Source organism: Lepisosteus platostomus, chromosome 5 (genome assembly GCF_059453375.1).
Source record: "Lepisosteus platostomus isolate fLepPlt1 chromosome 5, fLepPlt1.hap1, whole genome shotgun sequence".
Classification (NCBI taxonomy): domain Eukaryota; kingdom Metazoa; phylum Chordata; class Actinopteri; order Semionotiformes; family Lepisosteidae; genus Lepisosteus; species Lepisosteus platostomus.
This window is the reverse complement of record NC_142615.1, coordinates 14,610,880-14,674,873: the sequence shown is the minus strand read 5'-3', so window position 1 is coordinate 14,674,873 and position 63,994 is coordinate 14,610,880. Positions and strand designations below refer to the sequence as shown.

Below are 63,994 nucleotides of genomic sequence, written 5' to 3'. Positions count from 1 at the left end.
TTTGTCTCATTACTTACCCGGAGGAAGCCAGGTGGGTTTTGCTCTTGTCGCCCGAATTAGTGGCGTTATGACCGTGGAACCGACTGCACCTGCTTTTTCTGAGATGCTTCCCCTCTCATGGCGAGATCTCGACTTCTTTAACACCTCTGGATAAAGATCTTCTGTGGAGCAGGTTTCAGACCTCTGCGTACAGCACCCTTGATGTCATTTTATTTTTACAGCAGCCGCATCCGGAAAGTTGTGTCTTTTACGTTTTATTTGAACAACAAAACTACATACAATACAAACAAGAGCACATATAACGTATCAAGAAAATCATTAAGGGCACATGCTATAATACAATTACACTTTATGAAAAACGATTACACAAAGGTATTCGGGTTTGCTTGAACCTTTAAAAAAAAGTGATCTGAAACTACCCAGCTTACAATCTCTGAGGTAGTTGTCACTAAACTCGGACGTGATGTGCCACACATGTGCCATGTGCCATGTGCCTTTACTTTTGTAAAAAACTGGTATCGGGAAAATTAAAGTCGAAACCCAAAACAGTAACATATTTAAGAGTAAATGCCTCCTAATAGCTAGCAAGCGCTCCTAGTTAGTAAAGTTGTTTGTGTCCCAGCCTGTCACGCGGGAAACCGGGGTTTGATTACCGACGGGGAGCAGCCTCTACTAGTAATACATCGCCCCTGTCCAAAATCTCTAGGTAAAAAAAACACATTTTATACATTTGTCTGTTTAAAGATATAATCTCTTTAAAAAAGACAAAGGGTTTGTGTGTCAATTGTTTCGAATTAATTTCGAACGCAAAGAAAAGTAGTTTTCTTCCAAGAAATCACACATTTGTCGCATCCTCCATACTATACTTCTCTCTTGTAGTAGTAAAGCATTTTGATTTAAACTGAACAATATATTAAATGTTTCATCTATACACTTACGATTAACATAGGCAGCCTTGAACGGATTGCGGAAATCAAATATACAGATGGATTCAGAGTGTGCTTTCCAACTTTTGTGTAACATTTTCCTTTGATAGGGCGGAGTTGTTTTTAAAATCTGGATTAAATAAAAAGGAGTGACGTCAGTGTAAAACAGCTTTCCTCCATGGGAAACAACAGTTGTGTTCCATATTTCTAATTATTTTGGTTTCAAGATAGCAATTTAGTATGAAACATAAAAGCCAGCTGGATAAATCTGTTACACGTCATTTACAATGGTCTTTCAACTAATAGCCCGTGCAGGGATCAAACCCCAACTGTTGTTGCGAGTTGCATAAGGCTCTGTAACATGCAGATGAGAAACTAACCTCCGCTTCTTCATTATATACACAGTGAGCTATATTTGCGAGCCTACTGCCCCCTGCGGGCTCTGTATTTGATTGCGGTACAAGACCGGCCGTGGAGGTAAAGTGAGACGGGTGTGTACATTAAAAGGCTCATAGCGTCCCTGGGAAGGCTCAAACCACCACCCTTTTTGTTAACAACCGAGCCACAAAGACTCATGTACAGCTTAACACTCCTCGGTCTCAGTGAAAGTGATACACTCCGTAAAATTTCTGGAGAATCATTTGTCAATTTCCCTACGGGATTAATAAAGTATTATCTATCTCTCTTAAAGGAAAATCGCCAACAGTGGCCGATATCTATTGGAGTTTTTTTCATTCTATACTGCAATTTCTGAAGGGTACAGGCTTGGGGAATTGGACCTTATGGTGAAGGCTGCGGGCTCAGCAGCAGCAGAACCTGATCAGTATCGGTTGACTCCGATATACTTTGACAACTTAACTTCTGGATTTAGAGACATTTACCTTAGTCTCGGTATACTAAGATGTTTGGTAACGAGGAAGGACGGACAAAGCAAATTGGCAAAATGTGTGCTATTTTGTTGACTACAAGTCCTCACATGCCAGAGGGTCAAAAATTAAAAAAAAACGTAACAGTATAATCTCTTGTACTTCACAATTTAATAGTGTCTGTTACATTGTGTCTCACACCTCAGTCTCAGAATTGTGAGACGAGTTTGTAATCAGGAGGGAGGGCCATAGCAATTCAGCAGAAATTGCATTAATCTTTTCCCAATGCATTCTCACATGCCATTTTCTCACATGCCATGCTCAGAGGGTCATATTTTTAAAATGGTATCATAAAATGTCCTGAAGTTCAGGATTTTGACAGTCTGTTATATTGTGTCTCACACCTTGATGTCAGAAATATGAGACGATTTTAAAATCAGGAGGGAGGGCCCTAGAAATATAGCAAACATTGCATTAACCATTTGACAATGTATTCTCTCATGCCATGTTCAGAGGGCTGTATTTAAAAAACGGTACAGTACAATGTCCTGAAGTTCAGGATTTTGATAGTCTTTTCCATTGTCTCTCACACATCTGTGTCAGAATTTTTAGACATTTTTATAACCAGGAGGTAGGTTCGATCACCCTCTGCTCATCCTCAGTTAACCATATAGTCTCATATACCATGTTCTAAATGTCCCATTTAAAACTGCTATATTAAAATTTCTTGTAAAATGCAAGAGTTTGAGTCTTTTTATGATCAGAAGGCAAGGTCGTGGAAAATATGCAGAAAGTGCCAGTGAATTTACGTTTTGCCTTTGTCTTATTTACTCGTGGTATAACATGCCAGTTTGTTTTATTGTGAGTTGTGTTTCTGAAATGTGTTTCATACAAAAATGCAATTTGGACAGTCTCTACTTACATATTCCCCTTTACTGAGGAAATATACAGTAATACATCCGGATAAGTATTTTTAAAAATGACTGTAGAGAGCCATCTACAGGCGAAAGACGACATAACATCACAGCAGCAGCATTTAATATGGAACGAAAAACGCAAAGCAGCAGCTGGCGAATAAGAAGCCAACTTCAGCCTCGTTAATGCAATAGCATTAGGTGAGGTGGAAAAATATTTCTTGCTCTGAATCTTAACATTTTTATAGGAGGTGTTCTAGGACTTCTTGCCTCAGAAAAAAAAAAACTGCCAGATATTTCTACTCCATCAATAGCAGCAGTGTTATCAGTACTGAGCCCTAAATGTAGGTCCTATCATCATATAAAAAGTCGAAAGTATCGACTGCATTCAACTGATAAAATGTATCTTCTATGAGAGTTATATCTTATCCAAAATACATCGGAAACAAATTTGCACGTTTTTTGGGGGGGATCCTGAAGACTGAGACTCAAAACTTTTTTTTTCCTTCTTTCCAGGAGGAAGGATTATTCAGATGCAAACATTGTCCCAAAATCAATGTACTCTCCATTGATATTCAAATCCTCAAAATCTTCATCTGAACGTCGATATTGAAATATGATATCGTAAAAATTGTGGTTTTCTTTTTAAAGCAAATGTTATGCTTTAAATTAAATTTTATTTATTATGAAAGTGCCGGAAATTTTTCAGTACTTTAGAGGGTTCTGCCATTTTAGATGTTGTACTGTGCCTGTCTGATTTATCAAACGTGTCATTTAAATCTCCCGTCATTTCTATATCAGTCTGAAGGCCTTGCAGTAAAGATTGCAATTCATCCAAAAATGCCAAGTTTCCCACTGGTGATACATACAAGGAAATGAATGTATATTTTCCCCCCAAATCAACAAATTTAAAATCAAATACCTCCCTCATCTGCAGGTGGAGAGAATAATGTCAGAATAAATACAGGTTTAAAAGTCAGGACCATTGATAGTCCTATTTTAAAATGACACTAAAATGCTCACAATATATTAAAAAGCTCTGTAAAATGCAAAAATAATAAAAAATATTAAAACAAGGTAAAAAGAAATAATACACAGTTATAAAGCTTAGGAATTATCAATGTGAAGTTACAATGGGTTGATTGTGTTTCATGTGATTTAAAAAATAAAATGTTTGCAAAAAATCCACTTACAATATGCTAAAAATGGCAAGAATACTTAACCTTTTACTACCAGTGACATATTTAGCCAATGTCTGCCTGGAATTTCCTCCCCCTTAAACATTTGTTATATCTCTGCAGCAGAACATAGCAGGAGCCTGGTTCAGGTCTTAAATTGAAGCTAACCCCCATAGCTTTGAGTTTGAATAGTCAAATGTCTTGTATTTCTTAATGTGTCCACTCAGCAGACAAACATATGAAAAAAAAAAAAAGCTGGCGAACATTTTTTTTTTGGTCTTCAGATGTCAGATTTTTCAACTATATGCATGTCAAGGGCCTGGGAATGATTTGAAAACCTTGTTCTAGGTGGCTACTAGCTTGGATAAAATTTGGGACAAATTGATCAATTAGAAAAAATTCTACATCATGTTTTGTGAAGACTGGACCTGGAATGAAATTTCACGCCTATAATAAAAAATCATAAAAATATTGAAAATAATAAGAATAAAAACCATTGCAATTGCTATAAAAACCTTAAGACACTGCTAGAGAGCCTTTATCTGCTGTTATGCAATGAAAAAAAACCTCAGAGTTGCCTTCTGGTGTGAAAAAAAGGAGCACTGATAAGAAACTGATAAAAAACTGATTGATTATCCCTTCTGAGTCAATGATTGACAGCTAAAAATGCAGCCTGAAGCTTCTAGAGGAAGTCTCACCCCCTAAGGGCTCTGAATGGCTGAAAATACAAAGAATGACAGCGATTTTTACCAATCAAATCGCCTTATTTCTGGCGCTCGTTCTTCAAACATTTACTACGTAATCAGTAACGTTTACTAGTCTCTAGCTCTTGAGATAAACTAGTCTGGGTTATTTTGGATATATATCATGCTCCAGAATAAGGTAAAAACATGGGATATATATATATTTGCTGGTTTTTGCTTTTGCGGTTTTGTTGGTAAAAATGTATGATATTGACATGCTGTGCTTGCCGGGTTGCCATGTGTTTTGGGATTCTGCTAGTTCATTAATTTATTGGTTTATTGCATAATAGTGTCATGTCTGTGGAAACAAACTTTATGGTTTTGTTGTGGTGATATTGGAGAATACGTGCATGTGAGAAAATTTGTGGAGCAGTTTCAAACAAACGTTTATCTCGCGTTTATCTTAAAAATAAAAAGTGTCATCTGGGGAGACAGGAGTGGTCCTCGGTGACCGCGATCCGGACTACGTTAACAGGTGTGTAATTTTAAAAAAATAAAACAAGTTAAAAATAAATAAAAATAAATAAATAAAATAAATATAAGACTAAATGGGTTTAACATTCAGCAATGTAATTGGTCAGATGCTTACGATAAGTGATGCTGGTGTTTCGTGTGATTTAGCTAATTCAAAAAAATATTCATTTTAAAAATGGCAAGAGCTCGTATGAAAAAAAAGTTCGTAAGTATCTTTGTTACAACAGCCGCGCCAGAACTATTCAGATACTGTACATCAGAAAAGTACCTGAACTTGACTGGTTTATATTCAATTATGTGCATTGGGAACGAAAGGGAGACTTAGATGGATTTTATTAGGGTTTTAGGAATCAGAAAATGTATTTTTACACGTTTATGCCTACGAACAGAAATAACTTCCTGCTTTCAGCGCTTTTTTGGTTTCTGCTTGTAATCTCGAACAGAGAAACCCAGTACTGACTCACAGAAATCCCGGAGTTTCTGTGTTTCTGGGATTTAAGAGGGATGTACAGTATGCAGCGGTGTTACGAGTCTGGAAGGAGGAGACGTGCATTCCGCACGGGGAGCGTAGAGCAATGAGCCGCACCTGCTGCGCGCTGAGTCCTGTCCTGTATAATTGCTGAGCACGGACACACAGAGTCTCCAGCCAGTGTTGGAGATTTATGATTTCAATGTTTTTTTTCTTTTGAGCAGAAGCTGGGTTTCTTCCTCTAGTTAAAGTTATTGGAGTTGTGGTTACTATCAAGCAGTCTGTTGTATACTGTACGTGAAATAAAGATAAGAGTGCTTTCTTGATACTTCAGAAGAGTATACATAATTCACGAGCTGTATTAAAAAAAATGAACTGGAAGAAAAGCAATAGGGCTGGAGACTGTGATGCAAATACGAGAGTAGGAGAGGAGGGGACTAGTTCAGGAGCACAACCGGCCCTCTCCTGCCCATTCTCCCACCAGGGTCTGTTGTAACCCAGTGTGAAATTCAGCTCCTTGCAGTTCAGCTTTTGATCACTCAGCTGCTTTGCCCTGGGAATATAGGGCAAATAAAGGAGATAGCAACCAGACTAGAGGGAGAGTTTTTATTCCTAAGGGATGACTTGTTTTACAACAGCAGACAACTTAAAGAAACAAAAACCTCTGTTCTGCTGCTCCAGGTTGGTTCCACTGGGAACAAGTTTGGCCAGGAGCTCATGAACAGTAATTAGGGGTTGTTTCCACAAGGGGGGCTGGAGTAAGTTAGATGTCAAGGGCAATAAAACTCATTAGTGTTACGATCCCTGCCTCCCGGCAATGGAGGAGGCAGAAATAGGCGTAGCCCCTATCCATCAGTTCACCTATCAGTTTTCCCATTCACCACCACACCCCCGTCTCATCCTACTTAAACACCTGTCCTTCCCTACCTCGTTGCTCAGTATTGGTTTTCCCTTTCGAGCTTCCTGGTTGCGCTACTTCTACTCTGTGTTCGTCTTGGCTTTCGGTTTGCGGTTTTTCCCTTTGGACTTCGGCTTTTCGGATCTCGGCTTGGATTGGTTACTTTCGCTCTGTTTGGATTACTGGCTACCCCTGGATTCTCGGATTGCTCTACGGACTACGACTTCGGATCTCGCTTCGGCTTCGGTACTCGTTCCCTTTCGGATTTCTGGCTTCCCCTGGACTCTCGGCTCGTTCCTACGATTACGGTTTGCTTTCGGATTACGACTTGGTTTTGTTCACTCCTGCAAGTGGGTTCACTCACTGGTTCGGTCCCTATTACCGAACCCATAACAATTAGACCTAATTGACCAGTTAAAGTGAGTTGTTCTGCTTTCTGCACAGAAACCAGTGCTCTCTTCTCAATGTGTGGGTGAGTCTGTCAGTGATATAACAGCTAGGCAGGACTGCCATTGTGGTCTATTTCATCACCTGTGACCCCATCTTCCAAAGACAACAGTCCAATCTAGCATAGAGTGTCCCGGACTGCTCCGTCAGTGACAGTGAGAGGTTTATCTTGTCTCTTGTTCCGCCAGAATGTAACAAATAGTGACCCCTTAATGGAGGAAACTTTAGCTTTTGTAGGTAATTATACCACTTGACAATGTTACAGGTGTTGGGGGGGGGGGGGGAACCCCTAGTGATCCCACAGTCTCACATAGACAATGGCCAGTCTACACATACCTCCAGTCAACACAGCCCTAACCCCTGTTATGTCACCCAGGTCTACACTGTAAGACAATGATTATTTAGGAAAATTGTAAGAAATGCATTCCAAAGCAGTCAATGGAAGTATGGAATTAAAATAGTCAAGTCTTGATAAATAGAGTATATTATCTATTTATTATACCTTTACATTGTGACAAAAACAAATTTCAAGTCCATTATGAGCACACACAGCATATTAAAGATGGGTCTCTGCACTGTAAAGGAATCTGTTCACTTATAAAAACTTTAGCTAATAAACCTGAAATGTCATTTCTTTTACTGCTTGTTCTTTAAGGTACTAACTCATTGACATTATGTACATTAAAATAAGACTATTCACAAAGAAAAAGCATTTATCACAAATGTATCATGCCAAATAAACTCTAGTAATCAAGAGCAATTAAGAAAAGGAAACAAAACCATCTTTTGAGGATGCCAGATAGAAATGTAAACACACACTCAAACGTGGGGCCAATCTTACCAGAAATCAATTAACCCACCAATAATCTTGGACTGATGTCTGAAAACCAGAGCAAACAGTACAATATTGAGGTACTAAAGCTATTAGTAGAACAGATCTAGCTTCTCAATATAATACTTATGTCTGAACTTCATTGAATAGTGACACTTCAATCTTTCATATTCAATATTTTTCACAAAATCAACAGCTGAGAACAGACCGCCATGTACCTTTATCCAGTGGTTTTCAGAGCAGAGACATCCGTGTGGGCAAGAGATCTTTCCCTGAGGTCCACTGCACATCAGCTAGCCATGTTCTGGCTGGGTCGTGTGTACTCCTGGGAACGTCGCCTGTAATGAATATTGGAGACTTTGTACAAATTAATAATGTGAGCATATTAATATGATTTGTGTTGAGGCCAAACATAGACAATCACTGTTAAAACTTGAATTCAACCTCCAGTGTCTGCTTTTGAAATGCTGATCATCACCCGTCTTCTGGCTTCTAGATGCACGTGTTAATGGATATTTCTTGTCTTCTTTTTTTTCCCCCCATATGCTCTTCTCTGTATCATTAAGTACTTCTGGGTCATTTCATGTACCTCGTGGCATCTTGGCTGGTGGTGAATGGCAGGCAGCTGCTCTAAAAATAACATGCCTATTAATATGATGTTGAAGACAAAACCAAAACAATACAACTTTGTTTTGCACTTTAAAATTTATCACAAGCTTGTCATATTTACAGTCATCAACTGATTTAGGCTGCTGTTCCTGTGAAAAAAGTCCTTTGTTTAAGAAAGATTCAATTTAAAATCTTTAGGTTTTAAATATAAACCACTGGCAATATGGTAATCACTTTTACAACTTTTAAGAAGTTGCAAGATAGCTCTACAACTATGTTGTCCTTAACCTATTCAGAAACTACCACTAATATTGTAAGAAATTGTTCTCTAGACTCTAGATCTTGTGGGCTCTGTTCTCGATGAATTGGAAAGGTGTTGTTCATGAAGTCCAGTACTCTGTCGATCTCTCTCTTACCAAGAAACTACCCATCTAACGCTGCAGGAAACTCCAGTGCCTGGTCTGGGAATGCTGTGCTATTCAGATTCTGTCAATAAATTTCAAGAATGGTTCACCTTTTTGTTTACACTGTGGCATTTCTTTGCAGTAACAATTGAGTGGGATAGTTATCTGCCTTCTATACTCTCCTGAAAATCATGTATCTTTTTAGCAGTCCCATATCCCTTCCTTATATCCTTGCTGATGAGAATGAGAAATGCTATTTTCAAGACATTAACACGAATATAATTTTTACATTAATTCCAAGGTACAAGAAAATGAATATCTTCAAAATATGCACTTTAATATACTTACTTAGTTTCTTTTTTGGAAATGGTCAGTGAACCAACCACTCCAGAGCTTGTCCTTCACCTTGAAATGATTTCCTGGAAATGCTGTAATCACAGAGGAGCTCTTCTCCCCTCAACAATGTCCCTTTTTGTCACAGACAGAATTATGACAGGCTGTTCGTTGATTATAAATGACTTTCTTACAGCCCTTACATTGTCTTTTCTCTTTGATGGATTTATCCATCTTCCGATTTGCCTCCTTATCCAGGAGGCAGGCTCAGTGTTTTTCACGAGCATCAATGCAGTTTTTGTGCAGGTTCATCTGAAAAGAAAAGACATCTCATCTCTCCCTGTGAGCTTCAGCAGTTGTCTTTGTGATGACCTTGCCATTGTTATCACACACCACCTCTCCCTTCTGGAAACACCTGGAAGTCACAAACTTCTTCCCCTTCACAGGATCGTCAGTGATGCTCAGGCCTTCCCAGATTTGATACTTTATCAACTTTTTAATTTGCATGTCATTTGGTGGCAGTCCTGTGTTGGGCTTCCAATTCTCTAGCACTTCGACACTGTTGATACATTGGCTGACCAGTCCATCTTCTTCGTCTCCTTTCGCAGCTGCTGACCTGGGCATTACAGCGTAGTTTAGTGAAGTAAAGATGAAACGGCTGATAAAACACAAATAAAATGCAATTAAGGTACATTCCAGATTTTCTTAAATACTGTACATGATTGGAGCTATGCAGGTGGAGGTCTTTTGTTCGGTATTAACATGGATTTTAATTGGCTTCTATGAAAATTGGCCATGGTGTGAGTGAGTCCTGTGATGGACTGGTGTCACATTATGGGTGATACAGTACTTTGCATCCACTGCTTGCCAGGATGGTTCCAGTTCTACTGTACCACAACCCTGAATTGAGTGGATGGGTATATCAATGTAGCCATCAACTTGCATGTTCCCCTTCTTCACTAAATGTAAAGGAAGCCAGCTGCTGTTTTAGGTTTTGTGCTCTTTAACAGGAATTATGACCATTTTTGTGCCCACTTGTTGAGACAACACTTTCTTTGCACCCATTTCTCGAACTGTAATAGCGAGAAAATAAAAATGAATACACCAAACTGTAAAAATCCCATATATGTAATTTATTACTTTTGTTGTATGAAAGTATCCTTACTCTCATGTTCTTTACCACCCCTGGGTGCTGCAGGTGCTTCAGGTGGAGAAAGGCCTGCAGGTAATACAGTACAAGAAGCTGCTCAGGCAAGGTGATGTCTTGCCCAGTCTGTGCAACACATCTCTCTTTGCAACCATCAACACCTTCCAGCAATCCTTCGTACTTGGTTCTGGACTCTGCAACTGTCTATATCTGTGGGAGAAATTCGTACTCATCAACTTTTTTTGTATTCAAATTAAAAGTACAACTGAAAGAAGTTTTATAATGAAAATGACCTAATTTTAGTAATCTCTTGGCAACATTCTTACTGTTCTTCTTCTGAATATCCTTTAGGATACTTTGGAAGTTGATGATGAGGTTAGCCAGGCTGGGATCCTCTACTTTCACACTGATATCATTTAGGATGTAGCCCGGAAAATGGTTTATGTTCTTAATATAATTAGCAATGATTTGGTGAGACAGTCCAGTGGTCTTCATTTGGTTACAATAATTGTTGTTTTGGATAGGCCCTTTACAAAGTTTAAGGAAGATGCAGATGGATCCATAAAAACAGGAATCTGGAAACATTTTCTACCTGATAAATGTAGAGTCACTATGTTTATGGCTGAGATTTCACATGGGTGAATTTTAAGCTAAGGAGTAAAAACATGTGCTATGGAAATATCACTGCTCAATTTTAAATGCCTTTAAAAAATAAATACCTCCTGAGAGCAATCTGCCACTCCAAGATCCTTGGTAAGGTCCTGTTTAAACCCAGCCAGGTGAGGAGCATCCAGGGAGTGCGTTCTGTCCAGTCCAGCCTGGGTCACCATCTTCCTGAAAGCCTGCTGATGGCTTTTAAGAACTGGGGGGACAGAAGGAATACAAAATACACATTTAAACATTTTTACTTCTAAGACAAACTAGAATACAAGTATAAAACAAAAGATACATTTGGAAAAAATAGAAAGTTCTCCAGAACTCACATCTTCCCCTTCCTCTTCCACTTCAGTCTCTGGCATCTCTTCCTCCTGGACAGCAGCCTCTTGCTCAGGGCATCTGGACCACTGGTATATCATTTTAACATACCCTTACATAAAGGTAAAGGTTAGAAATGAAACAGAAGAACCCTTATAAATTCTAAATATCTTACCTTGCTGATGTGTCTTCAAGATTCCACATAAAACAGTCCATGGACTCCGCCAGTCTCACATTCTCACCACACATGAGCCCTATGCTCTTGCAATCCCCGACCTGCCGATTCCTCAAGTGATTCAACAAGTCCTTCCTGGCCGGGAGAAGGACCTTGCTGATCTCCTCTGCTGAGGCTCATTTCATACACACCCTCTTTAGGTGAAGAGGAAACTGGTCAAATGTCTTCAGGCAGGTCTTGCACACCAGAGGAATCCTCATGGGTCTCTTTTGAAAATAAATAACTTTTGTGTAAAGGAACAAGTCAAGACTGTTTCAGTTTCTTAACCGAGCCTTAATTTTCTCTCCAATAGCTTCACCATATTGTTTATTGTATTTTTATCAGAATTATACCTTGCTCTAAAATAATGACTTTATAAAACAACTTAACTCTTACTTGGTCTTGTTCGCAGTCTTTCCAGTAGAAGTCGTTGTAGAATTTAAAAACTGCTGTGATAATTTGATCTGCCCGAGTGTCCTTCCCTAACCCAGTATTGATAGTTTGTGTACTGTAGGGTCCAAAGGTGGTGTTCTGCAATTTCCTCCCATAATGTTTCTTTGATCAGTTGGAAGTAAGTGTGAAAGCTTCCTCCCAGTGGGGAAGCTCAAGATCCTCTAGTTGTATGACAGATTTTCGTCCTAGTGCTCTTCGAGGATCTGCAGTGTGGTGTGAAGCCAATTTTTGGCATTGCTTACCAGCTTCAGATATGTGAGTTTAGGTGGCTTGGCAGGTTTTATAAGTTCCTCAGTCTTCCATCGTAGGCTGGCGGGTGCTCGGTTCTACCGTCCAATAAAACTGCTGTGTTTTGTAAATGGTGGACTGTTTGGATCATTTTGTAGATGATCCTGGTTCCTTGGTGGAAGGTATCCTGTCTGACATGTTTGTTGTGTAGGCAGTGTGGAGGGTGACCATACGGTTGCGTGCATTGTCAACTCTGGATTGATCCATACTTACCATTTAAATGCCTAAAGCTTCGTTGACACCGTTAGGTTTCCACTGTTACGCAGCTTTAACTCTGTAGAATCTGTGGCTCCATAGGAAGACTATCTTGCCTTTCTGTGTGTCGCTATGTTTCTGCCTGGGTCTTCTTCAGGCATTGTTCTGGAACACTGTGTCCATGCTGGCTTGTTTTTATCCTGTTTTGTAAGGGGCAGTGTGTTGTAGTTCCTCCTAGGGGGCTAGTTTGTATCCCATGGTCTGTGTTCCTTCTGTACGTTTCTGTATGAGTAGGTGCAGTTTCAGTTGGTGAATGGGTTTCTGCTTTCCCTGGTGGGGATTATGCATGGACCATTAACATCTCAATAGGCAATCAGGGTCTTTTGTTTTCCTCCCTAGTAGGACTGTGCAAGCTGTGTGAGTTTCCATAGCTGATTGGTTTCAGTTATTCTTCTGTTTGTTGCGTGTTAGTATGGTGAAGAGTTCCAGTCCCTGTAGGATCTGGCTAGTTAGGAGAGGGGAACGAAGCTCCTTCTCCCAGACTTTATCCGAGAGGGGACCATCTGGGACAAGGAGAGGACTCTCCTTCCAACGACTAAAACCCTCCCGGTTTTTCTGATGTACAGGTCTTGTGTAAAGATAGTATTAAGTCTTTTGATCCACTCCCTTTCCTTTTTCTTTCTTTCTGTCTCTGTCCAGTTGGGGTTGCTTTCCAGTCCCATGGTTCCTGATGTACCTGTGTTGTGTCAGCTGGGTTCGGATGGAGTTACCCGTTCCCCCCACATAGGTCACCCCGCACTTTTTGCACTGGATGCTGTAGATGGCGTTATTGATGTTTTCTGAGAGTGCCCTTTGCAACTGGAAGATTTCTTTAGTTTCTTTGTTTTGGATAGTTGTTTTCTGTTATGAAATGTTTGGCTCTTGGTGTATATGATCTGTTGTGTACAGGTTTTAGCTTGCTTTGGTCTAATTAATGCTAAAGGTTTTTGTTTTTTTCTGTGTGCAGATATGATTTTGTGCTCCCTCAGTATGTTTGTGTTTTCTAATATCATGGTTTTTGGTTGGTTTTTATGCTGAGTTGAAAATATGATGTGTTGAGGGGTATTTTTCTGTCATCTGGAGTTTTTCTATTTAGAAATGTTTGTGCCACATTTTTGAGGAAACTTTGTGTGTATCTTCTCTGGCATAAAGCTTGGAAGAGTGTTTATTTGGCTTCCTCAAAGTCTTGTTGTTGTGTACAGATTTTGTGGAAGTGTAGGAGTTGTGATTTTACCAGTTCTTTAAAAGTATGTTTTGGGTGGAAGCTATCCTTGTGCAGTAAGCCGTGTGAATGTGTCTTTGAAAAATACCTTGATGTCCAGTTTGTCTGTGTTGTTGAAGGAAGAAACTTTGTATGTGGTGGTGTCTAGGAAGTCTATCAGGCTACCATGCTTGGTGTATTTGAGTTTAATGGACCTGTGGTGTGTGTTGAGGGTGTTAATGATTTCTTGTAAGGCTTGATATGTGCTGCCTATATGTTTATTTTTTATATCTTTGCCCTGTGATGGACTGGTGTCCTTTCCAGGGTGTAGCCTGCCATGTGTCTATTTCTTGCCACATTTTAAAATGGAGTTATAATCTTACTATTTGTACAGTTTTAAATTGACATTTACAAATGTATATTAAAGCAGCTACCCACCTGAACTAAACTATGTCAGCATGTGTAGTCTGCAAAGGAACAAGTAATAGGTTTATTCCATACTGAAAAGAGAAGAGAGAAAACTCAACGTTTCGTCTGTGAAGCCTTCAGGTGTGAGAAAGACAGGGCAGGTTACAAAGATTAAATAGCACAGAAGAACAAAAGCTGGGAGAGGGGAGGAGGCAGGAGCGGCAGAGAGGCCACTCAGGAAGTGCAAAGTGGAGAGAGGTGAAGAAAGGTATGAAGTCAAGACCTGCAAGAGAATAGAGAAGATTACATTAAAATAAGTCAGTCATTGAGAGATCCTGGCCATTTGAGGTGAAAAGAAAAACTATGGGCTTGGAGAAATCTTTAACCTTCCCAGCCCTAATATGTTCTCTGAAGCGTTCTCCTAGACTCCTTTCGGTTTCCCAAATGTAGATAGCTGGGCATTTTTTGCAAGCGATACAGTAAATGAGATACAGGATGTTGTCAGGGTTATCCGGAATTGTCCTGTGATGCCTTGAATGTCGTTAGATATGTATTTGCAAGTGATGCAGCGAGTGCTGTTGCAGGGGAAGGTGCCAAGTGCGAGGGAGCTGTGAACAAGAAGCTTATGTGGTGGTCAGCGATAAGAGATGATTGGGCGGTCGGGAAAAAAGAGTACCGATGGAGGGATCGTCCTGTAAAATGGAGTCATTGTTAATGATGGTCCTGGGGATAGAAATTGGGTTAGGGTGGTAGGAAAGCACCGAGGGAATGCGGTTGTGAGACCAGGAGTTCCGGATTGAGTTGATGAGCCGAGGGCTGTTTTTGGCCTGGGAGTAGAATAAAGTGACACCTTTCGTCAAACTTTTTGACAGGTACCACGCCCCCTTTTTCAGGCAATGGGAGGCCGCCATGGGCAGATGTCCTGCCCCCTTTTTGGCTATTGGTGCATCATTACGAGAGGATGTCCCGCCCCCTCCAGAGCCAATGGTGTGTCATTATGAGTGTTGTAGTCCCGCCTTCCACTCCCTGGGCCTCAGGGTCCAAATACCCACCATCGCATCCCCCTCAATTTATAAATAAGTGTATGAAAGCACGTATTAGCGACGAGGGTTGGAAGGTGATCAAGTCTGCCGTAGGTTTCAGCGCGCTCTATTATAACCCTAAGGAATCGGGGCGTTACGGCGGTGTGTGGGGAGTCTGGTGAGGGCCGCGAGTTCCCGGGGTGTAAGCGGCACCAGCCGCAGCCAGGTGTCAGACTGGTTGACCCTGATAGCATGTCTCAAAAAACATCAAGCGCGCGCGCGCGCACACACACACACACACACACACACTGAGTAAAGTGGGCCGCGAGATCCCGGGGTGTGGGCTGTTGCAGCCAGGGTCCGGTGACAGTGTGGTTGACCCTGACAGCAAGTCTCAAAATACAGCAAGGGCGTGTAAACACACACACACACACATACACACACAAAGTCTCACGGAAAGAACTCGCAGGACAAATAACATGTGAAATGTGAACCACTTTACTTCATCAGTAGGTTTTCAAATACAGAAACATCAAAGGAAACATCCCAGTATACACTTTTGAACTTTTCAAACACGTTACAGACTACTGCTTGCAATCACCAATTAAATGTTGGTGCAGAAAATCAGTTGTAGCTATCACCCCAACATTGTTCAGAAACTCAGCAGCATCTGAAAAAGCATTCATAAGGCCCTTTCCCTCGCCATTTCTATAGCCATGAACACCAAACTGGGCAACTCTGTCTAACAGATCAAATAAATTTGCCTGAGTGATCAGAGGGACGGTGTAACCACAGGTTCTATGTAAAATACGTTGTATTTTGGAATACACACCGCTGAATCCGCCAGGCTTCAGTTTCTAATCTGAAAACATCAGAATCACAGTAATTTCACTCATGTTCTTTACATACACATCTATCTCTTTAACAAATTCAAGGACATGAGCATTCTGTTTATTGATTTTAATTTCAAGCTTTGCAGAAAGAAGGGTGTAAAGCACTCTTTGTAAGAATTCTAACGTTCGGAATTCTTCATTCTTCGGACGATGGCTCACCCGTCTCTAAAACACAGCCGTGGTTTTACATAGATCTTTTTTTCTCTTGTGTAAAAATAAGTATAATGTTTCTTTTGCAATGCACCAAAAGTCACGTCTAGTATTTTTCCATCTACCTTTTCAAGTAAGGAGCGATCGGTTGTCAATTATGTTTCTCAGCAAGTGTTTTATACTCCGCTCAGTATGATTTGTAATGGTATAGGCACCCAGGCCCCTGGCGATGTACAGAACAGCCGATAAAATTTGGGCTAAACTGAGAGACGTATAAATTTCTAACGCAGCAAACGACACATCTTCGTACCCATCCGCGCACCCGTCAACCAGGCATGTGTGACCCCGTTGACCTGGATGATTAATCAAACAGGCCTCGCATTCATCAATCAGAACCCCCTTTAAACAATGGCTGAAGATGCAACATTCCACCGACTTTACAATCTGATCCATAGCATCAGGCTCATTAGAGCCATCATTAGCTAAACTAAGTTGAACATCATCATTATTAACATTTTGGCGAATACATATGCACAGACACGAAACATTCAAGCTCGATGGTAGTTTGAAGATTGATGCGTCGACCTCTTCCTTATTCTATTAAAGGAAAAAAGAAAAGGAAGGCTTAACAAAATAAATAGGCATGCTTTTTACCTAAACTATTTACCATTTTAATGCCTCTTTTGTGTTAGAGTTTTTCGTTTCCTCCACACTCGCCGCGGTTTAATATTGACTATTTGTAGCGACTCTTTATCATCAGTCGTTGACGGTTCACCAACACCAGATTCCCCGTATGTGCTCACATGACAGCCACTGTCACACACCACTGAGTGCGGGGTCAGCTTTTGCTAAAAAGAAGACGAAGTGTTGAAAATGATATACGCTAAGCGCAGATTGAAATAACAATTCCATTATCAGAAAAAATATTTTAGCAACTTACCTCTTCAGTTTGCATAGCAGAGGAATCCGATGATTCACTACTTAAAGAAGCCATCTTCGCAGCAGTCAATATCGGGGCCTGACAGCTAAGGTGTCACACTTCAAAACCGGCAAGTCGGCTCATTTAAGCATAAACTCCAAATCCGTAACCATGCCTACATAGCTCAAGACAGTTTTCAAATGGTTGTGATGTTTTAGAATGCCCCACCATATCCCCCTGCCCCAAAATCACACGTGTTTTATCGAGAGCGAAAAGTAATCACGTTGAATTAAAATACGTAAGCTTATTTTTAATGAGAAATTCTCAACAGCTTTACAAAAGTTTGAAATACTTTTCCACATACCGTGAATGTAAAGTCTTTAAACCTTAAAAATATTCACATGCAACCCAAACCTCAAATGATGTGTGTTTGCCTAGAAAAGAAATTACATTGAATCCAAAAATGTAACTTATTTTATTTTTTGAGAAGAGCATTGTGGGGCTGGTCTTTATATTTTAGTGGATAGGTCATAAAAGTGTTAAAATAATTGAATAAGACACATTTAGCAGCGATAACTTTTAAGCACAAGCAAAAAATTGATATTTATAATGCTTATAGATTTTAACAATATAACGGACTTTACTAAAATGTTTACTTTTAAAATAAATCCTCACCCAGGCATCTGCCGTTAAAGGTTATGGGATGTAGACCCACGGTATCCAAAGAGGAACAGCTCTTTCCAGGGCACGCCGTCAAGAACAGCTCCTCGGACAGCGCGAAACAGGCCATCCAGCAGATCCGTCAAGCACGCCCTCAAATCCTTCAATCCATCACAACTGAAAAAAAAGAGGTGCAGCAGCCCCTCCGTCCACTTCCTGCACACAGGGCAGCGGGAGTCCTCCTCAGCATGGAAGCGCTGCAGTACCATCTTGGTGAAAACGCAGTTGTGACGGATGAAGTCCAGCTGCTTGCATCTCTTTTCAGCTTCAGGCCTACATCACACAGCTTCAGCCCACCCCTGGAGATTTCCCCAATGAGGGTGTCATGAGCAACCCGTGGAGGCTTCCCCTCCCACACGAATCCCACCACAAGTTGCCTAATCTCGTTCTCTACACATTCAGGAAGAGGCATCACAGACACTGGGTACCACAAGAGGCACAGGCACAGTGTGTTAACGAGCAGGACCCTTCCCTTTAGGGTCAGGGACCTGTGTCTCCACTGATTTAGCCTGGCCCTCATCTTAATGAGCTTCTCCTTCCACAGGAGAAGCCCAGTGGCCTGCTCATCAGCACTAATGTAGACGCCAAGGACCTTCAGGTGACCCGTCTCCACCCTGAAAGGGTAGCCGAGGAGCGGTGCAAGGTCTGCCCTCCCCACTGGCATGACCTCAGACTTCTCCAAGTTTACCTTGGCGCCCGAGGCAGCGCAGGAGGCCTGCACCACCTCCAAAATGGCCGAGATCTCCGCCAACGTCAGTGTGGTGTCGTCAGCATATTGGTATATCAACGAGGTGGCGGTGCCCCCAGGCAAGGTGACACCGCACACCCCCTCCTTACTGGGGATCGCCAGACCCAGGGGCTCAGCCACTAAGGAGTAGAGCAGAGCTGACAGAGGGCAGCCCTGCTGCACTGACCTGGTCACTGGAAAGAAGCTTGTGAGGGAACCGTTCACCTTGACACAGCTCATGATCCCCTTGTACACGAGCCTCACCCAGGAGATGAAGGCCTCGCCGAAGCCGAAGCTCTTCAAGACCTCAAACAGGAAGGAATGCTCCACACTGTCGAAGGCCATCTCCTGGTCCAGTTTCAGGATGTATCCGCCCTTCGGCTGCTCCCGCATAAGGTCCACGACATCTCTGATGGAGCACACCGTGTCTGCGATGTCTCTCCCCTTGACGCAGTAGGTCTGCGAAGGCGACAGGATCCTGGGCAGAACCTTCCCGAGCCTGAGGGAGAGAACACGAGTTAGGATCTTATAGTCTGTGTTCAACAGACTGATCGGGCGAAAGTTTTTCAAAAGGGAGGGATCCCCCTGCTTTTTGTAGACGAGAGATCACCCCCCTTCTCATAGATGGGGTCAGAGCGCCGGTCCTGGCAATCTCCTGGAACACCTCCAGAAGGAGGGGCCCCTGGGACTGCTGAAAGTGTCTGTAGAGCTCGGAGGAGAGCCCGTCCCACCCAGGGCTCTTGTTAGGAGACGAGCCCCGAAGTGCCTCAAGCACTTCCTCCAAGTTCAGCGCACTGTCACAGAGCTCACGATCGCTCTGTGACAGGCAGGTACTCACCCTGGCCAGCATGGCCTGGGTCTGCTGCTCATCCACCCATTCGGACCGGAACAAGGCGCTATAAAAAGAAAACACCTCATTCCTAACGGCCTCAGGGGCAGAGAGCCGCACACCGTCCTCTCCCACCAGCTCCTTGATGAAAGAGCTGCGCTGCCTCTCCTCCTCCAGGACGAAGAAGAACCTTGTGCTCTTCTCGCCCTTGGCCAGATACTGGGCTCTGCTGCGCACCCTGGCTCCTCCAGGGCTTGCAGCTCACCCCTCAGCTCCAGCAAGAGCTCGCAGCCCCCGCCGTGATCTGCCAGGAGCCCGAGCTCTGAGGTGATCCGAGCCCGAAGCTCTCTCTCCCGCCTGGCCTTCTCCCGCCCCCGGGACAGGCCATACGAGATACTGAACTCTTTGATGGCGTACTTGAGATTATCCCACCAGACCAGCTTTTCTGACCTTATTAAAGCACCACAGGCCGGGGCCCCATTCCTCCTGTGCCCCTGCTAGAGAGAAGTGAAGCACAGCATGGTCGCTCAGGGTCGTGAACACATAGTGCATCCGGCTCAGGCACGGGAAGAGACTCATGTGCCCCTGCAACAGGTCGATCCGGCTCTGTCTCAAGACACCTTCGACGACCTGCCGCCGAGAAAAGTCCCTCCGCGCACCATAAGCCTGACGCCACGCATCCACGAACCAGTGAGCTTCCGCACTGCGCTCCAGGAAGCTGCGAGCAGCGCTGCTCTTAAAGGTCATCCCAACCGCGACATCGAGCGCACTCAGTGCACAGTTAAAATCTCCGACGACCAGCCCTGGCTGCTGAAAGCAGCTCGCCTCCAGCTGCTTGAGGAAGGCGAGCCGCTCAGCTTCCCCATTGTGGGCGTAGATGTTGCTCAGCAGCACGGACTGTCCAGGAGACCCAAGACAGACCTGCAGGAGCTGGCCCTCCGTGTCGCGGTGCAGGAGCCTTACGCTCTCGTACACTCCCCCCCTCACCAGCACAGCCACCCCCCTCCTGCACAGGCTGGAGGCGTTGCTGTAAAACAGCTCCCCGTCCCACTGTGCTCGCACCTTCTGGACACACTCCTCGTCCCAGAAGGTCTCCTGGAGGCAGACAACATCCGTCCGCCCCAGCAGAGCTAACACTGCCCCCAGCTTTGCTCAGTCCCTCAGCCCGTTGGCGTTTAAAGAGGCGAAAGTTGCCATCACGCATATGGCCATAAGAGTGAAATTAATTCTCCGGCCCGCGCGACAGTTCCCCCGCCCTTTCTGCCACATTCTCATTGCCAACACTTGTCGCTTCCTCCCCACCTCCTGTCTCCGCCACCGCAGAGACATCAGGGATGGGTCTGCGGACAACTCTTGAACTGGGCTTCAGGTTGGGCTGAGGCCTGACGTGGTGCCACTGGATCCCAGCCTTCGAGGGCCCAGGCGGTTGTACCCCGGCTTGCCCACTCCCCTCCCCCTCCTCCCTGTCCTCCCTCTCCACCCCATCCATCTCCACCACCTCCCCTTCCCCCTCCATCTTCATGCCCTGTAATACCCCTCCTCCGTCCCTGCCCCATCCATCTCCAGACACCCATCCTCCATTCCTACTTCCACCACTTCCCCTACCTCCCTCTCCTCCCACGACCATATCCAACTCCCCTTCCTCAGTCTCTGCCAACGGTGCCTGACCGAGTATTGAAGAGGCTCCCTCACCTGGCAGGCCGGTGTCTTGTGGCCGCTGCAGGGCAACCGGGCGCTTCCCCTCAGGCTCCTCTGGGTCCTCGGGCGTCTTTTCGTCTGGGCCTATGTCCACCTTGCCAGGGTCTTTTCGCCGTTGCCGCTGCCGCTTGGTCACACGCCTCGCAGCAGCGCCTTTGCTGACCCCAGCAGGCTTCTCATGCCTGGACCCAGAAGAGGGCCCTGCTGGCTCACTGGTAAGCTGGAAAACCGCTGACGGTGATGGTGGTGGTGGTGCTGGTGCCGTCGCCTCCTCCCTCTGCCTCTCTCCCTGCACAGGGTGGGGTGTCAAAAGCCCACTGGTACGCTGAGGGGCCGCCTCTGGTGGTGGTGGTGCCCGTAGGATCTCAGCTGCACCACGCTGCACCGCCGCATGTTGTGGAGCAACCTCCCTCTGCTTCTCTTGCGGCACAGAGTGGGATGCAGCAGGATTGTTAGGGCAACGGGGCGCCCCTGCTGGTGGAGATGCTGGCTGGTCCCCGGCTCCTTTCTGCTGCGCTATACCCAGGATTGGAGGGGCCTCCCTCTGCCTCTCCCCCATCACCGGCTGGGGCATTGCTGGCTCACTGGGGTCCTGGGGCGCCGCTGCTGGCAACTCTCCATGCACAGCTGCAGCGACCACTCGTAGTCCATCTTCAACCCCCTCGGCGTTGCGGGCAGCTGCTCCTGCTCCGGCTGGATCTTCCGGCTCCGGCTCGCAGTTGCAGCTCATGAGCGCATGGAGGCAGTCCGGGCACTTGGCAGCGGTGCAGTTCCTGGCGCGGTGGCCGGGCTGTCTGCACTCATAGCAGAGGAACTCGGGGCAGTCCTTGGCAAAGTGCCCCGAGTCCAGGCAGACATGACACACCCTTTGTTGCTGGTCGTGGAGGACCCTGAAGTACTGGTCCCCCTCTGCCGTGGCGAAGCGGGTGCTGTATGGCAACGAGGCTACATGCCATCAGCAATGGTGGTCCCAGGGTAGTGGCGCATTCTGATGTCCGAAATCACTCTCACCCCCCAGCTACTCAGCTTCTCCTTGATAGTCTCGTCTGAGATATATGCCGGGAGGTGGAGGAAGGAAACCACTACCTCCTTCTGCTCCAGCCTGCGGCAGGGTCCGCGTGTTCTTTTGAGTACAGAGTCAGTTCAAACTCTTTTGGCGTCTGGGGGCGGCAGGCAAAAAGAGAGCCCTCCCCACAGACGCCATGCACCGCTGCGATAATAGCACCCGCAGATGGTTTCTCCACACAGCTCACATCCACCACAACAGTATGCGCCCTTGCAAAAACCCGCCGGGGGGGTTCTGAATTCCTCATCCTTCTCTTTCCTACACCACTCTCCTCCTCCACTACAATAACATTCTCTGCCTCCATGTTTTTTCCTTCCATTAAAACACAAACAGGACTCAGAAAGCAACAAAAAAGCAACAACAAAAAACCAAAAGTCTCTCCCCTCCCCAAACAGCGCTAGGCTGAAGGGGAGGGCTTCAAAAATCAACCAAAAATTCACAAAAAATCACAAAAAACAAAGTCTTACTTGAGACAAACAAATGCTCTATTCCTCTCCTTCTTCCTGCTCTCACGCTGACCACGGCCCCTGTGACGTCAGAGGGCCTGCTCAAGGGGGTGTGGCCGTAAGCGAGAGCAGGGCTCAATGGCACCTATCTTATAGAGAGGACAGCTCCGTCACCTCTTTTACGACGCTGCTTTTTTCCCTTGCGTTTTTCTCTTCTTCCCACGTTCTCTCTCTTCACTGCCTTCGTCCCCACTCTATTTCACTTCAGTCTTTCACTTGTAGCGGCAATGCTTGTTAATAAGACAGAATTAAGTGTTGCTGTGCTTTCCCAAATGAGGCCCCATCTCTCTGTTCATCTATGTAGTGCAGCCAATGTGAAGCTATTCATGCAGGCTGATTTAAAGATGTTTTCTATTGATAAGAGACAGCTCCCAAATGGGGATGCACTTAGCTAAGACTGGCTATCATGATCAATGGTCATCCATTGGCGCCTATCTGTCTAGGGAGTGCCAGATGGACATCTGGACTGCATTCCTAAGTGTCAGGAGTAAGTGACTCATATCTCACCTTGATCAACCAATCAGGGACTGGTAGGGCCGAGTAACCCACGTGGGTCTCTGATGCCAACGAAACTTTCAGCCAATGAACAAGCTGAAGTTCCTCCAGGTAAAAACAGGCAACACAGAACTATTCAAAGGAGAACTCCAGGGGTGCGAGACAGTTCCAGGGCAGGACAGCCCAGGTGCAGAAAGGCTCCCAAGGGCAGGACATTCTCGCAGCACGCCTCCTGACCATCCTGAGACTCAGCCCGGACAACCACGGAACGGCCAGTGTGTCAGAGTGCCAGAACTTTCCTCTATTCTAAGAGTCTAGAGCGGAGGTTACCAGAGAGTAACCAGAGGATCCACACGAGGTTAGCACCAGCAGCAAGCCTCGTGAACAGGTCAGAACTGTGGACAGCTGAATCACTATTCAGAACTAGCGCTTCATCAGGAACGAACCGGTATTCTTCCTCACCTGCTGGGACCCACACTCATCTTTTCTCCTGTGCACAAACTTTGCTAGTTAAAGCCAACACTAACTAGCCGGTCAGTGAGCATCAGCAGCGCACCGTCGCAAGCCACACAGCACAGCCTGGCACGGAGCCAGAGAGCCCGCAGGATATCTACATCCCCAGAGATTGGATGAGCATTCAACTGCACTGCATCACAGCTCGAGAATTCTATTGTTATTCCAACCAGTTGATATCAAATTAATTCCTAAGAGTTATGTACTTGTTTTGAGTATCTAATGTAGAAGTTATAACCAAGTTCATTTACGAAACGGTCTAAATGAATGATATACTGAACGTATGTCCTCTTGATATATGTAACTCTTCGTAACTGATTGAATATATACCTTTTGTATTCTGATAACCCTCTCGATAAGATCTGTTAGGTTTACATGCATATTTTATGTATAAATATTTTATGTATAAATATTTTATTAATAAATATTTCCTCGTGTCTTAGTACCTGTGTGTATGCATTGTTTGAGTTATATCGCATGGTTGGATTCTAAGGCCATTAAAATAATCATTTTATTATTTACTGCTACAATTAATAATTGTCCCAGTAAATGCCCAAACCCTACAGAACTGGTGCCTCGTGAGAGCACACTACAACTGTATTATTATTATTATTATTATTATTATTATTATTATTATTATTATTATTATTATTATTGAGAGACAGGCTCACTGTCTGTTCCTCAGGCTGGGACAGGAGATCACACACTGCATTATTATTATTGAGAGACAAGCTCACTGTTCCTCAGGCTGGGACAGGAGATCACACTGTATTATTATTATTGAGAGTCTGGCTCACTGTTCCCCAGGCTGGGAGAGGAGGTCACAAACTGTATTATTATTATTGAGAGACAGGCTAACTGTCTGTTCCTAAGGCTGGGACAGGAGATCACACACTGTATTTTTATTATTGAGAGACAGGCTCACTGTTCCTCAGGCTGGGACAGGAGATCACACTGTATTATTATTATTGAGAGACAAGCTCACTGTTCCTCTGGCTGGGAGAGGAGGTCACACACTGTATTATTATTATTGAGAGACAGACTCACTGTCTGTTCCTCAGGCTAGGACAGGAAGTCACACACTGTATTATTATTATTATTGAGAGACAGGCTCACTGTCTGTTCCTCACGCTGGGACAGGAGATCACACACTGTATTATTATTATTGAGAGACAGGCTCACTGTTCCTCAGGCTGGGACAGTAGATCACACTGTATTATTATTATTGAGAGACAGGCTCACTGTCTGTTCCTCAGGCTAGGACAGGAAGTCATACACTGTATTATTATTATTGAGAGACAGGTTCACTGTCTGTTCCTCAGGCTGGGACAGGAGATCACAAACTGTATTATTATTATCGAGAGACCTGCTCTTTCCTGACTGTTCCTTAGGCTGGGACAGGAGATCATAATCTGCTTTATTATTATTGAGAGACTGGCTTACTCCTGTCTGTTCCTCAGGTTGGGACAGGAGATCACACACTGTATTATTATTGAGAGACGGGCTGACTGTCTGTTCCTCAGGCTGGGACAGTGGATCACATACTATATTATTATAACTGAGAGACAGGCTCACTTTCTATTCCCCAGACTGGGACAGAAGATCACACACTGTATTATTATTGAGAGACAAGCTCACTGTCTGTTCCTCATGCTGGGACAGGAGGTCACACACTGTATTATTATTATTATTGAGAGACAGGTTCACAGTCTGTTCCTCAGGCTGGGACAGGAGATCACACACTGTATTATTATTATTGATAGACAGGCTCACTGTTCCTCAGGCTGGGACAGGAGATCACACTTTATTATTATTATTATTTAGAGACAGGCTCACTGTCTGTTCCTCATGCTGGGACAGGAGATCACACTCTGTATTATTATTATTGAGAGATAGGTTCACTGTCTGTTCCTCCGACTGGGACAGGAGATCACACGGTTTATTAATATTATTGTTGAGAGACATGCTCACTGTCTGTTCCTCTGGCTTTGGCAGGAAATGACACACTGTATTATTAGTAATGAGAGACAGGCTCAGTGTTCCTCATGCTGGGACAGGAGATCAAAAACTGTATTATTATTATTGAGAGACAGGCTCACTGTCTGTTCCTCAGATTTGGACAGGAGATCACACACTGTATTATTATTATCGAGAGACTTGCTCTTTCTTGACTGTTCCTTAGGCTGGGACAGGAGATGATAATCTGCTTTATTATTATTGAGAGACTGGCTCACTCCTGTCTGTTCCTCAAGACGGGACAGTGGATCACACACTATATTATTATTACTGAGAGACAGGCTCACTTTCAATTCCCCAGACTGGGACAGAAGATCACACACTGTATTATTATTATTGAGAGACAGGCTCACTGTCTGTTCCCCAGGCTGGGACAGGAGATCACACAATGTATTATTATTATTATTATTATTATTGAGATACAGGCTCACTGTCTGTTCCTCAGACAGGGACAGGAGATCACACAGTTTATTAATATTATTGTTGAGAGACATGATCACTGTCTGTTCCTCAGACTGGGACAGTATATTCCACACTGGATTATTATTATTGAGAGACAGGATCACTGTCTGTTCCTCAGGCTAAGACAGGAGATCACACACTGGATTATTATTATTGAGAGACAGGTTTAGTGTCTGTTCCCTAGGCTGGGACAGGAGATCAAAAACTGTTTTATTATTATTGAGAGACAGGCTCACTGTCTGTTCCACAGGCTGGTACAGGAGATCACACAGTTTATTTATATTATTGTTGAGAGACATGTTCACTGTCTGTTCCTCTGGCTGGGGCAGGAAATGACACACTGTATTATTATTATTGAGAGAAAGGCTCGCTGTCTGCTCCTCAGGCTGGGACAGGAGATCACACACTGTATTATTATTATTGAGAGACAGGCTCACTGTCTTTTCCTCAGGCTGGGATAGGAAGTCACACACTGTATTATTATTATTGAGAGACTGGCTCACTCCTGTCTGTTCCTCAGGTTGGGACAGGAGATCACACACCGTATTATTATTATTGAGAGACGGGCTGACTGTCTGTTCCTCAGGCTGGGACAGTGGATCACACGACGTTGCGCTGCTGATGCTCTCTGAAGACCGGCTAGTTAGTTTTGGCTGAAACTAGCGAAGTTTGTGCACAGGAGAAAAGATGACTGTGGGTCCCAGCAGGTCAGGAAGAAGACCAGTTCGTTCCTGATGAAGCGATAGTTCTGAATAGTGATTCAGCTGTCCACAGTTCCGACCTGTTCACGAGGCCTGCTGCTGGTGCTAACCTCGGGTGGATCGTTTGGTTACTCTTTGGCAACCTTCTCTCTCGACTCTTAGAACAAAGCAAAGTTCTGGCACTCGGACACACTGGCCGTTCCGTGGTTGTCCAGGCTGAGTCTCAGGATGGTCAGGAGGCGCGCTGCGAGAATGTTCTGCCCTTGGGAGCCTTTCTGCTCCTGGGCCGTCCCGCCCTGGAATTGTCTCACAGCCCTGGAATTCTCCTTTGAATTCCCTTTAGAATAGTCTTGGAGCTCTGTGTTGCCTGTTTTTACCTGGAGGAACTTCAGCTCGTTTATTGGATGAAAGTTTCATGGGCATCAGAGACCCATGTGGGTTACTCGGCCCTACCAGTCCCTGATTGGTTGATCAAGGTGAGATATGAGTCACTTACTCCTGACACTTAGGAATGCAGTCCAGATGTCCATCTGGCACTCCCTAGACAGATAGGCGCCAATGGATGCCCATTGATCATGATAGCCAGACTTAGCTAAATGCATCCCCATTTGGGAGCTGTCCCTTATCAAAAGAAAACATCTTTAAATCAGCCTGCCTGAATAGCTTCTCTGTGGCTGCACCACAGAGATGAAGAGAGAGATGGGGCCTCATTTGGGAAAGCACAGCAACACTTAATTCTGTCTTATTAACAAGCATTGCCGCTACAATTAGTAGGAAGAAAGATACATTATTTTGAAAATGTAATATGTTTTAAAGGATTAAAGGGAAAATAAATACTTTATATACGCAAACTAATTCTACTGAGCTCCTCTAAACAATATCGCCTGAAGAATTGTCAAAGCACAGTGTATCAATTTGGGTGACAGTGGGGCAAAAGGATCACAACATTGAAAACCACAAGGCTTATTTTCAACAACAAAATTTGTGCTTGATAATATTTGACAAAAAAATGAATATTACACGCACGGAAATCAATATTTACCATTAGGGTAGAATGCAGCATAGAACAGTTGGATAGAAGGTTAGTGTAACTCTATAGTGCATCACAGAGGCTGGTCTCTTCCCCTCATTATGCAGGCTGACTTGTTCACAGTGAACTGTCCTCCAGCGATAGTCAGCTGTAATCACTGATGCAGACATGATGTTAATACTCTGACAGCATCTTGGCTGATTTGGTTAAAGTGTTTTCCTATTAAACAGGAGATTCTGCGTTCAAATCCCAGCAGTGTCTTTCTTCTTGTCTTGTCTTACAAAATGTATCACTATGGATGATTACATGCAGCTTGATTTTGTTTAATGCAAGTTTTCATTCCCTTTCTGATGGCTCTCTACAGTAATTTTTAAAAGTACTAATCGGGATGGATTACTGTACATATCCTCAGTAAAGGGGAATATATAAGTAGTGACTATCCAAATTGCATTTTTGTGTGAAACACATTTCAGAAAATCGAAAACCAATTTTCAAAACTCACAATAACAAGACAAAGGCAAAACATAAGTTCACTTGCACTTTATGCATATTTACCACAACCTTGCCTTCTGATCATAAAAAGTCTTAATTTTAATATAGCAGTTTTAAATGGGACATTCAGAACATGGCATATGAGAATATATGGTTAACCGAGGATGAGCAAAGGATGATCGCACTTTCTGCTTATTGCTATGAACCTACCCCTGGTTATAAAAATGTCTCAAAATTCTGACACTGAGGTGTGAGACACAATGTAACAGGCTCTCATAATCCCGAAATACAAGAAATTTTACTGTAGCGTTTTATAAATTTGACCCTGTGAACATTGCATGTCCCTCCATCCTCATTACCAAAACATCTCAATGTCCCGACACTATGTACTTTTGTAATTACAACAATTCACTTTCATTTATGAGTTGTGACATTGTGAACATGGCATGTTAAAGTATTTAGAAAATCTAGATCAGAACAGGCTAAATGCAATTCCTAGTGATTTATCATTTTCTTACTTTCTAAATGAAAAAAAATATTTTTTCAGTGATTATGACACTTCAGTATGACATAAAATATGCTTCAATGACAGAATAAATAATAATAATAAATAATCATCGAAAAAATACCCAAAGTGGACATTCATAGTTGTGATTATAGGAATGTTAGATATCGGGTGAGTAGCTGCGTCAGCATGCGTAGGCTGCAAAGGAACAAGTAAAGGACTATTCCTGCTGAAAAGAGAAGAAAAGAATCACAATGTTTCGGCTGTGGAGCCTTCTTCAGGTGTGAGAAAGACAGGGCAGTAAGCAAAGATAATTTTCTTTTTATCTTTGCTGAGTGCAGTTTATCGCTGATGACAACATCAAAGACATTAAGGAGATTTTACAGCTAACAGCTCCATATCAACTTCCTTTCATAACTAACCTCATCAGATCCCTCAACTCCCAACTCTTCCAGTTTCTCACTTCAGAGAAGGATAAAAAACTCAAAATCCTCTACAGAGAAAAACCATCAACACCCTTATCACCTCCACCAATCCTAACCTTGGTGTTACTACACCTCTGACCTTTCCCTTTCACCCCTTTGCATCCTCAGCTAACATATTTTAATAGTACAACAAAATTACAATAGATTGTACAGTATTTATGTTTAAAATTAAGGTAAATGTGTCAAAATATCGAAGTCCAAATGCACGGTGCTAATGTAACAAAGCTCGCAAGTTCTTAAACAAATCTGCATTGTATTTTTAAAATATTTCAGCATAGGATGTAACGGGGGTATAAATGACGACTCGACTTTTTCTTGGGTGAATTTGGTTTTCTGGGGAGTTGCGATGTTGGGCATACAGTAATTGGACATTTCCCGGTGATTCTGACACGTGTTAAGCTCTCGCATTTCCTGCAAATATTAAAATGGTTAAGGTTTCGCTGAGAAATCCAATCGACCTTTGCGAAGACAATGTTTACATCACATAAGAAACCCGTCCCTGGGTGGACTCAAACCACCAACCTTTCAGTGAATAACAGAACGCACCACACAGACGGAATGGTGGGTCCGTGTCTCGCATCACAACTTTCAGGTTAAATTTTTTTTTTTTGCCAGCTGGTAATATTTCTTCTGCACTGATAATCAAGAATTGAATTTCATTTCTCACAAGCTGTGTGAATTTCTTGAAATACAAGTTTTCCAGAAAGGAAATGAATACATGCATTTAACAAAATCAACCCCTCTCTGATAGTCCGAAATGGTACGTTATGTACCACAAGATAGGAAAAAAAACATGACTGGGATTTTAAACTACGTGACCTACAGTACCAGACCGGGTAAAGTTAGCTTGAAGTTCGAAAACGATTTTGGCACGCCTGTAGCGTTTACACGAAACCTCTTAGAATCGCGAGAATACTTGCTTTGTGTATAAAATACATTGTGAATGCTTTCTCAGCCTTTACTTTTTCGTTTATATGACATTTGTTTGACCAAGCACGAATATTCTTTTGTCCATATCTTCACAACGGAAGCACAGAACGCCTTCAAACCAAATGCATTTTAAAGACCACGACATATGGATATTTCCACAGCCTCTACATCAAAGTATCAGTGAGCTAATTATCTTTTTTTAAACCTCCGGTTTTTCATCGATGCGTAATTACGCACGAACTGGAACCCGGGGGACCGCTGTGTGCACACGTTCACAAAGCGAGAAATACTGTTCAATACGGCTTCATGCGAAAAACCCGTATATGACCATAGGAAGCAGAACAGCGCGGTCTCCAATTACCCAGACTGTAAGCACGGGAATAAAGCTTTGTTTGATTTCTGAAACCCTTCCTTTACGTCCTGTTTTCATTCAGGTAAGGGTCAACTATATTGAAAATACTACTGACAGCAGGAAGATTAAAATATTCTTTACTCAGCAGCTTATTAAAAACAGCTCCCATGATGTTCAAACCGATTTTTTACACAGAACACTGACACAGCTTTGTGTTCTGAATCTCTTTTTCTCTTGCTTTTATTTAATGTGGCACAATGCACTGGTTCACAAACCAATAGCATTTAAACCACAGCACCCACAATGCTGCAGGTAAGTGTTTTGCACACTAAGCAGGTCATCTGACTATTCCTAGCTTTGTTTTGGGTTATGGAACCTTTATTTTTTTATGATTTTCTGAAGATAACACTACAGGTGGGATGGGTGGGTTGTCTTCATGGCTCAATAGCATTGCAAATACAGCACCCACACTGCTGAAACCAAGTGTTTTACACACCAGACAGGCCCCCGAACCTCATACAACCTTAATGTGGCTGTGGCCCCTTTATTTATTTTGTAATGAGTTTCTGAAGATAACACTACAGGTAATACACTGGGACAGGTGGGTCGTCTTCATGGCTAAATAGCATTTCAAATACAGCACCCACTCTGCTGAAACCAAGTGTTTTACACACCAGACAGGCCCCCAAACCTCATACAACCTTACTGTGGCTGTGGCCCCTTTCTTTATTTTGTAATGATTTTCTGAAGATAACACTACAGGTAATACACTGGGACAGGTGGGTCGTCTTCATGGCTCAATAGCATTTCAAATACAGCACCCACTCTGCTGAAACCAAGTGTTTTACACACCAGACAGGCCCCCGGACCTCGTACAACCTTGCTGTGGCTGTGGCCCCTTTCTTTAATTTTTTATGATTTTCTGAAGATTACACTACAGGTAATACACTGGGACGGGTGGGTCGTCTTCATGGCTCAATAGCATTTCAAATACAGCACCCACTCTGCTGAAACCAAGTGTTTTACACACCAGACAGGCCCCCAAACCTCATACAACCTTACTGTGGCTGTGGCCCCTTTCTTTATTTTGTAATGATTTTCTGAAGATTACACTACAGGTAATACACTGGGACAGGTGGGTCATCTTCATGGCTCAATAGCATTTTAAATACAACAGCCACACTGCTGAAACCAGGTGTTTTACACACCAGACAGCCCCCAGAACCTTATACAACCTTGCTGTGGTTGTGGCCCCTTTCTTTATTTTTTTATGAGTTTTTCAATATGGCACCATTAGACAGGCGGTACATGGGGATAGTACATCGTGCTCTTCACGAGTCAATAGCTCTTCAAGCACAACAGCCACAGTGCTGCAACCAGGTGTTTTACACACCAGACAGCTCCCCTAACCTTATACAACCTCGCTTTGAGTTGTTTAACATTTCTTTCAAATCACTTGGGTTCATCAATCATTTGATCATTTTTCAGCGTGGAATAAACCTATTACTTGTTCCTTGGAGATTACCATCTGCTGATAAGATATGATCGCTATATTGACCATATACAATTTCTTGCATAAGGAATTCATATTTTGCATACACCGATCCCCCCGGAGTCCCAATTGATTCTGGTTTTGGAAAGCTAAAGGACAATGAGCTTCACGATACCAGGGGGACAGTGGGTGGTCAAGTCTCCCCTAAACAATGGATCTTGTCAGATTATGATGTCAGTGCATTTAATAAATGTTGTTGAACTCTCTTTAGCCCAAATACAGAGGAGCCCAGACCCAGAATGTTACACATACTGACAGAGAGTGATCTCATTTTGTGTGTTTGGATTTTAACAACTATTTTTATTGTTTGCTAGAACCAAAACAATCTATGTTAGACATTTTCATCTTCAGCCAAAAATACAAACCTGTGTACGTAGTGTGGTGCAGGTTCTTGTCCCATCCTGCTCTTGGTCCAGGTTGGAGGGTTGCACCGATTCTGAATCTTGTTAGCTGGTATGGATGGGTTTGGGGGTGTTGATACCAGAGTGGTCCAGGAGGGGGATTCAGGTGTCTCGGGGGCATTCTTGTTTTTCTATGAGTTCAGGTTGATTCTGTTGGTTCTGTCATGAATCTCCCTCACGCAGGCAAGCGCTCCCGCATTCCCTCGAGCTCTCCCCATACCAAACGTGCACATGTCAATCAGTCCTCTACTTAAACCCTCATCTGTCCCCCGGTCATTGCTCACGATTGAGATTCTCTCCCGGAGCTTACCTACTAACTACGCTTTTGCCTTACTATGACTTCTCCCCTGGACCTCGACCCCGCTTTTCCGACAACTGCTTTAGCCACTCGATTTTGTACCTTCGCCTGTTTTACGCTTTCTCGGATCCTGACCCCAGCCTGTCTCTTCATTTACGCCTCTGCCTACCGCACAACTTCTACGCCTTCCCGGACTCGGGCCCCTGCCTGCTTACTCCGACTACGCCTGCGTCTCGCGCCAACCCTACCAAGGGCACCGCATTGGATCCCTATCCTCAGCAGTCAGCCCCTGCGTGACAGGTTCTGAGTGTCTTGGTTACATCCGTTTGTGTGTATAGATGAAAAAGCTATTGAAGAGCACCCCCACACCCCCCACCCGTCTCGGTGGAAGTTGCCATGTTCAAAAAATCCTAAAAAGATAATTAAAGTTGCACACAACAAAGCATGACTGTGAAAGGTCAGGAGGCCTGCCTAGTGAGCACAACACTCGATTACAGTCAAAAAAAACATTAAAAAACAAAGAAATGTTCCACAACTCAAAGCAAGGTTGTATAAGGTTAGGGGAAATGTCTGGTGTAAAACACCTGGTTGCAGCACTGTGGCTGTTGTGCTTGAAGAGCTATTGACTCATGAATAGCACCCCCCAATCCCCATGTACCGCCTGTCTAATGGTGCCATATTGAAAAACTAAAATTCTTATTAAAAAAATAAATAAAGGGGCCACAACCACAGAAAGGTTGTATAAGGTTAGGGGACCTGTGTGGTGTGTAAAACACTTGGTTTCAGCAGTGTCACCTGCAAGTGTCACAACCTAAGGTGCGGTCATGAGACACCCATGGGGTGTCGTTCTGTTCTTGCTAATTGTTTCCTGCCCGTCACAGGCAGGAGTCCATGCGAGGAAGATGCGCTGGACAGAGCTCAGAGGGCGCAGCTGGGTGGCTTTCCTTCTGAGTGACGTTCCTGCAACACTCTCCCGCTACTCTTGGTGCGCTCATGCCACAACACAGGAAGGCTGGAGCAGGTGGCTGTGGGCTTTGCGCACCGCTGAAATAGCTCAGTTGGGAGTTCGTTAGACTGAAGATCTAAAGGTCCCTGGTTCGATCCCGGGTTTCGGCATTTTGTTTCATCGCGCCCTTTGTTCCTCTCTCCAGCGCCCCCTTCCTAAAGTGACGCGTCCCTTTCTCAGCCCGAAACGCAAGCGAGACACCAGCAGTGCTCCCTGCAGGTTTCCGTAGTGTAGCGGCTATCACGTTCGCTTAACACGCGAGAGGTCCCTGGTTCGAGACCGGGCGGAAACAGCCTCGTTTTGCACGCTCCTGTACTTCACAGAGGTCTTGAGCGACCGGTCATTTGTTCCCAATGTATTTCCGGTGCTTTCGTGCACTCTTGTACCAAACTTACGTTCCTTCTGTATGCGGAGCCGATCATTTGCAATTGGGCTGTGCCGACAGACCAGGACGAGCTCTGTCGGCTCAAAAGCAGCACAGGACGTGCAAGAACAACAGAGATTAGCATCCAGCGAGGGCCTCTTAGTGAGCCCAAGAGCTCATCAAGAATCGGCTCCACCAACAGGGCTGGGCGCATTGTTCCATTCTCCGCCCACTCTCGGTGTAAACAAGTCCCTCCTGGTCTCTGCTTGAAATGCACTTTCCTGCGTTTGCTTTGGTGTAACTGGCTTCCCCTGCATGGGCGAATGTGAAGAAGATCCTTAGTAAGTCATTGAAGAAAACCGAGAAGAGGTCGGAGTGGCCTCTGTCGTTCATCAACGATCCAGTCAGGCAGTACTCCTCTGTAAAGCGCCGTTCATTCACATCGATTGGCTTTTTTTTGCCTTCATTCGTGCGAGTAGTAAAAGCAGACGCCCCTATTCTGCCGTGACCCGGATTCGAACCGGGGTTCTTGCGGCCACAACGCAAAGTACTGACCACTATACGATCACAGCGAGTTACCGAGACACACGCGGCAGGGCGGAAAGGGCTGTGCTCTCTTCGTGTGACATAATTCGGAAAAGTCCTGACGTTGCATTTCAACTGAGCCCCAGTATACATCGACCCTTCGACACTCTGAGTGACAACTCTCTTGCGTGTTTTCTCATATTTATGTAGTTTGCTTGCATGATGCCGGTGAAGTGGAAATCTAATAAGTAAATTGATTCTTAAAAATGTAGAGAGCTTTGAAAAAATATATTGGTGCTTTTAGATAATATATTTCAAGGATGTAACTGCTGTGCTACAGTGCGTGCAGAATTTTAGAAAACAGTTCGTCAACAAAGTACACTGTGTAGATTAGTTTAGAAGACAATGTACCAAAACAATATATGCTGTCTGGGTCATTAGAATTAGCTGAAAGTAACTGATAAGCTTTGAATAACAAATCTAGTTTTTCTTCTCTCGCTCTATGATGTAATCTGTTTTCTCTTAGAGAAAGGGGAAGTTTTAGAAGGGACCAAGTGCTGAACTTTTTTACAGCGCAACGTCTTATAAAAACCCTGTACTGCTTGTAACAAATTGAGTCTCTGGTTGCACTTTGCAGGGCTCCCAATATTGCAATATTGAAATAAAGACCTTACTCAGGTGAGAACTCTCTCTTGTGGCTTCCTTGATAGTTATATTTCCATGACAATTTGGGGGCTCGTCCGGGATCACAAACCTGAGCGCGAACGGCTGATGAAACTCCATCCGGACCCGGACAATTTTAGCAAATTGGACGAACCTCGGAGGATAAACTGTTTATCCTTCCAGAGACGCGTCTGGAGAATTGGCAGCTGTCTGACGTCAGTAAGTGATCCTTTAAAATTAATAGTTATATTTCCATGACAAGAGAAAAACCATCAACACCCCTACCACCTCCACCAATCCTAACCTTGTTTTTACTATACCCTCTGACCTTTCCCTTTCACCCCTTTGCATCCTCAGCTAACATATTTTAAAATTACAATAGACTGTATAGTATTTATGTTTAAAATTAAGGTAAATATGTCAAAATATCAAAATCCAACTGCACAGTGCTATTGTAAGAATGCTTGTCAAGTTCTCAAACAAACCTGCATTGTATTTTTAAAATATTTCAGCAGAGGATTCAACTGGAGTATAAATGAAGATTCGACGATAATTTCTTTTGAGTGAATATGGTTTTCTGGGGAGTTGCAATGTTGGGCATTATTGGACATTTCCCGGTGACCCTGACACGTGTTAAACACTCGCATTTCATGCAAATATTAAAATGGTTAACGTTTCGCTGAGAAATCCAATCGACTGAAGACAATGTTTATATCGCAAAAGAACCCCGTCCCTGGGTGGACTCGAACCACCAACCTTTCGGTTAACAGCCGAACGCGCTAACCGATTGCGCCACAGAGACTGACTGGTAAGGTCATTTCTCGAATCACAAGTTTTTTTTGCCAGCCTGTAATATTTCTTCTGCACTGATAACCAAGAATTGAATTTCATTTTTCGCAAGCTGTGTGAATTTCATCAAAAACAAGTTTTCCAGAAAGGAAATGAACACATGCATTTAACGAAATCAAGCCCTTTGTGATTGCCCGAAATGATACGTTCTGTACTACAAGATAGGAAGAAAGACACGGCTGGGATTTGAATATCGGTTCTTTTGTTTAATAGAGAAGCGCTTTAACCAACTAGGCAACGGTGAAAGGACAACCTTCACCGCTCTGAGACATCTGCGTTCAGTAAGCGCTGAACCTGCGCTCAGAGCAAATTGCCTCTTTTACATAGCAGCCCCGACACTGAGAAACGAAGAGAACTGGCTTTTATCTGGCATTTTCATGTCCAATGCGTTTGATATCTCCCAAGGGCGACAGAGTTCTTTTGCGACACTATTTCTTCTTCTTTTTAATTTCTGTTGCTTTGATAAAAAAAACGAGAAATCGTGCAAGGGAAAAATATTTTTTTTTCATAGAGAAAACGTGCACCAGGAAATGTTGTGTTGAGAAGAAATGATTTAACATGATACGTGACCTAATTAATCGGAGCAATTGCTCAACCAGCAAGGTCTGGCGAGGTTGGAGAGTCTGGTGGATGTGATAATTATACGGTGTTATGAAAGAAAACAGTCTTTCTTTGAATTCTCAGTCAATCGGAATTTCAGTGCGAAACATAAACCCCTTGTCTGATTTAAAGAGATTCTATTTTAAAACTCATAAAAAATCAGAAAACACATGTTTCTCACTTTGAAATTTTAGACGGAGCGGTGCATTACTAGTAGCGGCGCTGAGCACACTATGGGGAAATTCAGGGTATGTGAAATCCCAGCGGTTTAATAAACAACGCGTCTGATTTCGGATCATAAGATTGTAGGTTCGACTTTTACCTGGCTCGTGTAAATTTTATTCAAGCTCCTCAGTAATAGATGTATATTATGTAATGAACCGCACCTGAAAGCAAACGTTGGGTCTGTTTCCTTTGTTTTCCAGCATGAAATAGCAAATCGTTACAAAAAGCACCTGCTAATCTCCAATAGCGGTTTTTTTTTTTCAAATTACATTTTCAGGCTTCAGACACTTTTTAATAAAACAAAAGTGTCCGGAAACTCATTAACTTTCAGGTTTGCTTGAACCTGTATTAAAAAAAGTTATCTGAAACTTCCGGGATTCCATTATCTGATGTAGCTGTCTCTAAAGTTGGACGTGATGTTAAGCAGATGTGAACTGTGCCTTTTCTCTTAAAAAAAATTAAGTTCTTTTTTTCCTCTTCACTCCAATGCTGGAGACTGTAAGCCTCTGTGAGCTCCACACTGCGTGTCCTGTACTGCTCTATTTTGTTTAGATTATCTATGTGGTGTACAGATAGAACTCAACTGCATGGTGTGAATTCCGTGTCCAGGACCAGCAGAACCTGAAAAAGTAACAACTGACCTCGACGTGATTTGAACACGCAGCCTTCTGATCTGGAGTCAGACGTGCTACCGTTGCGCCACGAAATCACGGCTATCCGTGCCTTTGAAATCCCCAAAGGAGACAAATCAGCTTCACAAAAAAAAAATCTCCTGTGAAGTGCGCAGCTCTTCCGAAGAGAGTCTCTTCTTCACAGACCACATTTTATTCTTCCTGCGCAGCTCTTGTGCAGGTGTTGTTCTCAATTACAGATCCAGGAACACTGATTGTTTTTTCTATTTTTTTTTTAAATTAAGTACCCCATGGTGCAACGGTAGCACGTCTGACTCTAAATCCCCAAGTTCATTTTCAAAGTATATCGGAGTCAACTGATACTGATCAGGTTCTGCTGCTACTGAACCCGCAGTCTTCACCTTAAAGTTCAATTCCCCAAGCCTTTTGACCTTATATGTCCATCCCTTCTCGTCAAAACTCGTATTTTCACAGGGTACCCTTCAGAAATCGCAGTATAGAATGAAAAAACTCCAGTAGATCTCGGCCGCTGTTGGTGATTTTCCTTTTAAAATAAATGAATCTCTGGAAATTTTACGGAGTGTATCACTTTCACTGAGACCGAGAAGTGTTAAGCTGTACATGCGTCTTTGTGGCTCAGTTGTTAACTAAAAGGGTGGTGGTTTGAACCCTTCCAGGGACGCTACGAGCCTTTTAACGTACATACCCTCCTCACTTCATTTCTCCACGGCCGGTCTTGTACCGCTAACAAATACAGAGCCCGTAGGAGGCAGTAAGCTCGCATATATATAGCTCACTGTGTATATAATGAAGAAGCAGAAGTTAGTTTCTCATCTGCGCGTTACAGAGCCTTACGCAACTTGTAGTGTACCAACAGCTAGGGTTTGATCCCTGCACGGGCTATTAGTTGAAAGGCCATTGTAAATGACGTATAAGAGATTTATAGATAGATACTTTATTGATCCCGTGAGGGAAATTAATAAAGCTTATCCAGCTGGCTTTTATGTTTCACACTAAATTGCGATCTTGAAACCAAAATGAAATTGACATTTGTACTGTATGTTTTTTTTTAATTACAAAGCAAACAGAGTATTCCCTTAATTCAAAGATCAGATATTGGCCAAAACAAGACAATCAGACGTGGGCTGACTTTGGAACAGGAGCCTCTGCTTCGTCGTTTATTGAGCTTTTGATCAATGTCTAAGTGAAAAAGATTCGCTATTTTTACTCTTTGATTAAAGTACACAAAAAGCACCTTCCTTCAAGCCAGAATCGAACCAGCGACCTAAGGATTCCCTACTGACTCCACTACAGTCCCCTGCTCTACCAACTGAGCTATCGAAGGGTTGTCAAATGCTCCCTGGCACATACTGCCCAATGTAGTGAAATGTTCCGGGTAATTTAAATACCAGTTCGACATCAAGTTTCCAACTCGTTTCCTTAGTCTTGTTTACCTTGAATTTAAGCCACAAATCAGGTTTCTACAGTATGAACTTCCGGAGATATTACAAAATGTTTGATGGGGCATCAATCATTCCAGGCGGAAATGGACTCCTTTTTGTTTCTCGAGGGATCATATTAAACATTGCATTAGTATCGAGAGGAGGATCACCATGAAACACAAAACAAACAGTTTCATTCTGTCTTTTTTAGAAAGTAGCGTTTGTGCTACATTAATTATATTTTCGTGGAAATATAGAAGTTGTAAATGTTAAAATTTATATTTGAATTGAAATGTGGTTTTGAGTTAAATATTAGCGGGATCGTGTGATTAGTTTGTTTGTCATTACTATATATAGTGCCATGTTACTAGAATTTGTAACTGAAATTTACTAGTTGTGTTTTTATGATGATTAGCCATTTGTTGATTACAATATTGTATATAATGTATAATTTGAACTACATATTTTTCAGGTGTGAATAATTGTATATTTTAAGAATAAATTTCTAAAACAAATCATTGGCTTTATTTACTAGTTTCTACACCTATAAAATATTTATTTGATGTATAATAGACCTTTAACTATATATGTATATTAGTCCTCTAAATTTATCAGTATAATAGAACTCCAACCATTTATGATTATAATAAACATATAATCATAGATGTCTAATTGACGTATAACGATATACGTATACTAGAATTTCATTGTAGACCAGTTACGGAGCACATTTATACGTCTAAAGTATGCGTTTAATAGTCGTATATTCTACTTCTTTTGCCAACTGGGATGTGCCGATTTTAATTTAACAAAGCTAGATACACAGACAGTTTGTTTCTCGAAAGCGTGTTGTGTAAAAAAGAGAAAAACGAAAATATATAGATGACAATCTTTCAAAGCTGAAGATTTTACTTTTGAAAAATTGACATTTTATGTATGCAGATGCATTCGCTGGTTTTAGAACTTTGCTGTGCTTCCTGAATCATTTTCAGCGTTATAAAGTGGGTGTAGAGGGAGCGATCTCTTTGTAGAGCAGTTGACAGGCTGGAGATGTTCAGACTACTCTCGTTATTTCTCAAATGCTTACATCATTTTTCTTTCACGCTAGGACTCGAGAGTGTACATGGGCTTGGTTTTCGTTTCACTGATTCTCATTGAAGATTTGGGAATTAACGACGAAAGATTCAGTTTGGCAGAAGGTTTGGTTCACAACGATCTTGAAGACATGCCCATGTAAGGCAGCGTGTGATTTGTACTATAAAAGACCAAGTGCTCAAAGTGACGTCTGCGTTTACCGTTTAGACTTTTCCATCTCGGGCGCACTTTTAGAAAGCAAAGATAGAGTAGTTGTGTTGAATCACACTAAGACATCTGTTAGCAGAGTGGCGCAGCGGAACCGTACTGGGCCCGTAACCCCGAGATCGACTGATTGAAACCATCCTTAGCTATGTACATTTTATGCACGATTGATAAGCACTCCATCAGTTTAATGAAGTACATTAAAACTGATTTGTCTCTCGTGTGTGTGCAAGCTTCACACTTACAGTACTCTTAATCTTTACATTATAGCAGATGCCCAAATGTATCTTTGGTTGTTCAGAGATCCTTGATAGTTTCCTCAAATCCTTCAAATGAACATCCATATCAAAGCAATTATGTTTAATTTTATTACAATTAAGGTACATATACAAAATATCAACGCACATTTGTATAATGCTCATTTAATAATGATTGTCAAGGATTGTCAAGTTCTCCAACAAATCTGTGTTCTAATTTTAAAATATTTTTGCTAAGGATACAACGGGTGTATAAATGAATTCTCCTGACAGCCAGTTGAAGATAAAATTCCACACGTGAAAATGGTTTTTCTTGGACTTTGACAGGTACTTAATTGTTTACTTGTAGTTCCACACGAGTAAAATAGATATTTCCTGCAAATTTCAAGAGGGCTTGCGAAGAAATCCCATCAAGCTTTAGCAGAGATTATGGTTACAGCGGAACAGTCTGAAGCTCGTCCCTTAGTGGGTTTGAACCACCAGCCCTTCATTTAACAGCTGCACAGAGACACACTCCCGTTGCTTTTTGCCATTCACACGTTTGTAGTTAAAGAATTATAAAATACTGACATTTTCCTGCCAGCCGGCAGTATTTCTTCTGCACTGACCATGAATAACCAATAACTTTATTTCATCTTTCGCAGTCTGTAATCCACAGAAAATGAAGTGAATATTTGTATTAAGCTAAATCAAGCCGACGGAGATGCACTGCCGTTGTTTTTCTCCACTTTTCGTTAAAAGGAGAAAAATCACTGACATTTTCTTGCGGTATTTCTTCTGTCCTGATTAGCAAGACTTATATTTTATCTTTCAGAAGTTGTATGAATTTCTTGAAGTTCAGAAACAACTTGTTCCACAAAGGAAATGAACACTTGGTTCAAAGTAAATCAAGACATATGTATCTCTCGCCGCGTGTGCTCTTATCTGTCCATCTCTCTACTTTTCTCTCACTCTGACAGTCTGTGCAGAGTTTCTGAAGGGGATGTAACACCACTTGGCAAAGAGATAAAAATTATCAGAGGCAGAATAATAAATCATTATTCTCTTCTCAGTCAGATTCACAGCTCAGAGACAATCGGACAGAAGCTCCATACTTCTTTTTATCCGTCAATCCAGAACCAGAGGACGTTCAGACAATCCTGGAACAGCCTGGACTCAGGTCACATCTCCCCATTTTCTCCTTCCTCACAGCCACTTAGAGACAGAGAAGAGCTCCTGGTTCTCCTCTCTGTGAACTGGGCTCAAGACTCACTGATCTGTCAGCTGTGGACTCTGTTCCAGGTCAGAAGCAAGAGCTTCTATTAACCCTTTCCAGGACCTCCAGCCCTTCAGTATTACTTTCTTTACTGTATGTCAGTCTCCAAACATGTTTTATAAATGTTTTATAACACACGTGAGTGTGGAATTATCTTTTTATGTAATAAACACAAGTAGTGACACTCTGGTCAGTACACGGTATATTGATTATTAGTAGCCGATGGGCCGATGGCCATGTCTACAGTAGTGACCAGTTGACCAGTCTGCAGCAGTGGGACTCAGATCACACAGAAGAAGACCTGTCTGTGTGTGATTCCACACCAGCCCGGGGAATCACCAGCTCTCATATGTCTCTCACAGGTGTCTCACAGTCTTATAAATTTACAATTAGATGAATTATTGTAACAGTTATACAGTTAATTTAAATAATCAGACTACCTATGGAACTGAGAGTTTCGGTAGCTTCTGAAGAGCGCACTTTTCCAAACTGAAGTCTATAAGAACATTATTCAAGATGCACCATGGCCCAGAATCATGCATCGCGACAAGGATTAACATCAATTGAAAGTACTCCCAATTAAAACATTTGACCGAAAATTAGAGTAGGCAAGTATTAAAACAATGCCATAACTTCTCAACTTCCAATCTCTTTCCTGGTTCAGGCCATGTCAAATGACATGATCAGTGGAATCATGCTGAGGTTGTGAGTTCAAGCCTCACCTGGAGCAGCCTGGTTTTCTGTCTTGACAGGTAAACAGTGTTTTGTGTTATTTGCTAAATGGAGAGAGGTTTCTCTGTTAATTGTGCTCCTCCTGGGAGAGGTCAAGATGAGAAGTTCACGAGGCTGGTGGTAAATATCCTGTCCAGGAATATCGGGGCTGTAGGGGTTCAGATCTATAGATGTAGTAAACACATCAGTGGAGACGGTGTGTCTGCTCTCTGTGAGAGAGCCGGGCGGAAAGAATAATCTGTGGTCTGGGAAGAAGAGACCCTCGTTGGAAGAGCGGCGCTCCTCACAGGAGAGAATGAAAAAAATCTTTTTCAGGGATGCTGATTGTTCTCTTTGGGGGAATTAAAAGCGCTGGTGGCCAGTGACCTCGTGGCGCAACGGTAGCGTGTCTGACTCCAGATCAGACGGTTGCGTGTTCAAATCACGTCGAGGTCAGCTGATGATTTCGCAGGTGCTACCGGTGCTGAACCTGGAAATTACACCACGCAGTCAAGTTTTATCTGTACACCAAATAGGTAATCTGAACGAAATAAAAGCGCAGTAGAGAACACCCAATCAGGAGCTTATGCAGCGAATCATCTTGAACACGACAAGAGAAAAGGCACACTGCACATCCGCGAAACATCACGTCCGACTTTAGAGACAGTGACATCAGAGAATGGAAGTTTCAGACCTCCTTCTTGTTACAGGTTCAAGCAAACCTGAAAGTTAGGGAGTGTTTGGTCACTTTTGTATGAAAAAGTGTCCGAAGCCTGTAATTATAATTTGCCCTTTTTTAATTGTGGTTGAAATCCACTCCCATGTACCAAGACCTTACAGTACATTCATGTTTACTTCAATGACTAACGCTATTGGACATTAGTTGGTGTTTTTTTTTGTAACGATTTGCTATTTCATGCAGGAAAGAAAGGAACCCAGACCCAACGTTTGCTTTCAGGTGCGGTTCATTTACATAACGGACATCTTTTTCTGAGGAGCCTGACTTAAATCACACAACCCCAGTAGAAGTCAAATCGACAATCTAATAAACCGAAATCAGACGCGTTATCCATTAAACCACTAGCCCGTCACGTAAATGAATTGCACCATGGTGAGTTCAGCGCCGCTACTAGTAATACCCCACCCCCATCTTAAATTTCTAAGTGAGAAACGTGTTTTCTACATTTTTATCAGTTTTTAAAAATCATCACTTTTAAACAGACAAAGCCTTTATGTGTCGCTCTGAATTTCTAATTGATTTAGAATTCCAAGAAAAAAGCGTTTTGTTCCACAACAGCGTGAAATGATTACGTCTTTCACTCTACTCTTGCTAGGTGAGCATTTGCTCCGGTAAATTAGGTCACTTTTCATGTTAACTCACTTTTTTCAACATTTCCTGGTGCATGTTTTCTCCATGAAAAAAGACATTTTCCCTTACATGCTTTCTCGTTTTGTTTCATCAAAGAATACAGAAAGAAGAAAGAAAGGAAAAGTGTCGTAAATGAACTCTGTCGCCCTTGGGAGATGTCAAGCGCATTGGACATGAAAAGTGCCGGATAAAACCCATTTCTGTACGTTTCTCTTAGTGTCGGGGCTCCTATTGAATGTAAAGGAGGCAACGTGCTCAGCCAGCTAACTCAGCGCTTACTGAACGCGGGTGTCTCAGAGCGGTGTGTCCAAGTGGCAGTATTCCGCCGGCGCCGTGGCTTAGTTGGTTAAAGCGCCTGTCTAGTAAACAGGAGATCCTGGGTTCAAATCCTAGCGGTGCCTTTCTTCCTGTCTTCTCGCACCGTTTATTGTTATAGAGAACATGCTTCTGCATTACCTCAGTCAATATCACCGGGAATGTGAATATAAATGTAAACATCAATATTTCTGCTGTCTCCTGAGAAACACAAGTATAGAGTCAAAACACAATAAATAATGCTAAATAATTATTCAGTTAACACCCAGATGTGACAAAAAACATTTAAGACTTACATCCCCTTTAAATATGTATTTCCTTAATATCAGTTCTCTTCCCTCCCCAGGACACCTGCAAATTCACTAGAGCATATTAAAAGCTGTGTGTAAGTCTTACATGTGTTCTGTCACATCTGGGTGTTAAATTAATAGATGTGTTGTGTTATTTAATATGATTTGACTCCACGCTTGTGTTTCTCGGGAGACAGCAGAAATATTGGGGATTTGCGGCTACAGAAAATAATGTGAACTTTACAGGCAAAAATAAGGTTACGTTAAAGAAACAAAAACGTATTGTCACCTTTTTCAACGTGATTTTTTAAGACACTTGTTCGGAATAGTATATCTTCTCGTGTCTGTGGCTGTTATCCTACAATAACGGTGGTGAAATAGCAGGAATGTGCGGAAAGAATCGGAGATTGAACAGAAGACTCATCCAGTCGATAGTAAGGTTGTGTAGGACCGCACACCCTACGATGTCAGTGTTGAGTAGTGAGGTTTAAAAGCTTCTTCACGAACCAGGAAGGAGTACAAACCTAACGTCTTCTGATCCGTAATCAGACACGTTATCCATTGCGCCATTGGCGTTTGTATTGCATTCAGAGCCGCTACTATTCATGTGTCTTGTATGTGTGTCTAGTTACTACGTCTTTCATTATGTCTGGTTTAAAATAATGTATCTTTAAAACAGACAAAGGGTTTATGAGTCTCCCTGAAATTCACACACGAAGAATAAAAAATATCGCGTTTAAAAAGAATACAGAGATGCCGGAGATAGATAACGGAGCGTCTTAAGTGCGCGCTATCACTGAACTAAACTCCCGATCGGTAAGTTTGTCGGCGGCTTTTTAATTGTGTTAGGAAGAGCAAACAGTCCACAGTGTACATTTTAAAGGTCTAAGCAAAACAATCAGACGTGAGGATTAGGATTAGGATCCAGAACAGGAACCTCTACTTCTTTGTATACTGAGCTTTCGGGTGAACGTCAAAGTGAAAGACAAATTCGCAATTTTCACTTTTTGATTAAGGAACAAGAAAACACCATCCTTCGAGCTGGATTCAAACCAGGGACATAAGAAATGCCCACTGTTTTTGTCTATAGTCTTAAGATCTAGCAATTGAGCTATCGAGAGGTCAGAAAGTAAACGCTTTGTCACACGCGTAGCCCAGTGTAGTGTAGTGTTCCTCTTTATTTAAATCCCAGTTCGACATCAAAATACTCACTCCCATAGTCTCGTTCAGAAGAAGAAATGGACCAGGCTTCCACTGTATAAACGTCCAGAGTTCTTATAAAACGTTTAAGGGACATCAGTGCAGGCTTTTTTTTGACCCTTTTTCTAGTGGGATCAGGATCATATAAAACCTTTCTTTTGGATTGAGAAGAGGATCATGGAGACACTCAAAATATCCCTGTCTTTGCTTCTTTCAAGGGTGAATGGAGTATTGAGCTCCAAGCATCGGTTTAAATCAAAACTCTCTGCTACTGCAGTTGCTTGTTTGAGAGTTTCTTCAAATTTTTCAACTGAACGTTGATATCAAGGGATATTGACGGTAATATCATAGGGACTTTGGTTTTCTTTTGATTGAAAATTGTATTAAAATACAAGCCTCTTTCACAGTTGTATAATACTTTCCCTTTCATCCTCAGATAAAATTTCTAAATACCACAAAGTTACAACATATGGAATAGCATTTATTTTAAAATGTATTTTAAAATTAGCATTTATTTAGAGCTATATTTAGAGCTTAGTAAAGATAGCATTGCTAATATTGATGGAGTAGAAATGTAAGATGAATTGATAGCTTTTTCTGAACTAAAAAAGTCCTACAACGCCTCCTGTAACAGGTAAGAACTCATAGCAAGACATTGCTATTGCATTGCGCATTTTGCAGATACGACCAGTTTCTGCTTCTGGTGAGTGCATCTTTTCCAAACTGAAATTAACAAGAACATTTTCAAGATGCGCCATGTCCCTAAATCGTTCATCAGGACTACTATTAATATCAGGTGAAAGCAGTACAAAGCATAAATGTAACCTAAATATTAAGAGACTATATCTGTCAGCTACTGCTGTAAGCCATGTTCAGCCAACGCTAGAAATATTACTGCTCTACTACAGTAGCTAAAGAAAGCAAGTCCGACTTAGAAACGGATCACAAGTCGAAAAAATAAACCGACGAGGATGGGATTCGAACCCACGCGTGCAAAGCACAATGGATTAGCAGTCCATCGCCTTAACCACTCGGCCACCTCGTCATGAAAGCGACCCCCCCTTGGGCATGATTTTGCTCGGCGACCAGGCTCAGCACATCGACCTCAGATGTCTCAGAGCGGTGTGTCCAAGCGGCTGTATAAGAATAGGTAATAGGTTTATTCCATGCTGAAAAAAAGAAGAAAGAGAACAACGTTTCGCCCGTGGAGCCTTCTTCAGGTGTGAGAGAGACAGGGCAGTAGGCAAAGGTAAAGTAGCGAGAGAACAAGGGTTTGAGGGTGGGTACCCACCTGTATAAGAAAAGTGTTCTGCCGGCGCTATGGTAAAGCTGGTTAAAACACCTGTTTCATAAAGAGGAGATCTTGGATCCGAATTCCAGCAGTACCTTTTTTTTCCTGTCTTGTTTTACAGAACATGTAATTTGGGACACTCAAAGAGGTCTTGATTTGGTTTAATGCGTTTATTCATTTCCTTTGCAGAACAACTTGTTTTTTTTAAATCATATAGCTTGCGAAAGATGAAATGCGAGCGAATTTTTTTGTTCACCAAAAGTATGTAAATGAAAAAAAAGCAAGGTGCAAGCATTTCTGTGGTGCAATCGGTTAGCGTTTTCGGCTATTAACCCCCAGGTGGGTTTTTTGATCCCACCCAGGGACGCACTTCTTCCTATAGTAAACATCATCACCGCAAAAATTTAATTGTTCCGCAAAACCTGAACTATTTTGATATTTGCAGTAGTAAACAATTGAGAACCAGAGTCAACATTACCGGGAATGTCCAATAATTACCGACATTGGCAACATGCAAGCAGTTAGTATTCACCCATGGAATTATATGTTCCAGTGAGTGGCGGGAGAATTCACTTATGCTCCCGTTGCATCTTCAGCTAAAGTAATTTTAAAAAAAAATGCAAAATTGTTCGAGAACTTGACAAGCAAAAACAACAGATCGCCGGAGTTCTATTTTAATATTTTCGTATATTTACCTTAATTTGAATATAAATGTTAACATAAACACTGTTCAATATAATGTAATGTTGTTGTACTTTTAAAATATTTTAGCTGAGGGTGAGAGGGGGGATATTACGCCTTGCCAAACATCTAAAATAACTGTAAAAGGGGATGGCATTTTAATAAAACTGGCAATCAAAAGAAAGTTACAATTTGTATGGTATTATGCTCAATATCCCTTGATATTGAAGGTCAGATGAGGAATTTGAAGAAACTATCAAAGAAACAACGGCAATAGCAGAGGGTGTTGATTTTGAACCAGTGTTTGCACCTCAATAATCCATCAGTCTTCGCTTGACAGGCTTCCTCAAGATATTCGGTGTTCTATACAAAAAATCGACAATTAAGCGCAAATGTGACAAGAGGCAAAGACTGCGGCAGAGGAGGAATAAACTCCACACGATGACTGTATGTATACGTCTGTCTAATATTCGGCCCCTGCAGGGGCATCATATTCGCTGAACTGCCTGCCAGCGTGTGTACGGGCTTATACTGAGTATCAATGTATCAATGGTCAGACGCTTACAACGGGTGTTTGTGTTTGTATTATTTAGAGAATTGAAAAAACATTTTCAAAACTACAGCTCGAATGAAATTAAAAAAAAAGTTTATTTGTCTCTTTGCTGTAACAACTGTGCCAAAACTATTCAGATACATCAGAATGTAACTAGATTTTATTGGATTTTAGGAAATGTATTTTTGCGCATTTCTCTATACGATCAGAATACCTTCCTGTTTTCACCGTGTTTATTGTTTCTGCCTATGATATCTCGGAAAGAAAGACCCAGTATCTGTTCACCGAAATATTTCAGGAGTTTGCTGTGGTTTGAGAGGAGTGTATGAAGGTAATGAAGGAGTGAGGACACGCGCATTCCGCACGGGGAGCGCAGAGCAATGAGCCGCGACTGCAGCTCTCCGAGTCTTTTCTTATACAACCTCTGAGTCCGGACACAGCCAGTGTTGAAGGTTTACAGTTCAGAAAACGGCTGTCTCGAGCAGAAACTGATCTTCCTGCTTTAGTTAAGGTTTGGTTATTGTGGGGGTTTAGCGCTTGTATCTCTCTTCTCTTACTAAACACTACTACTGTAAAGTATATAAATAGAAGCTAAAATGCAGCTAAAATACTTCAGTAAGGCCGAGCAGATAGGAAAGTTTAATAAAAATGTTCTATGATCTATGCTCTAGTTGCCCATATTTTTTAAACTCTCGGTTCGAGTTCTGATTTAATCCTCTCGGCTCCTGCCGCTGTCACCGGGAGAGTGGCTGCATTCCGTAGGGCTACAGGCTGATTTCACAAAGCCACATTTAATGAAATACAGGGGAAACCGCAAGGAAAACGATATTGTAACGCAACGGGGGCTCAGGCAGGCGCCCTTGCCGCATTAGGTCAGCCCCATCCCGACTGAGGCTCGAACCCGGGACTCCCGCGTCTCTCTGCAGCAACCCAGCCCCGTGAGCTAAAGAGAGATCTCTCTACAGCCCAGTAGCTGTAGTCCTGCTATCACAGGGAAGGGCGGTGACATCACCTGCTCTGGTACGCCGGCTCTTACACAGTGCCTGTCGGCCGTAAGCGTTACAATATGTTTTAATACATCTTCTTCTGGATTTATATTTCGATCTTTCACCTTTGAATGCATACCTTGACCGTAAATCTTTACTCGATTACAGGCACCCCAAACAGTTCTTAAGGGAGAAATCGAAGCCTATTTGACTTTCTGCTAATCACATTGAAGTGTTCACGAAGCATTTCCCTGCCCGTCATGTGCCCGCAAGCCGGTTTCTCCGTTTTCTTCTTTCTGTCGTTGTCAGGGAGCACAAGAAGACAGGAAAAATGCAAGAGAGGGAAAAGCTGTCAGGAGTGGGATTTGAACCCACGCCTCTATTCAGAGACCAGAACACCCAAGCAATGGAAAGACAGGAGTCCTTGAGTCTGGCGCCTTAGACCACTCGGCCATCCTGACGAGATACACAAGTTGGTGTGTTAAAAGCACCAGTAGTTCACAAAACTGAGAAATGCTTTGCTGGAGAAGCGCCACGTTGCCTAATGTTGCCTAAACGGATCGCGGAAATCAAATATTCGGATCGATTTAGAGTGTGCTTTACAGCCTTTGTGTAATATTTTAAATTGTTTTAAAAAAGTGTGTACTGTGTACTACGTTTAGGACTAGTTAGTGTGGTAGAACATGGAGATCATCTCCAGCTCTGAGCTCAACTGCAACAACAAGTCGTGCTGAACAAAGTCAGAGTTCAGCTGAACCTTTGCTCAGTGTGGTGCTCAGGACTCAGGAGTATTGTTGTGGTTCTAATTAGCACGAACTGCAGGGGTTCTGATTTAGAACATTTCAATTTATCTGTTCAGTAAGTTAAAATGCAGGACACGTTAAAATCGGATTATTACTGTGTCTCTGTCCCGTTTGTATATAACCGAATGTTTAAAAGATACCAGTAAGGACACACAACTACTAATGCGATACTTATTGGAAATAGTCCCAAAACAAGTACGTCCGGCAGCTGGTAGACCCCTGTAATAATTTTGCAGTGACACTTTGAAGATTTACACTCTATTTAAATATTAATTTACTAAATTTCAGTTATTTTCTCACACTCCCTGGCATAACTGAACTCTCACTCTCGCATACTAAAGGCTTTACATGCATTAGCTGTGATACAGATTCTAATAAAGACAGAATGAAACTGTTTGTTTTGTGTCTCATGGTGATCCTCTTCTCGATCCAAATTAAATGTTTAATATGATCCCTCGAGAAAGAAAAAGGAGTCAATTTCTGCCTGGAATGATTGATGCTCCATCAAACATTTTGTAATATCTCCGGAAGTTTATACAGTAGAATCCTGGTTTGTGGCTTAAATTCAAGGTAAACAAGACTAAGGAAACGAGTTGGAAACGATGTCGATCTGGGATTTAAATCATCCGGAACATTTCACTACATTGGGCAGTATGTGCCAGAGAGCAGCTCCTGACATCTGTTGATAGCTCAGTTGGTAGAATGGAGGACTGTAGTTGAAACAAGAGGGAATCCTTAGGTCACCAGTTTGACTCCGGCTTGAAGGAAGGTGCCCTTTGTTTATTTTGTTAAAACAGCTGATCTTTTTTCACTCAGACTTTGATCAAAAGCTCAATAAACGACGAAGCAGAGGCTCTTGTTCCGAATTCAGCTCACGTCTGATTGTCTTGTTTTGGCCAAGATCTGATCTTTGAATTCAGGGACTACTCTGTCTGCTTTGTACAGTAATTCAAAAGTAGATACAAATGTCACATTTTTATTTTAGATATAAAGGTGTTCTCTGTTTTCAAAGGATAGGTACTTAATTGGCTTTATGATTTGGATTTGATTTTGTATCGTTGTATTATTAAGTTTGTGCTTTTTGTGTTTTTAACATATTGTGAACTTATTTTTTAAACAAATGCTTACAAAGGCAGACATGGCACACATCTGTTTATACCAGCGGTGAATTGTATATTTGTATTAAGTAGAAGCTACTGCGCACTTCTGGGAGTATAACAGGTTCGATATAAAGTGGCAAAAATATAAAAGGGGAAAATACCCCAGACTGGGTGTAAAGGCCTCGTTGTGACTGTTGTTTTATTGTTGAATACGGCATACTGTGCATGAAATGTTGCAGAAACACAATCTGATAGTTAAATAATTATTATTTTAATAATTTGATAAGTATGAGGCCCCAGATCCAAATATTCAGTTCTGATTTTTTTAAAGTGATATCTTCCCTTCCTCTGGTGGAAGTAACACGATGTGAGCAATTGTTTTTTGTTCTTTTTTTTTTCACGTTGCGATCCGAAAAGCCTCAGATGCACAGTCTGACAGCAACCAAACCAGAATGGATTCTGCTGGGAGCCGGACTGAGCTCATTCTTGCTCCCTGTGCTGAAAACAGAATTAGCGCTTACCCGAGCACCATCTACAGCTGCTGGATGGTACTCTACGTCCTGCTGCTCCAGCAATTATTTTGACGAAAGACAGATTACTTGTGCGCTTTTAACCTTCTCGCAGCTACAGGCGAGACTGAAGCTGGCGATATAAAGGCACGCGCTGGTACACCTTCTCTAACTTTCACAATTGCGATAAACATTTTTTTAAGACCTTTGAAAAACTAGATATAGATATAGATAAAACTAGATAAAAAACATGAGCGTTATTGGTTTTTACATTAATCGACTTTGAAACAAATTTGATCTTTTTACATTGCATTTTACGTTGAAATGTAGCATGCATACCTAATCCACCAACGGACAGAGCAATATTTTACGTTGCCTTCCAGAGCTTCCAACGTGTGATGGATTTGTATGGGTGTCTGTATGATACCACTACAGCACTGGCGCAGGTGCAAAATCCACTTTCACACGACTTTTTCAGTGTCTTCTCTCTCAAATGGACCGAAGCACAGGAGCCAATATTAGAGAAAACGACAGGTGTTTAAACAGAGGATGTCCCAATGTCTGGGACAACACATTGTGATTTTGTATAAACGCAAATGGTTTCTCATTTAAAAGCCAACAATATTCTTTTTCTCCCTGGCGCTAATAAGCTACCACACATGGGAGCTGTTGTGTGAAAGAAAATTCCAATGTCCATAGGAAGGCAGAATAAAATCCAGAACTGTGTTGGTGATATCGATAAACAGGGCTCATGTTCACAACAAAACTTTACTGTATAAAAAGTTAAAATTAGTAAATATATATTTTTTAATTATGCAAAGTGTCTTTTAAACCATTCATGAAGGATTTTTAGACAAAAAAACACACCATTATATGAGAAAATATATTTACTATATCTGCATTTAACTCACTTTTTAACAATATCAATTTCAAGGCCGATATAAATTGTTGCCCTGCTTTTTTGTCATAAATACACAAGCTTGTTATGTCTTGTCAGAAATAAACTGCATGAAATTTGCTAAAGCAACAAAAAGTAAGCGCCACAAAGACAGACATTTGCGTTTATAGTACAATGTTATCTCGAGCCTTTAAAATTACTTTAAATGCAATTTGTTTTTCTCTGTGGCTCTAAGGCTTTGTCATTTACTGTAGTTATTCAGGAGAACATTATGTTAATCATATAGATGAAACGTTTAATATATTCAGGTGGGTAGCTACGTCAGCATGTGTATCTGCAAAGGAACAAGTAATATTGTAGGTTTATTCCATGCTGAAAAGAGAAGAGAGAAATCAAACCTGAAGAAGGTTTCACAGCTGAAACGTGTTTTCTCTCTTCTCTTTTCAGCATGGAATAAACCTTTTACTTGTTCCTTTAATATATTGTTCGGTTTGACTCAAAATGCTTTACTACTACAAGAGAGAATTATAGTATGGAGGATGAGACAAATTTATGATTTCTTGGAAGAAAATGTTTTTCTTTGCATTCGAAATGAATCGAAACTTTAGCGCAACACACAAACCCTTTGTCATTTTTAAAGATATAATATTTTTAAACAGACAGTATAGAAAACGTTTTTTTTTACTAAGCAATTTTGGCCGGGGGCGATGCATTACTAGTAGTGGCGCTGAGGTCATTATGGTGCAGTTGAGCACCATAAGATTAGGGCCAGTGACGTAATGTATAACGCATCTGACTGTCTGAAGATCAGCTCCTGCTCTGAGCTCAATAGCAATGCAAAACTGTGCGAAACAAAGCTGGCGAGCAGCTGATCTTGTGCTCAGTAGTCAGTACGGTGCTGAGGGTTCAGTTCTGGCGTTGTTCTAATTAGCACGAACTGCAATGGCTCTGAATCTGACCATTTCTATGGAAGCCCGTTTCCGCCAGGGAGTAAAAATAAAAACGCGCTATGGTATCTCAGAATTCAGACTTAGTAACTGAGAATTGCGACTTAAAAACTCAGAATTCCGACTTTATATCTTGTAATTACGACTTTATATCTCACATTTGGGACTTCGAAATAACCCATATTTCATTGTCTGTCCTTTTGTTATTGTAACGGATTCGGGTTCCAGGGCTTGTGCCCTCGCCGCTCCCACCCTAGTTCGTGCCTCACTGCATTGGCTCGAACCCAGGCCTTGCCAGCTGAGCTAAAGAAGAGTTTCTTTTTTAAGTAAAAAACGACATACAATGGAAATATTTAAAAAGTATAAGTTTCAGCTTTTATAATTGTGAATTCTTCTGGATGTGAAGTGTCTATTTCTGTATCTTATTTCATATTCTGTCTTCGTTTTTGTATTTCTGGTGTTTAAATAAAAAAAGAATTTAAAAGCCCACCCTCCACTATTCCATCCGTGTACTATGGAAGCCTCACTACCGGAAATGGGATTCCATAAAAATTAGTGTAATTAATTTGATTTTTATCAGGGCACTGTACAAGACAAGTCTTCAGGCTTATAGATCCCCTGATCTTGTACGATTCATCGATATAGTGTAACGGAACGGCCAACATACAATTTGTAGTTCAGGTGGGTAGCTGCGTCAGCATGCGTAGGCTGCAAAGGAACAAGTAATAGGTTTATTCCATGCTGAAAAAAAGAAGAAAGAAAATATGTTTTGGCCGAAACGTACCAGTAAACTTTACATTAACAATACCAGCCAACGACACATTATCATTTCACACCGGTTCTACAGGAATCTACAGCAGAGCCCTGAGTTGACTCCCAGAGTCCCACTGAGCCCATAGAATTCCACATCACCCATCACTCCTGCACACAGTCCGCTGAGAGCGCCTGTCCATAAACTACTGGATTGAGAATGGGTTCAAATAATTCCCCATTTTCTTAATTCTACATCAAAGGACTGTTAAAGGTCTATTTGAAGGCATCGATTCGTATTCTTAAACCAGATGAACGCCTGGAATAAGTTAATATTACTTATACATAGTCGTGCTACAATACTCCAGTTGAAGGCACGCTTCTAGCTTTGTGGTACTCTGGTGCGTCACAAATTTACATTTGAATTTCTGTGGATGAACTACTATAGGTGTACCCTCGCTCACTTTCTTTAGCGACAGTCGTTGCTCTTCATGTGAGTGATGTTTTTGCCTGTTTTTCAGTTCACTTCCCTGCAAGGAATATTTACCTCAGAGCTCTCTTTCACAGACTGCAGGTGCTATGTTTGTTAACAGGTGTTATAATGATGACATCTTTCTGTATGATCAGGACAGGAGCTGCAAGTCCACTGTGTTGTGGCTGCAGTACAATTTTAGCTTATTAGTATAATACTTTTTAACAGCGACAGATTCTTAAGATCACAAGGTGTTTACGATATTATTTCAGTATTAAGCTGTTACTACATTCGGAACTGTCCCATAGCATTCAGTGTTCCATCAGTTTGGCACTAAACTGCTTAGTCTATTGCAGGAATTGTACTTAGTCCTGTCCTGTAGTGTCCTCTAGAGAGCAGCAGCTGTTTTCTTGGGCTCATTGCAATTGGGAACATTGTGATTACTGAGCAGGGGACTAAAGTCAGCAGACGAGCGAGTTGCAAATCGGTATTAATCTGGTGTACAGAGCTGCATGCTAATCTCTGGATCATCTCCAGTTAATGTGATGCTGTTCTTACCTTGCAATTGACCCAATCTGACTACTGGCACCAACAACTCTGTTAGTACAAATAAACTTCTTGTGTACCTACCGTGATACATAAGTTTGGTGGAGAGGTTTGGCAGCCCATATTCAGTCAAAGGTGTGTGTGCAGATCACTATGATATACAGGCATCAACAAACTGACATACAATATTAAATGTTTAACTGATAAAACCCAAATGAACCAAACCTGAATAAATTAGTGGTGGAAAGAAGTCTTTTTATATAGCAAAAGGTCTCTGAGCCTTTGGTAATAACGATGGGTATATAACCCATTGTCCTCAATATTAAAAATGAATCCTTGAGCACTGCTGTTGTACCAACGGTCCTCAAAAGTGCTGCCATTACCCCCGTCCCATAAAAGCCTAACATTACCCTTGCTTGCATAAACTGTAGAACGTGCCTTCACATTTCAGTTGCAGTTTAATCTATTATCACCCTACTCCCCACTTCATAACCTTCGCTCTTCTAATTCTGGTCTCCTAACTGTCCCCCAAGCCCGTCTACACTGTATGGGTGACAAGGCCTTCTCCTGTTATGCCCCCACGCTCTGCCCAAGGATAGCAGAGTCACCTTCCCTAAACTCCTTCAACTTCAGACTCAACACCTTGTTCTGTAGAAGAGCCTTTACTGAACTGGTTCCATTCTTTACCCCTCTGCTTCTACTTTCCTTAGTACCACCATCCATGGTCTCCTCTGTCTATTGGAATTGTTTTATCCTGTGTATTCTTATTGTAATTATTTCAAGTGTTTTGAGAAGCCACCTTTGGAACCATTATATAAAATAGTTTATCCTAAATCCTTGAAGCTTTAATAGGGCAGTGCAGTAGGGCTAAAGATTAACTGTTAGTGGGCCAGCAGGATTTGTGCAAGTTATAGGTAGTCACAAAGGAAGACTAGGATTCACTTGTTATTCATGACTGGGACACTGAAACAGGGGAGAGGCTTTGTGTAGTAAGCATTCAGTCTCAATCTACACAGTCTGTGCTGCTGGTAGAGGTGGTTGTAAACACCTGTCTTCCTAGTCAAGTACTGGGATCTCCAGTCTCAATCCTAATACTTCTCATGACTGTCCAATACCACTACTGTGAAACCAACACCCATAAAATAAGACCTCCGAGATTCTAACTACACCATTATTCACTGATGTTTGTGCACCAGTATTGTTCCTTTGCTAAGGAAGGGAAGGCCTACTTTATACCAAGCCCCTGTTGACAATCCCTTCCTTGTGTTTCTTTTAGTCAGTTTGTGCAGCCTAGAATAGGAAACCAGATCTCACTCTTACTGGGCACTACAGTAGCAACTCACACTCCATAAGCACTACCCCTCTCGGAAACAGGAGGATTTCCAGTATATTGAACACCTCTGTCTCTCCCCAAGTAAAAAAAAAAAAAAAAAAGTCACACTACCCTGCCCAAGGAATAGTGCGGCCATCTTCCCCAAGTACAACACTTTATTACTCCAGACATTTTCAGTCCTCATTGGCAGCAATACGGGAAGCATTCTTGAAAGGGGAACCCCCACAAATACTTCCATTGATTAATGGGTCTCACTTCCCTTGAATTCCTCCACCCCATTCAAACCTATAAACCATAAAGAAACAAGGGCAGACAGAAGGGTCTTCCACAGGTTTGAGATGTTGCCATTACAAGGCAAGTGGAGGCAGGAGAGTCACAAGGGCCAGGCTGGAGCCTTCATTCAGGCACCTGGGGAGGAAGAAGGAGAACAATCCAGCTGAACTGCAGGACACCCACCCCTACAGGAGCTCCTCCTGCCAGACCCTACCTGTCCACTGGCCAACATCTCCAAAGTCCTCTGCTCCCTCCACATCCTCACTGGTGCTCTCAGCATCCTCACTGGAGCTCTGAGGGTCTCCCTCCTCATCCTCAGTCCAGTCAGCTCCCACATCCAGAGGAGCTTCTACTGGTGCCACAGCCACCCGACTGCTGGTCACCAGGCTCCTGGTACCTGTGGACAAGCAACACCCAGGAGTGAGGGATCCGCTATACCCAGAGTCCCACAGTGATGCTACTCATCTAAACAGCCCCTTTGTCCAGCATGGGATCATTCCTCAGTTGTCCAAGCATGGTTGTCTCCTGGGCAGAGATGCATCCACAAGGGATAGAGAACCAGACCCACCTTCATTCCGACTGCCAGCACACCTGGAATCACAGCAGGCACAGACCTCATGGTCACCATACAGCTCCTCCCACCTGGAGGAAAGGTTTACAGGTGAGGCCTAAACCTGGCATGTCCCAGAGCACCCTCAGCAGGCTCCTTGCAGAAGTACCTCTTAGCCTCCCTGTTGTAGGTGCAGGACTTGGTCCCTGGTGTTGCTTTAGCAGGAGCCACAGCCATGACACAGTGCATGTACAGCTCAGTCACTTCATGCTGCAAGAGGGAAGGTCACAGCATTAAGGGATCAAGGCCAATAGAGGGACAGAGAAGGACCTTCTGCCATCAGTGAAGGCAAGCTGGCAGCTCTAGGAACTACAGCTGCCACAGTCTGGTTCACATCTAGATCATGGATGGAAAAGCAGACCATGGATCAGTAGAGTGTGAAGGCTGAGCAGCCTTTGAGAGCAGTACCTTCCTGGACAGCTTCTTCTGGAAGAGGAAGGCATCAATTGTGAAGCGGAGCACATCCTTCTGCTTGGAGGGGACAAACCTGGACAGGCAGCCATCTGCCTTGCTGTCCACCATGCACCTGGGGACAAGGACAAGGATGAACCCCTGCAGGCTCTCGGGGCTCCTGCCCACCTCCCCTCCCAGAAGGGGCCGTACCCCAAGTTGTCGATCACGGGGAAACGGGGCTGGGAGTGCTGGTCCGGTTTACGTAACACGAGTGGATGTACAGCCTCTGCTCCGCTGTGGAAAAGTAGGCAGTGGCCTGGAAGTACATGGGCTGACCCAGGAAGTACTCATCCTTAGGAGAGACCCGGACCCAGTGGGCTGGAGAAAGAGAGAGGCAGCATTACACCTGCACACAGCACCCCCTGCAGGCAGGAGGAGCCACTCACTCAAGGAGCTTACAGTTGGTGGTGAGCAGCACAAAGCTGTGTTTGTTCTTCAGGTCCTTGAAGAAGGTCCTTCTCCTGGCCCACATGGGGACATAGCCAACCTTGTAGGAGTAGTGGAACCTGCAGGACAGAGGGGATGAGGGGCTTCTGGACACTTTCCCAGCAGCTTCTCAGCAGCAGCAGAGCCCTGCCTACCTGTTGTAGGAGCACTTGACCGGCACAGAGAAGGGAATGAAGCGATGCACAGGTGCACTGGAGGAGGGCGGGGCATAGCGGAGAGTGTTGGAGTACACCAGGCGGCCCTGGACAACCTGCAGGGTCACAGAGGAAGGGATATTCCCAGGAAAGGCAACCCCAACACTAGCCCTACAGCTCACATCGATACACTGCCTATAGATGAAGACCTGCTTACCGATCGCTCGGTGCCGCACTCGTGAAGCCCGTAGATGAAGTAAAAGTAACTGCGTGTGGTTCGGCTGACGCTGCAGTTGCCCAAGGTCACCTCTGATGGCCGACAGCTGAAGCTGAACAGGAGCCGACTGACCCTCACGTACATCCTGCTGGAGTCGCACCACACAGCCACTCCTCGGGTGCCCCCGATGGCCGGGCGAGCCGGCTGCCGCCCTCGCTGGGGAGGAAACAGGACGCTCTTGATGTAGGCGGGTAAGGGGCTTCATCTTCTCCTTGTCGAAGTAGGGCGAGTACGCGTCTCTGGACACGGGAAGGCGGCGAAAGTTGGGAGCCAAGGACTGCGAGTCGTTCTCACTTGCAGACAGGTCTTCGGAGGGCGTATCTGCCAGGTTCAAGTCCTCCAACTGGGCTGCGTCTTCAGGAGCCGGGAAGTCGGCCTGGAGCGCCAATTCCCGAGAGTCCCAGCCAGCCGGCCCGGTGGAGATCAGTGCGGGGAGCCCGGCCCCTGTGCACAGGCACAGCATAAAGAGAAACGAGCGCATCACCAAATTAACGTCCCGCTCAATTGCTACAGGAGTAAAATAAGTAAACCACAAAACTGTTGAAGCAAGAAAGCATAAAGTGTGAACGCGGTGACTAGGTTTTTATACTGGCAGGACCTGCTACCGCACACCTGGTCACACTACCGCTCAATCAACACAATCAATTACATACAGAGATCCGGATTGTTCTCAGCGTCTAATTAGAACCTGATTTCAGTCTGAGGCGGGACTCCGTGAAGCCGCCTGAACACTTTCCCGTGTGTATCTGAGCTCAGCGGAGGAGTTCCATGCAATTTAGACAGAATTAAATCACCCACACGTGTAGATTTGGCTCAGATGAATTTATTGTTCAATTAGTTTCTATTTTCCGAGGACAGTGTAATAAACTCGCTGTCAGACAGAGTACGGAACATGCGACACGTCCGTCCACACTTTCCTTTATCGTGGGGGCTGTTCTATCAACATGTACCGCAATGAAAATAATTTTACTATTTTTCACGTGTAATTCCATGTCATATTAAAATGTGTAATACAAGCATTTCTTTGCTTCCCAGTAAAGAAATACTGATCAGCTTTTGACATGATCTGATAATAATTTGTCTGATTTTTCAGAGATTGCTTTTGCTTCGCAGGACTGAGAACCTATGGAAGCCCATTTCCGCCAGGGAGTAAAAAAAAAACGCGCTATGGTATCACAGAATTGTGACTGAATTCCTTCAGTCTTAGAGAATTTGAAATTCAGTTGTTGGATTCCTTCAGGTCAGGATAAAGACTGAACTGCAAAATGCATTTTGAAAGTCCAAAAGAGTAGAAATCAAAATAACACAAACTGCTCAGTCCTGTTCTGACCCCTGTAGTGTGCTCTCTGAAGGCACCAGTTCTGTAGGGTTTGGGCATTTACTGGGACAATTATTAATTGTAGCAGTAAATCACAAAATTGATTCTTTTGATGGCTTTAGAATCCAACCATGCGATTTAACTCAAACAACGCACACACACAGGTACTAATACACGAGGATACATGTATTAATACATATAATATGCATATAAACCTAACAGATCTTATCGAGAGGGTTATCAGAATACAAAAGATATATATTCAGTCAGTTACGAAGTGTTACATATATCAAGAGGACATACGTTCAGTATATCATTCATTTAGACCGTTTCTCCTGCGGGCACAAAGAAACAGTTTCAGGCTGTTGCTGTCCAATCCGCGCTCTCTCTGGCTCGGTGCCAGGCTGTGCTGATGCTCACTGACCGGCTAGTTAGTGTTGGCTTTAACTAGCAAAGTTTGCGCACAGGAGAAAAGATGACTGTGGGTCCCAGCAAGTCAGGAAGAGGACCGGTTCGTTCCTGATGAAGAGCTAGTTCTGAATAGTGATTCAGCTGTCCACAGTTCCGACCTGTTCACGAGGCCTGCTGCTGGTTACTCTCTGGCAACCTCCACTCTAGACTCTTAGAACAAAGGAAGGTTCTGGCACTCGGACACACTAGCCGTTCCGTGGTTGTCCGGGCTGAGTCTCAGGATGGTCAGGAGGCGCGCTGCGAGAATGTCCTGCCCTTGGGAGCCTTCTGCTCCTGGGCCGTCCTGCCCTGGAATTCTCCTTTGAATTCCCTTAGAAAAGTTCACAGAATTCTTCTCAGGCTCTCTGTGTTGCGTGTTTTTACCTGGAGGAACTTCAGCTCGTTGATTGGCTGAAAGTTCCATGGGCATAAGAGTCCCGCGTGGGTTACTCGGCCCTACCAGTCCCTGATTGGTTGATCAAGGTGATATATGAGTCACTTACTCCTGACACTTATCTGGCACTCCCTAGACAGATAGGCGCCAATGGATGACCATTGATCATGATAGCCAGGCTTAGCTAAGTGCATCTCCATTTGGGAGCTGTCCCTTATCAAAAGAAAACATCTTTAAATCAGCCTGCATGAATAGTTTCTCTGTGGCTGCACCACAGAGATGAAGGGAGAGATGAGGCCTCAGTTGGGAAAGCACAGCAACACTTAATTCTGTCTTATTAACAAGCATTGCCGCTACACCCCCAATATACTGTCCTGACTCTCCTCATCACCCCTGCAGTCTGTGTCCATTGGAGACAACAGGATCAGAGTGTCCGTCTCCTGTCTCCTCAGTCACCTGGACACCAGGGACCTGAGGACAGACTCCATTCTGACTACCAGTTTCTGGTTGATCTGCTGGAGGACTGATCGCTGAGCTGCTGTCATTCGGGGCATCATCTCTCCTTGTCAGTTCATAGGTCCCGTCATTCCTGATCGTCGTCCTTGATCTCCTCATCCCGACCCATACTCCCAGGATTGCCAGGATGACTCCAGCAACACCAACACCAGTGACACCAGCAATCACTCCGACAGACCTGTGACGAAGAGGGTCTGATGTAGGAAACACAGAGGAGACAAAACACAGCTCGTCACACCTTCAAGAAGACATGAGGAGTCTCTTCTGATAGAGATACTGACCAGCAGACCTCTGATCTCTCTCCACAGGATCAAGAACTGGAGAAACTCTTTACACTCGAGAATGTCCTGCGGTTAAAAACCTCAAACTGAGAACAAGAAGTTAAGGGTTACAAGATTTGAGGAGTTCTCCTGCACCTCAGTCTAGTCTTACCCTCCACAGTGAGAGAAACAGTGCTGACGGCCTTCTGGATGTGTGAGAGCAAAACTGTATAGATCCCCTCATCAGACGCCCTCAGGTCCTGCAGTCTCAACTCCTGATTCTCCACCGACACTCTGTCTCTGTACTGGGGGACACAGCTGGCTGTGCTGTTCTGGACAGAGCACACTGAGGTCCAGTTTCCACCTCCTGCAGGATCAAACAGCACCTCCACTGGCTCTCCAGTGAGCAGAGGGACAGACAGAGAGGCTCCAGGCTGCAGGGTGACAGTGACTCTGTGAGCTGAAAGACAATCAGGATAAAGGATGATATAAGAACACACTCTATCAAGAATATAGAGCCCTCTAGTGACCCTACTGTAGATCTGCTCACCTCCCACAGTGACTGTCACAGTGCTGATGGTGTTTCCCTGAAGGTCCCTCACTGTGTAGCTCCCCTGATCAGCTGGAGTGAGGGAGCGCAGTGTCAGAGAGCTGTTCTGCACTGACACTCTGTGTTCATACCCGGGGTCAGGGGGCCCTGCGCTGCTCAGTAAGACTCTGGAAGACTGGGTAGATCCTGCAGGATCAAACAGCACCTCCACTGGACCAGTAGTATGGAGAGGGAGAGACAGAGAGGCTCCAGACTGATGAAAGCAGAGAGATGAACATCAGAATGTCAGCTGGGTTTGGATTATTTTAGTTTGCAGACTTTGAAAAGAACATTGAAAACAGCCTTGGAGTCTAATAAAGATGGACAGTGTAAGAACTGGGGACAAGATTATCCAGATGTGAACATTATCAGACACCTCTCACAGTGGGCTCAGCTGGACGCTGTTAAAACAGAGACTTGTGAGCTGTTACCTGTGACAGTGAGATAAGTGTCCTCCAGGAACTGCAGGTGTTCTCGCTCGGCTTCCCGATAGCACTCATACAGGCCCGTGTCGGAGAACGTCACAGCAGCGATGGTCAGGGAGTAATTTCCCAGTCTGGCCTTGTCTCCGGACATCTGGGCTCTGTGCTCGAACCCGGGTCCAGAATGAGGTCTTCCACCTTCGACATACAGCACAGGTCTTCCTGTAGACAACACCCATTTTACAGCAGGCTGGTCCACAGGGGCTGGATCCTTGGAGATGCAGGGCAGTGTAGCCGAGTCCAAAAATCTCACAGTGACAGGGCCAGCACAGGACTCTGGGAAACAACAGACGTGGTTTCAGACAGGCCTGGGGATCACCAAGGGGAGACATGCTACCCCCCTCCTCCCCCCCTACCTGCTGTCAGCTCCAAGAAGTTACACACACACACTGAAACCCCCCGCGTTTACGGTGAGTTACACTAACGGATGGTGTAATTTCAGTGTCTTCCGGTGAGGATATTATCAATTAGCCATCTCATTTGAATACCGGTATTTCTGGGCTTTTATTGTGACCAGTCAAAATAATTGTCTCCTTATTCACAGTGTAACCACAAGAGCTGCCGATGGAACCACAACTGCACTGTTAAAATAGCATTAATTGGCAGGTCCAAACTTGGTAGCTGTGAGTTGTCTTTTTTTTTAAGAAAACTGAAATAAAGTTTCAAATAGTTCAAATAAAGAGACAAGGGAGTCTCTCATTCTCATTTTGAATAAGCAGTTCGAGAATGTTTAAAAACATCAAACCAGCCTTCGAGCCACCTATTTATAAAGAATAAAGAATAAGAAACTGCTTCGCATTAAAAAACAAACTGTACTATTTTAAAAGCAAATGGAATAAACATGGAAAGTACACAGAGAACTGGATTCAACAGGATGTTTTGCTTTGATAACCATGTACTAAGCTGCCCTAAGTGGTTTAATAACATATCAGCAAAACACTGGACACTCACCCATCCAGCCCCCACCTGGATGATGCAATGGCAGGCATAGTGCACCAGTCCTCTCCCCACAAACCAGCTCTCAGTGGGGAGGAGAGCAGAGTGGTGAAGCCAGTTCAGAGAGGGGGTTTATTAGGAGGCCATGATGGGTAAAGACCAGGGGGGGAATTTGGCCAGGACGCCGGGGTTACACCCCTACTCTTTCC

The 63,994-nt window shown here is 43.2% G+C and overlaps 2 protein-coding genes and 9 non-coding genes across 11 annotated transcripts; 3 read left to right on the top strand and 8 right to left on the bottom strand.

The window, feature by feature from the left end:
* The first annotated feature begins 34,000 nt into the window (after positions 1-34,000).
* Positions 34,001-34,073, top strand: trnav-aac (transfer RNA valine (anticodon AAC)). Its single transcript has one exon. It is a non-coding gene; the product is annotated as a tRNA-Val (tRNA).
* Positions 34,074-34,645: 572 nt separating this feature from the next.
* On the bottom strand, positions 34,646-34,717 carry trnah-gug (transfer RNA histidin (anticodon GUG)). Its single transcript has one exon. It is a non-coding gene; the product is annotated as a tRNA-His (tRNA).
* Positions 34,718-36,061: 1,344 nt separating this feature from the next.
* trnan-guu (transfer RNA asparagine (anticodon GUU)) lies at positions 36,062-36,135 on the bottom strand. Its single transcript has one exon. It is a non-coding gene; the product is annotated as a tRNA-Asn (tRNA).
* Positions 36,136-37,644: 1,509 nt separating this feature from the next.
* On the bottom strand, positions 37,645-37,716 carry trnaw-cca (transfer RNA tryptophan (anticodon CCA)). Its single transcript has one exon. It is a non-coding gene; the product is annotated as a tRNA-Trp (tRNA).
* A 1,180-nt stretch (positions 37,717-38,896) lies between these two features.
* Positions 38,897-38,984, bottom strand: trnay-gua (transfer RNA tyrosine (anticodon GUA)). The gene is given in 2 exon segments: positions 38,897-38,932; positions 38,948-38,984. It is a non-coding gene; the product is annotated as a tRNA-Tyr (tRNA).
* A 4,003-nt stretch (positions 38,985-42,987) lies between these two features.
* trnaw-cca (transfer RNA tryptophan (anticodon CCA)) lies at positions 42,988-43,059 on the top strand. The gene has a single exon. It is a non-coding gene; the product is annotated as a tRNA-Trp (tRNA).
* A 1,240-nt stretch (positions 43,060-44,299) lies between these two features.
* On the top strand, positions 44,300-44,373 carry trnat-agu (transfer RNA threonine (anticodon AGU)). Its single transcript has one exon. It is a non-coding gene; the product is annotated as a tRNA-Thr (tRNA).
* A 2,367-nt stretch (positions 44,374-46,740) lies between these two features.
* trnas-gcu (transfer RNA serine (anticodon GCU)) lies at positions 46,741-46,822 on the bottom strand. The gene has a single exon. It is a non-coding gene; the product is annotated as a tRNA-Ser (tRNA).
* A 2,816-nt stretch (positions 46,823-49,638) lies between these two features.
* Positions 49,639-49,749, bottom strand: trnal-caa (transfer RNA leucine (anticodon CAA)). Its single transcript has 2 exons — positions 49,712-49,749; positions 49,639-49,684 (listed from the first exon to the last, which is right to left on the bottom strand). It is a non-coding gene; the product is annotated as a tRNA-Leu (tRNA).
* An 8,396-nt stretch (positions 49,750-58,145) lies between these two features.
* Positions 58,146-59,034, bottom strand: LOC148663871 (zona pellucida sperm-binding protein 3-like). The gene is made up of 4 exons (XM_088630894.1): positions 58,781-59,034; positions 58,564-58,679; positions 58,382-58,488; positions 58,146-58,300 (listed from the first exon to the last, which is right to left on the bottom strand). The coding sequence occupies exons 1-4, from the start codon at positions 58,922-58,924 to the stop codon at positions 58,146-58,148; spliced, it is 522 nt and encodes a 173-aa protein (XP_088487020.1). The 5' UTR covers positions 58,925-59,034.
* A 2,648-nt stretch (positions 59,035-61,682) lies between these two features.
* Positions 61,683-62,999, bottom strand: LOC148663870 (uncharacterized). Its single transcript, XM_088630893.1, has 4 exons — positions 62,799-62,999; positions 62,329-62,581; positions 61,951-62,238; positions 61,683-61,696 (listed from the first exon to the last, which is right to left on the bottom strand). Exons 1-4 carry the CDS (start codon positions 62,865-62,867, stop codon positions 61,683-61,685), a joined length of 624 nt encoding a protein of 207 aa, XP_088487019.1. The 5' UTR covers positions 62,868-62,999.
* Between the last annotated feature and the right edge of the window lie 995 nt (positions 63,000-63,994).

Excerpts from the sequence above, each read along its gene's own strand:
- LOC148663871 (XM_088630894.1), bottom strand. The coding sequence starts at position 58,924 with ATGTACGTGAGGGTCAGTCGGCTCCTGTTCAGCTTCAGCTGTCGGCCA. Across the intron at positions 58,680-58,780 it reads AGTGCGGCACCGAGCGATCG|GTTGTCCAGGGCCGCCTGGT; the intron begins GTAAGCAGGTCT and ends GTGACCCTGCAG. Across the intron at positions 58,489-58,563 it reads GTCAAGTGCTCCTACAACAG|GTTCCACTACTCCTACAAGG; the intron begins GTAGGCAGGGCT and ends TCTGTCCTGCAG.
- LOC148663870 (XM_088630893.1), bottom strand. The coding sequence starts at position 62,867 with ATGAGTGCTATCGGGAAGCCGAGCGAGAACACCTGCAGTTCCTGGAGG. Across the intron at positions 62,582-62,798 it reads CACTTATCTCACTGTCACAG|TCTGGAGCCTCTCTGTCTCT; the intron begins GTAACAGCTCAC and ends TGCTTTCATCAG. Across the intron at positions 62,239-62,328 it reads TGTGACAGTCACTGTGGGAG|CTCACAGAGTCACTGTCACC; the intron begins GTGAGCAGATCT and ends ATTGTCTTTCAG.